Source organism: Bufo gargarizans, chromosome 1 (assembly GCF_014858855.1).
Source record: "Bufo gargarizans isolate SCDJY-AF-19 chromosome 1, ASM1485885v1, whole genome shotgun sequence".
Classification (NCBI taxonomy): domain Eukaryota; kingdom Metazoa; phylum Chordata; class Amphibia; order Anura; family Bufonidae; genus Bufo; species Bufo gargarizans.
This window is the reverse complement of record NC_058080.1, coordinates 545,139,733-545,211,618: the sequence shown is the minus strand read 5'-3', so window position 1 is coordinate 545,211,618 and position 71,886 is coordinate 545,139,733. Positions and strand designations below refer to the sequence as shown.

At 46.1% G+C, this 71,886-nt stretch overlaps 2 protein-coding genes across 2 annotated transcripts; one reads left to right on the top strand and one right to left on the bottom strand.

The window, feature by feature from the left end:
- Positions 1 to 4,318: 4,318 nt before the first annotated feature.
- MRPL40 (mitochondrial ribosomal protein L40) lies at positions 4,319 to 16,718 on the bottom strand. The gene is made up of 4 exons (XM_044289887.1): positions 16,561 to 16,718; positions 14,369 to 14,443; positions 12,697 to 12,855; positions 4,319 to 4,777 (listed from the first exon to the last, which is right to left on the bottom strand). The coding sequence occupies exons 1-4, from the start codon at positions 16,617 to 16,619 to the stop codon at positions 4,465 to 4,467; spliced, it is 606 nt and encodes a 201-aa protein (XP_044145822.1). The 5' UTR covers positions 16,620 to 16,718; the 3' UTR covers positions 4,319 to 4,464.
- A 6,316-nt stretch (positions 16,719 to 23,034) lies between these two features.
- LOC122924462 (protein HIRA) lies at positions 23,035 to 65,879 on the top strand. Its single transcript, XM_044275557.1, has 25 exons — positions 23,035 to 23,228; positions 23,691 to 23,753; positions 25,713 to 25,823; positions 26,003 to 26,093; positions 27,457 to 27,551; positions 27,647 to 27,742; positions 28,411 to 28,571; positions 28,648 to 28,815; positions 31,622 to 31,735; positions 33,065 to 33,135; positions 34,477 to 34,582; positions 34,696 to 34,911; positions 37,665 to 37,750; positions 37,871 to 38,059; positions 38,728 to 38,886; positions 39,548 to 39,743; positions 42,764 to 42,865; positions 43,106 to 43,254; positions 43,335 to 43,496; positions 43,619 to 43,677; positions 43,863 to 43,968; positions 46,102 to 46,224; positions 47,535 to 47,698; positions 48,148 to 48,236; positions 65,074 to 65,879. The coding sequence occupies exons 1-25, from the start codon at positions 23,192 to 23,194 to the stop codon at positions 65,188 to 65,190; spliced, it is 3,030 nt and encodes a 1,009-aa protein (XP_044131492.1). The 5' UTR covers positions 23,035 to 23,191; the 3' UTR covers positions 65,191 to 65,879.
- Positions 65,880 to 71,886: the final 6,007 nt, after the last annotated feature.

The window sequence follows — 71,886 nt, the reverse complement described above, 5'->3', positions numbered from 1 at the left end:
CTCCCTGTGTAGGCTTTCCACTACCTTCTCTCTCTCTCCATGCTGCCTGAGTTGCCTGGAGACATACCAAAAAGTGAGTACACCCATCGCTCAGTTTCTTCCCTCTGCTGTTCCTCATGAACTGCCAGGGTGCTTGTGGGATTCGGTCTGGCAAACTTCTCCAGCTGCGATTTCTGCAGCCTTCTCTCCCGCTCCTGTGCCATCTTGCTTAGCGCACGCCGCTGGCCAGCTCTCTTTCCCCTCCCTCTCCTCAGGGCCGGCGCTTCCATAGAGGCAAGGGGGGCAATGGCCCCCAACTACTATTCTATAATTATTTTCTGTGTGGGACTGGGACGGACAGGACAGTGTGGTGGCGCAGCGGTGCTGAGTAATGTAATTAAACTGTCTGGACTGGGCTCCCCCGCCACTCTACCTGCGCTGCGCTGCCTTTTTCTTTAAGAGATTTGAGACGACTGGAGCGGCATGCACGGCACAGGCAGGCACGTCTTGCGTCTGGCTGACGTTGCCACAGGCTCCGCCCCCCCAGAGCAGAGAACTTGAAGAAGGAGCAAGCGCCATTGGCAGCCAGCAACAGCCCACAGTCTGACTCTGCCAGGGAAGGCCCGCGGCCCACCGAAGACAGGCAGCCTGCCAAGTTCCACTTCCAACTACGTACAGTCTACAGACCAGTTACTGTTTGGTAGGTTGGTTAGTTAAACTTATTGTTAATTAAACTGGATCGGATCCATCCATTCCCAGTTTCCCAAATCCCCCCCAAATGCAAATTTCTCCAGTCCAACTGTCCAAACAGAACCAGGGTGGGCTAGTAGTACACTGAGACGGATGAGTTGGTGCCTGGGATGGATCCCAATCCAGTTTAATCAACCAGCCTACCAGTCTGGTAGGTTGGTTGATTAAACTGGATCAGGATCCATCCCAGTCTGGTATGTTGGTTGATTAAACTGGATCGAATCCATCCCAGGCACCATCTCATCCGTGCCAGTGTACTAGCCCGCCCTGCGGCCCTGGTTCTTTTTGGAATTAGTTGGACTGGAGAAATGTGCATGTGGGGGGAGGGCCCCTTATTGTTTTTCGCCCCAGGGCCCCATTTCACCTAGAACCGGCACTGCCTCTCCTCCTTACTTTGCCGCTTCAGAAGAAGGGTGGCTAGCCTGCCCGCTCTCCTGTACCGTATATTGCTGTTTTAGAGGTCTTTATGTAGCTCTATTTTATGGATGCAGGAGGATTTTCAGGATGTTTGCTCAGGAGAGCGAGCTTCAGCGTCTCCTCACATGCCACGCTCCCCATAAATAGGAACTTTTAGTACCAGGCACAACCACTACCATCAGTACAGAGCTATGCCTGGGGAACAAAGGAATGTGGAGCGATGTGGCCTCTCCAGTCAGCTAATCAGTGGGGGTGTCTAAAATTGGACCTCCACTGATTTGATACTGATGGCCTTTTCTAAGGAAAACCTCTTTAAAAATCACCTTCTGCTTTATTACAGGTCACCTGGATAAGATGACATCTGTGAAGATGTTCATGAGGAATTTGTGTTTGGTCCGTGTGTCATCCATATTCCAGGCTAAATTGGAAATTAATTTGCAGAGCATCTCCTTGGAGTGATTCACTGACATCTCATAAGGCCTAACTGAGGCACTCGCTACCATGGTGTAATATAGAAGCAAATCCGGCCCTTCTGCAGTAACCGCTGATCAATGTTGCAGAGGCGGTGTAAGGTTTAGTGCTAGGCTGGAAAGAATACCAAAACGCTCCTTCTCCTGCAGCCAAAGAAGGGCGCGTTGTACTCTCTCAGGAGAAAACATTGTGAGAACATATGAGATCATATCACATTACCCTGAGTAACCTGGGATTTCTGATGCTCTTGACTCAGGTTTACAATAAAGCTGGAAAAAATAAAAAAATATCTACGGTTACGTATCTCAGCAACATAGAAGGGAAACTGTCCAAAAGGAAACATTTTGAAGTTCTACCTTTCTCCTTCATGGTAGGATTCCTGTTCCATTTCTCAAACTTGTGTGGCAAATTTATCAAATCACATAAGACCTAAAGGCAAATCAAAAACATTACAGGACGCTTAAACCTAAAGGCCATGGTCACATCAGCACTTATGTTTGCTTCAGACAGAAGTACCAGATCACTCACACGACGGACAAGAATAATGTCTGAATATAATGGGATCCACCAGTTTCTGTCATGCGACCCGACATTTTACCAGACAAAAAAATAAAAAAAAATAAAAAGTGTAGCAGGTTGCACTATTTTATCACACATTTTTTACTCTGCAATGGCGCCTCTGACGCAAACACAGCCTTAAGGCCCCTTTACACTAAACAAATTTAGTAGACGATTGACGGGAAGGAATCATTCCTGGCAAGCGCCTGCTTGTCAGTGAAGGAGACAACTGCTATTACATGCATCGATCTCCTCCACAGTATGGGGAGGAGCGATCGCTAATGTCATCCTCCATACAGAATCATTGTATGCCAGCAGCAGAGTGCAGTTTAGACGGCCCAATCTACTGCCGGCCAATGAGACTCAAGCCCCCAGCTAGCCTAAATAAGCTTCCCAGGATCCCAAAAGAGCTCTATGGGACAAGAGTGGGGCTCAAACATCAAAAGCATATAGGGAGCATTGTAGGACCCAGGATATATCTCAGAATCAGTGATCCAGATAGCCTCTCACTGATCCCTAGAAACAGGGCTAATGGGGGCTTGAATTTGATAGGATACAGGAATTAAGATCAAATAACATGCAAGATCCTGAGCCCAAGCATAAAACCCAGGAGTTCAAATCCAAAGGTGGTATGGTAACCTGAAACCAACATGCTGTAGCTAGCACCACTTGTCCCTGGAGTCAAGAACCAGATGTGACAGCCGCCACAATAAAAGTGAAAGGATGGAACCTATGAGGGGATTCAGATTTCAGAAATGATGAGGAGACAGACATGCAGCAAAGCATTCACATGATCAAGCCAGTGCGGAACCCAAGTGTCAAGACCTAATACCACATGGGACATATAAAAACAGGCATTAACCCTAAGTATGTACCGCTCGCTCAGAAATTTGCCATTCTTTTCAGTTCAGTTATTACTTTTATGAATGTTTTCGTTGTCATACACTTCTTTGGTTAAAGGAAGTCATAAAGCTCACTTACTGACACCCAGGCTATATGTGCTAAATGTTTAGATCTCGTGTCTGCTTCCGAAAGGGCCACAAAGCACTGGCAAGAATAAACTAAAACGAGTGCAGAAGAAAGAGACATTGCACGTCACATCCAATCAGATTCAAGCTCCATTTTTCCAAGGTCCTTTGGAAACTTGAAGCATTTACCTGATCAGATGCTAGGCTCTGTGCATCATGTGTAACCCCTCAACTCCTAATAGCTCCTGCTTCCTAGGAAATGCATTAGAGAAATAATAAAATACACTGCTATAGTTCTAGGCGAAATGGGCCCTAAACAGTTAAAGGGGAAAGTATTAAGGGAGTGTCATCAGCATTTCACTTTTTTAACCCTTCCCATAGCTCCCTAGCATGCTTACAGTTAATAAAAACGTTACCTCTGGCATCAATCCTGGACTTATAAAACCATCAAAAACGATCTCTATAACATATGCAAATGAGGGCTCACAAGTGCCCAGGGGCAGCGTTACCCTCGTAGGTGCCCTGCTAGCTCAGCCTTTTCATTGCTTCCCCCCGCCCATCCTTTCCCTCTGACCGCCTATCTACCAACTTGGTATTCCGCCGAGATCCCGCGCCTGCGCACTCATTCCTTTGGCCGGCACATGCGCACTGCGATGCCCATTCCTTGTATGGCATCACAGTAACTATTGCGCATGCGCCAGCTAACGAGGCAAAAACACAACAAAGGAGGCAGTCCATCGGCGCATGCGCATTAATTACTGTGATGCCGTACAAGGAATGGGCATCGCAGTGCGCATGCGCCGGCCAAAGGAATGAGTGTGCAGGAGCGGGATCTCGGCGGAATAACAAGATGGTAGATAGGCGGTCAGAGGGAAAGGATGGGCGGGCGGAGGGTAGGAAGGGGCGGAAGCAATGAAAGGCTGAGCTAGCAGGGCACCTACGAGGGTAACGCCGCCCCTGGGCACTTGCGAGCCCTCATTTGCATATGTTATAAAACCATCAGAAACGATCTTTATAAGTCCAGGATTGATGCCAGAGGTAACGTTTTTATTAACTGTAAGCATGCTAGGGAGCTATGGGAAGGGTTAAAAAGTGAAATGCTGATGACAGACTCCCTTTAACCATTCCAACACTGTCCAGGTTTTGTTTTATGTTGATTATAGAGTTTTATTAACCCATGTTCATCAAAGATTTTATTTGCACAACTAGCATGTACACCTTTAGAATTAAAATCAGCACAAAACTCAGTATCCATTGTTCCTTTCATCCTGCTTAGAAAAGTGTCGCAATTCATAATCGCCGTCACGCACCCCATGCCCCTTCATTGCTGGGTGTACACTTTAGTTATATCATTGTACTTCCCATCAGGTGGATTGTATTTGGAGATGGGAGGAGTGTTACATGGTCCAGAATTTTCCAGAGGTAACATTCCTGCGTCACAGCGGATAGCGGCATTATAAAGCTCCTCTGACTCCAGGCGCAATTCTTCCAGAGCTTTTCTTTGAGACTCCAAAAGACATGCAATACCCCTCTGTTCAGCATCATGTTCCTGCTGCTTGCTCCAAGACCACTTTTTAATAAGTAGAGCCCGTCTTTCTTGTTCTTCTTCAGAAAGCTGTGGTGGTTTCCTAATTCTATAAAAAAATAAGATAAAAATACATACATTAAAAATCTATTGTAAATGGCTCCATAACCAAAGACTTTATTATCACTCTAAACGGCCAAGAGCAGCGAGGTGATCAGGGAGATCCAGAAGTAGGACTAGAACAATCTTTTTGGTCGCGATATAACAAGATCTTACTTTGCTTCGTAACCTCCCTAAATACTTGGCTACGTAGATTTCTTTAAAAAAAAATTTGAAATCCCTTTAAATTTCCAGAGAAGGGGCTGTATGAGAGAGAGAGAAAAAAAAAAACAAAAAAAAAAACACACACACACACACACACACAACCTCACCTTCTGATTGTTCCTCCGATCCTGCGCAGTCACTCTTGTTCTCATGGGCTTTGATCCCTGCAGTAGTCACGTGTCATTTATAGTTCACTTGACTGCTGTCGCCAGTCACTGGCCTCAGTGATCATGTGACCGCTGCAGGCCCAGTGGGGACAGGAGGGACATTAAGAAGGCGATTGTATAGTCTTTATTTTTACAGTCCTCTGGCAATTTTTAATTACTACTAAGTGTATGTCTAGTTCTGCTCATCATATGAAATTAAAGCGGATGGCCAGTTTATATTTACACTAGCTGCACATGCATGCAGCTAGCAGTAATCATTATTAAACTATCAGCACTGATGTCAGATATTTTAATAAGAATAATTCACATTTACAGGCAGGTCCCCTGCCCTGTGTCCCAGCACTGCGCTAGGAACATGGCTGCTGATGGAGGATCCTGTCCATCAGCAGACTGTAGACGGACAGAAGCTAGTCCATGCGCAGTCTGTCTCCAGTATAAGTGAATGGAGGGTGTTGATGGTTGGCATTATCCATTAGCAGCCACATGCCCAGCGCCAGTTGCCTAACCTGCGTGTAAACAGGAATTATTCCTATTAAACTACCCAACATCACTGACGATAGTTTAATAAGGATGATCACAAGCTGTATGCATGTGCCGTTACCAGCTATTAGTATAAACTGACCAACCCCTTTAATCTACACACAAGTGGAGTCATTTTAAAAACACATTTCATTACTTATCTTTTACTGATCTGTTACACACCGTGTTGTGCTCCAGAGCTACAGTCACAATTCTACAGGTTTCAGGGCTACCTGTAAGATTCCTTGCACAACAATGTATGAACAGAGCTGGACGCATCGTCATAACTAGGGATCGACCGATATTGATTTTTTTTAGAGCAGATACGGATACCAGTAATCTGAACTTTCAGGCCGATAGTTTATACCGATATTCTGTAAATTTTCATTTTTGAAAAAAATTCCTACACAAATCTGCTGAAAATGAATATCTTTATTGTTAACGTGTAGTTTTTGTAAATATTTCTTTTTCATTTATACTTAATATTTTTGTGGTTTTTTTTTTAGTAACTTTTAGCCCCCTTAGAGCTCTATCAGAGTGAATAGGACCTCACACTCTCCCTGCTGCTCTGTGCGTAGTGCATACAGCAGCAGGGAGCTTACCATGGCAGTCACAGCATCCTGGCTGCCATGGTAACCGATCGAAGACCGAGGCTTACATTGCTGGGGCTTCAATCAGAAGCTGCCATGGAGGGAGAGGGGACCCTGTGGCCACTGCCACCAATGATTAATACTGGGATTGGGAAGGCACACTGCGCCACCAATGAAGATAACCCTCTCAATAATTCATATACAGGAGGCGGGAGCTGCTGGTTGCAGAATCACATAGCCGGCTCCCGACCTCTATTAGCGATAGCGGCAGTTAACCCCTCAGGTACTGCAGATCGCAGCTACTCGTCATAGAGGTGAGGAGCCGGCTGTGTGATTCTGCAGCCAGCTCCCGCCTCCTGTATATGAATTAATGAGAGGGTTATCTTCATTGGTGGCGCAGTGGCCACAGCCCTTCCCCTCTTCTTGTCCTCCCTCATCTCATTGGTGGCAGCGGCACAGGGGGAGGGAGACACTGCTTCCTTCTCCCCTCTGCTGCTGAGGGAACACTGAGAGCGCTATCCTTGTTCCCTATTCGTCATTGGCATATCGGCAAAATAGATGCAGATACCGATAACTTTCAAAAACCCGATAAAAATCGGTCGATCCCTAGTCATAACAGCAGGCAATGTGCAGAAAGCCATTACAGAAGCTCAGCAAAAGCTAGAAGTGTGTTTGTCTGCAATCTTGCTTACGGTTTCCAATAATGAACAAGCAGTTGTTAAAATTGCACTAAATTATATATACAGTGTAAGTGTTGCTTGTAGAGGAAATACTCTGAAGTTTAACTGTCATTTCCCTTTTTTTTTTATGCTCTGTAGAGACAAGGATGTTAAGCATTTTGTAATATACTTTATTAGGGGAATGTGTGTTTTTTCCCCTATAAAACAGGGTGTAGAGTCCCCTCAGCAGTCCTCTAATGGAGCCCATCTTCAACATCCGTCTGAGCACTGAAGATGTGGAAGATACAGAGGCAGGTTTCTCAGTCTTGAGTCTGACCACTGCAGCCCCGACACTCTCCCTATCTTCCTAGAACTAAACACACTGGAAAGATAGGAAAAGAAGTGGGGCTGCAGTGTAAGTCTCTATGTCCCTGTATACTATCAGCGCTAAGCACTATGAACCTCATCTTCTGTCTATTTTTACAGTGTGTTCAACAATGGGAAGATAGGGAGAGGATCAGGGCAGCAATAATCATTGCTGGCAGAAATTCAGACGGGCAGGGATAGTTAGGGAAGATGTGAGGAGGCAGGGGCTGGGGGAGCCGAGACGCCTGCCTCTGTATGTTCTACTGTGGTCTTCAGTGTTCATTAGAACAATGAAGACTGGCCCTTCTTAGAGGCTTGATAAAACAAGATTTTTGTATAACTTACCAGTAAAATCTCTCTTTCTCGCTCTTCCTTGGGGGGGACAGAAGACCTTGGGTATAGCTCAGCTCCCTAGGAGGCGTGACACTAAGTGAAAACTGTTAAGCCCCTCCTCCAGCAGCTATACCCTTAGCCTGGAGAGGGAGACTGCCAGTTGCGTGTCCAAGTAGTGAGAAAAGGCAATGTCCAACAAGTGGAACCAACAAGCCAACTACCCAACGGGGTAAACCAAATCCGGTAACCGTGTAGAATAAAAACAATGAATGGGTGAAGGAAGAACGAGAATGAGATTTTACTGGCAAGTTATACAAAAATCGCCCATTTTCTTTGGGGGACACAGAAGACCTTGGGACGTTCAAGAGCAGTCCAGGAAGGGAGGGACCACAGCTCCAAGGCAAAGCACCCGAAGGCATCAAGGAACCGCCACCTGCAAACCCAGGTGGCCTAAGGCAGCATCTGCCGAAGCCCGAGTATGCACCCTGTAAAACTTGGTACTGGGTGCAAGGAAGACCGGTCGCCGCCTTGCACAATTGCATGGCCGAAGCCCAATGCCTCCGGCCCAGGAGGCACCAACCGCTCTGGTGAAATGAACGGTGACACCAAAGGCAGATTCCTGCCCTCAGTGCGGTACGCTCAGTAATAGCCATTCTGATGAAGCAGAGGAAAGCCACCCTGGGGGCCGTAAAACCGTTGCGCGGACCTCCTGGAAACACAAGAGACCAAATGCCAACAAGAGTCGGAGATCTCCAAGTAAAACTGCAAGGCCCAAACAACGTCCAATCGGTGAAGTGTCCGTTCCCGGAGATGGAAAGGGGAGGACTATAGCCTTGTTGAGATGAAGGCAGATACCACCTTCAGAAGGAAGGAAGGAAGGAAGGAAGGAAGGAAGGAAGGAAGGAAGGAAGGAAGGAAGGGACGGGATGGAGAAACAGCCCTGTCCTGGAAAAGGACAGAAGGCTCGGAACAAGAAGGGGCCGCCATTCAGACACCCGCCAGAGAGACAATGGCAACAGAAACACAACTGTACAGGACTGAAGGAGTAGGGAGAACTTCTGTAACGGCTCCAAGGGAAAGATTGGAGCGCCGAGAGCTCAGTATGTAGTTCCCAGGGTGGTACCGGAACGGTACAGAGGAACCAGAGAGCCACTCCGTGGAAGAAGGTCTTGACAGGCCCAGGAGGGCCAGGGAACGCTGGAAGAGGAAGGACATCTCCGACACTTGACACTTCAAGTAACAGAGTACCAGTCCCAGGTCCAGGCTGGACTGGAGAAAGACAGAACCATGGGGAGAGAAAGGCAGAGTGGGAGAATGTCCAGCTTCCCACCAAACCCCAGGTAAGAACCCTAAGTCCGACAACAGATCCTGGACGAAGCACGGCCGGGAGCGAACACTAACGTGCCCGCTGGAATCGCCTGGCAAGCGGGAGAAAACCCAATGTGATCAGGCGCAGACCAGTAACACAGGCAGAAGGGTCGGCAAAACTGGACAGGCTTAAGTCCATGTCGACGTAGCCACCACAGGAAGGTGTTCTACAGTCCCGATGTGGGAGATCTAAGGACCATCTTGACCGAAGGGTAGTCCTCTCAAGTTACCGAGAAGGTATGTCCACAGCAGGACCATGCCCAGAATGGAAAACGCAATCTGCACCCAGCGGGAGGACAGAACGCGGTAGACCCGGTAACTAGGCACACAGCTAGTACTGCCAGCGAGAACGAGGGAAATGGTACGAGACCACAAGGAACACCGGAACCATCCAAGTGAACAACCATGCTCTCCCCCAAGGGGGGGGGGGGGCAGTGAAGGAACAGCCTCTGAAGCCTGGACGGGGCAGAAGCCACATCGGAGTGATATGGAGGAAAGGCAGTCGAGACAGAGGCAGGCATAAACACCCTCAAACTGAAAGGAGGAGTGGGCAACAGGGAAGCCATATGGCAGCTCAAAAGCAGAATCCCTGCTACTCTGAGAGACGCCCTGCTCACCGCCTCGCAGAAGACCAATACTCTGAAGAACCCAAAAGTAGAGGTCCCACAGTATCTATGGAACGCAAAGTGCAACCTGAAAGGGAGTTATGCACAAGACTAGTACGGCATGCGATGGAACGCAAGCAGTCCGCCCAAAATGTACCTGGTAAACACTGCAGTCGGCAAGAGTGCAAAGGCCCGCCCCAAAAAGAGGGGATGCCATGGCCAGTACCTACTTCGGAAAAGTAGGACATACCATATTCCGCCCAGAAAGGGGCCATGCACATGGCCGCACAGTATCCAGCAGGAAGGTCCACCTAGTGAAAGATGGGCATGCACAGGGTTATCCTAGCATTAAGTGATGGTGCAATAATCCACCCAACACCGAATTCGTGAGTGTGCAACCACTCCGCCAATGAAGGGGGATGTGTACCAGTTCAGCACAGCATATACAGGACAGCCATGCATCTCTTGAGCGTGCAAAATTCTGCCTATGGAATGAGGGGTGGTCATGCACAAGGCCAGCACCGTATCCAATGGGAGTGCAAGCATTCCACCCATGTCAGAGGGCCATGTTCATAGCCAGCAATGTATCTAGTAAGAGTGCAATATGCCGCCCAGAAAGGGGGGGGGGGTCATGCACATGGCCAGCATCGCATCCAGGGAGAGTTGCAGCACCCCGCCATGGTTGGGGGGTCATGCACATGGCCAGCAACGTATTGGCGAGAGAACAAACACAGTCAGTGAGAGTGTATGTATGTCGCCTGAGGGAAGAAGGCATGCCCAAGGCCGGCAGCGAATCCAATGAGAGTGCAGCATACCGCCTATGGAAGGGGGTCAAGCACATGGCCGGCAGCGAATCCAGCGAGAGTGTAGAATGCCGCCTATGGAAGGGGGACGTGCACATGGCCAGCACCGATCCGGTGAGAGTGCAGTATTCCACCTATTGAAAGGGGTTCATGCACATGGCCGGCAGCGAATCCAGTGAGAGTGCCGCATTCTGCCTATGGAAGGGGGTCGTGCACATGGCCAGCACCGTATCCGGTTAGAGTGCAGTATTCCGCCTACAGAAGGGGGTCATGCACAAGGCCAGTCCGCAGCCAGGGAGAGTGCAGTGTTCCACCTAGAAAGTAGGGTCAAGCACATGGCAGGCACCATAACGAGTGGGTGACGAATTCTGCCTATAGAAAGGGCCGCATGCACCTGGCCAGCGCAGTATCCTGGGAGAGGGCAAGAAACCGCCTAGAAGAGGGAACATGCACCTGGCCAGCGCCGCAGCCGGGGAGTGCGACATGCCGCATATGGAAGGGGGCATTTATACATGCAGCACTACTGATTGATGAGACTGCAGCGTCCTGCGCAGCCCACAAAAAATCTGTCATTTATTTTAATTTTTTTTCACAGCCCCACTGAGGCGGGGGGGGGGCGGTCGCGCACCATACAGGGGCACAGCCTCCCTGAGACATAGCGCTGGAGAAGCCACTCTCTCACCATCAGCCGTCTTCACCCTCGGGCCGTTCCAGCAGGGTCGCCCCCTTTGGCTACTGGCACCGTAGTGGCAGGACGCTGGAAGAGGGACTTGGCGTGCAGGCGACCCTTGCGCTGGCGGGATGCAGGGGAGCTGGGGTGCCCTGGTCCACCTTGCCTTCTGTGGGGGAGGCAGTAGTGCGGGTGACCGGCACTGGCGCAGCTCAACCCCGGGAGAAACAGAGAGGTCTAGTGCGTCTCTGTTGTCCCTGATGGTCTGAAACAAAAAAGAAAAAAGTAAAAATCAAAAATTTAAACAAGGAGAAAACAGCCCTGCAGAGCAGGGAGTATCTTGCCTCCTTGGACACTAAGCAAAAACTGGCAGTCTCTCTCTCCAGGCTGAGGGTATAGCTGTGGAGGAGGGGCTTAACAGTTTTCACTTAGTGTCACGCCTCCTAAGGAGCTGAGCTATACCCAAGGTCTTCTGTGTCCACCAAGGAAAATGGGCGAGAAAGACTTTACACACAGTTTTCTAGTTAAAAAACAAAAACACACAAACACACACATTTCTCTAATAAAATATGTTACAAAAATATTTAACATCCCTGCAAATGTCACATCTGTGGATAGAAATAAAACTGTCAAAAAAGAAAGAGGTCAATTAGGCCTCATGCACACGGCCGTTGTTTTGGTCCGCATCCGAGTCGCAGTTTTGTCGCCTTGGATGCGGACCCATTCACTTCAATGGGGCCGCAAAATATGCGGACAGCATTCCGTGTGCTGTCCGCATCCGTTGCTCTGTTCGTGGTCCGCAAAAAAATTAATAAAAAATAAATAAAATAAAAAAATATAACCTGTCTTATTCTTGTCTGCGTTTTGCGGACAAGAATAGGCAGTTATATCAATGACTGTCCGTGTGCGTTCTGCAATTTGTGGAACGGCACGGACGCCATCCGTGTTTTGTGGATCTGCGATTTCCGGACCGCAAAACACACAACAGTCGTGTGCATGAAGCCTTACTGTCATCTCTTCTAGTAACCCCAGGTGAGGGATACACGATCCTTCATTCATGTTATCACTCCCCCTCCTTAATGCCCACTTCAGTTGTGGTAGCTTTGTGCATTTAAACATAGGCCTTAGGGTCCATTCAGAAGTCCGTAAGCGTTTTGCGGCCCGCAAATCGTGGATCTGCAAAACACGGATACTGTGATAGAAATACCCTATGATAGAAATGCCTATTCTTGTCTACTATTGCAGGCAAGAATAGGACCTGCTCTATATTTTCTGCGGGGGCCGCAGAACGGAACTATGGATGCGGACAGCACAGGGTGTGCCATTGGCATATTTTGCAGCCCCATGGAAATCAACGGGTCCGCACCTGTTCCGCATGTGAATGGACCCTAAATGGCACATATAAAGTCAGCACATCTTAAACGTTTACTTTTGGAAGATGTTGTGCACCCAAGGCTGGCCATACACTTTAGATGGCTGTTGGTCGATCCTGATGTCAGGGGGAGAGCCAGGAGAGCCTAGTGTTGGGGAAGAGACGAGAGACCCCTAAACACATTAGACAGTTTTCTGTCTCCCACCCAAATTGGTGGGTTTAACACTATGATAGGACTATTTATTGATGTACCTGCTTTCATCCAGGAACTTTGCTGATGAATGTGTAAAGTCCTCAATGGGTATAAGTTCAGGTGGGACACGCTCCAGTTTCTTAAGTCTCTTCCTCAGGCGCTCCTTTGCTATTAGTTCCCTCTTAGGATCCACCTTCTTCTTCTTTCTAGGTTCAGCTCTATACGTGGTGGAAACAGAATATTAATGATTTAAGGGGGGTGTGCCATCTCGCCGCTTCCACAGTTTCCTAGATGGCTGGGCTTACGGAAACAGCCGAATGGGAGCTATGCAACTAGCATGTAGTGAATGGACGCCATGCAAACAGTGTCGCTAAAAAAGACACACTGCTCCCGTAACACCCAGGAGGTACGTGAACTGCGTGGCTTGTTCTACACTGTTTATCTGCTATTCACTATTATGTCAGTTATGGAAACAGAGGAATGCTGGCCCCCTCGGCTGTTTCTGGAAGCTCAGCCACTAGGGCCAGAGCTTAGTTCCATCTCGCTGTTCCCGCGGTGAGATGGGACTATCCCTTTAATGTTGACCACAAAATGGCAAACATAACCCATAGACAGTCAATTAAACTAAAATTAAACTTTTATACACTACACTGGTATTCAAAAACTAATCAGAAATAATAAGAATATACTGATCTCTTCTTCCCTCCATATTACAGGTTATTGTACACATAGGGTTTTTATTTTTTTTGAGCAAAAGATACAAAAGTTAGCATCACAAGTGCCAGACTAGGCAACTCGAGATTTCTTCTCTGCGGATCAAACTGCAAGTCGTAGCCAGTATACAGCATCATCAAGCGGCGCATGCGCTGTTCCAGACAATTAGTACAGTGCAATCTGCGCACTGGTGCAAGCACTCAGGACATACTGAAAGCAATCACGAACTATGAGTAGTTACCACTCAATCCTCGCCGGGAAGCAACCGTATCCCTCCAAGCATTTACATGTATGTGAATTTATAAAACACACTACACTTTTTGTAGCTTTTTTTTTTTTTTTTAGGCCACTGACATTTTATTCAAATTGCAGCATGCTCTGCAAATGCTGCATTAGGGCTCATGCACACGACCGTATGCCCTTTGAGACATACGGTCTGTGAGCGGGTCACATATGTTCCGGAGCAGCATACATCGTGTGAACGGGAGCATACAGCCTCATAGGTTGCTATCATACTGTGCGCACCGGGCCGCCCGCGGGACTATTGTCCTGCACTCAAATGATCATATGAGTGGAGGACAGTAGTCCCGCAGGTGGCCCGATGCGCACAGTATCATAGTAACCTATGATGCTGTGCGCTCCCGTTCGCACGATGTATGCTGCTCCGGAGCATATGACCCCACTCACGGACCGTATGTCTCGGAGGGCATACTGTCATGTGCATGAGCACTTATTCAGGCATTATTCCCATAGACTTCTCTATGGGGGGGGGGGGGGTTAGTCTGGAAAGAAACTGCAAGTAAAACACTATACAACTAAGAAATGAAAAGTGAGCTGCCACACTTTTTGTTGTGCGATATATATATTTGCATGTTTGCAAGCAGGGCAAAAAAACAAACAAACAATGGATGTCTATGGGCCAAATTTGCATTTTTCCTGCTCGCGTAAGGCAGCAAGCTATGCTATCCTGAAGCAGCAGAAACCTTTCAAGTACACTAATATTGACCATTCTCTTACCTCATAGGAAGTACTGAGCGAAGGCCTAGCAGAGAGGTTTGCCAGTGACTTTCTCGCCTCCATATCCAAGGCGGGCTGCAGAAAAATTAGTTGGTAATACCATAAATAAAAGTATTTTACATATTTCATACATTTTTTTTTTTTTTAGCAGCAGCAGAAAATAAATGGTAGGAAAGACCCAGCCCTTTAGGTAAATGCCTAAAATGACACAAGTAGTTAAAAAAAAAAAAAAAGTTAAAAAGGGGTATTCCAGTTAGGATAGTGGATTAACTATTAGACTGGTGGGGCCCACTGGGACCCCAGCCAATCATGAGGATGGGAGATCCAGTTGAACTTTATTACAGACTGCTGTTAAAAAAAAAACTCATTCATAAACTTCTAGAAGTAATATTAGAGGAACGCAACAACATGGAATTATATGAACAGATTCTCCAGAATGATTATCACATGTGGAATGCAAGTAGTTACTAGACATATCAATCAGAAGAGGGGCCGGGTCCTCTTTAAAAGGGTTATCTGGGAATCAAATATTAATAGTCTATCCTCAGGACAGGTCATCCATATCTGATTGGTGGGGGTCCAAGTCCTGTCAGCCCTGCTGATCAGCTGTTTGAAGAAGCCGCGGTGCTCCAGTAACCGACGCCACCTATTACTAGAACATTGACATTTGTGTTCATTGGGCACATGGCCTAGGAGCAGCTCAGTCCCATTAAAGTGAATGAGGCAAAGCTGCAATACCAAACACAGCCACTATACAATGTACGGCGCTGTATTGCGTAAGCTGTAAGGAGGTCAGAGCGCTGTGCTCTCTTCAAACAGCTGATTGCGCCCCACCGATCAGATATTGACCATCACCTCCAGTAAAACCCCTTTAAACAAAGGCAAAAAAAAAAAAAAGTGGTTTCAACGGCGGACTTTCTGAAGGACCCTAAGCCGGCCATGCTCCAGCCTCAGTTACACATACAGGGCTGCTTCCTGTTCATTACACTACGTGCCGTCTCTTCTGTAGCGGCGGCGTGGTGCAAGTACTTGTAATTACACTCGCCTTCGAGATGACGGGCAGTGTAAATGAAGAGGAAGCAGTGGTCACATGGAGCGTCTCCTCTTCTATAAACAGCTGATCGGATATTGATAGGTCATCAATATATATGGCAGGACAACTCCTTTAACCCCTTAAGGACCCATGGTCCGATCCCTAAACATGACGCCTGCATGCGCCGAGCCCAGTGACACTATTGAGGCTGTTGCCCTCAGGAGCCGTAGGATCGGACAGGAGCAGGCAGTTGGCGATACTGCGGCTGCGCGAGATTTCATAGGGCAAGAAGGGAGGACGCAAGGTTCGTCTGTTGAATAAACGATATGACGTAGTGCAGGAGGCGGCGCCGAACGGCTCCGATGTGGGAGTAAACTTATTTATGAGGAGGTGTGCGGGGCTTGAAATAAAGGCGCTGCAGGGGGCGTTACTGGGCACTAGAGGAGAGGAATAACGCCCCTCTGGGCACCTTGAAGGTTCAATAGCATATCTAAATGACAACAGGAATATAAGAAAGAAGACATGCTGGAAAGAAGGTAGTTTAGTGAACATTGCTATGTTAACAGTTTAATATGCTCAAACTAGGTGACAGATTCCCTTTAAAATTGGTATCACTGAAAAGAACAGATGGTCGCGCAAAAAATAAGCCCTCACACAGCCCCGTACACATAGCTACAAAAAAGTAATAGGGGTCAGAATATAATTATGAAAAAAAAAAATAATAATAATTCTCAAAGGTTTTAATTTATTTTTCTGTATTGAAAACGTAAGAAAAATTATTCAAGTGTGGTAGCGTTTGAACCGCACTAACCTGAAGAATGAAGATAACACCTCTTATGGCCGTGTTGACAGAAACATTTTATTTAAAAAAAAATGACTGGAGCTTTGAAAAGTGGTTTTTCAGATTTTAAGGTCTCCCTTCAGAAGAGCCACAGAACATGGGAAGCAGGTAAGAACAGGACCCTATTGGGTGGTGGGGGTATGAATTTAAAAAGGAAAAACCTCAGACAATCCCTTTCAGTATCAAACTAGACTGTCTTTAAGGGGTTAATATTCTTATTAAAACCATGGCTCCCGGTCCTGACACAGCCTGCTATGTACTGTCGCCCTCCCAGAAGGGGTGCCACTGCCTGAGATCAGGACAGCAGTCGGTACTCACCAGCTGCGGCTGCCCTGTCTGCACGCCTGTAGAAGCGTGTTACACGCCGCCGCATTCATGCTGCCTGACTCCAGACTTGTCTGCGGCTCTGACTCCTCTAACCTCGGCTCGCACGGCTTCAGAGCTGTGCACCCTGCGCTGGGACCGGCCGGAAACAAAAGCGCAGCCGTCGGGTTCCTGTGTGAGAGGAGTGGTCAGGAGGGGCGTCCTCAGTGCATTATGTTATAGGGCTGTTTCTGCAGATATCAATGAGGGATGCCAAAACCTGGCACAGCGGGGTCAAATGGGGAATGGATTGTTATGCATGCCTCCCAAGCCCCTCTTTTTGGCCTGGGGAACGAATGCATAAATGTGCATTAACAAATGTACTAGAAGTGCTCCTTACTGAAGTGTCTGTATGGTGTCTACCTGTATATTACACCAGAACGTCACTATCTGGTGCGATTTCTACCTTAAAATATCTATAATCTGATGATTTATGAGCTAATATTTAAATGGATATTAAAGAGCAAGAAAAAAATTGTCTCAGGGTCTCCACATGCTGTAAACCAATGAAGGAACTTAGGGTACTTTCACACTAGCGTTATTCTTTTCCGGCATAGAGTTCCGTCCTAGGGGCTCAATACCGGAAAAGAACTGATCAGTTTTATCCTAATGCATTCTGAATGGAGAGAAATCCGTTCAGGATGCATCAGGATGTCTTCAGTTCAGTCACTGAACGGCGTTTTGGACGGAGGAAATACCGCAGTATGCTGCGGTATTATCTCCGTCCAAAATTCCGGATCAGTTGCCAGAATGCCGTATACAGCATTAATTTACATTGAAATGTATTAAAAATACTGCAATGCTGGATCGGCCCTTCCAGTATGCACATGCGCAGACCGGTAAAAATGTGGAAAAAAAAAAAATCGAAACAGATCCGTTTGTCCATATGACAGACGGATCTGTTCTTGCAATGCATTTGTGAGACGGATCCTCATCCGTCTACAAATGCTGTCCGTTTGCATGCAGATTGACGGATGCTTGCTGGATCACTCTGCCATAAGTGTGAAAGTAGCCTTACACTCACCTAACCAATCCCCGGCTGCTGCAGTTGTGACGGGGGTCAGTAATTATACTTTGGGCGGAGTTAGAAGCACGGCCTAGTATGAAAATAATTGCCGCAATGCGTGCTGGCATATATTGTCCCTCTTTGCAGAGGTGTGCGTTATGGCTGGCTTACTTTACACCAATATAATAGCGCATGCCCTGAATAGATCTGTGCATTTTATGACTCCGCTTTCCACAAACGTTTCCAAACCATCTAATGAAATATAAAAAGTGCCTAAAGCACATAATAAAGATTGGGCAGTAGCACCATTTCTGCCATAATATTGGTGCACTTTGTGACTTAAAGGGAACCTGTCACTTGGATTTGGGGTATAGAGCTGAGGACATGGGTGTGCTAGATGGCCGCTAGCACATCCGCAATACCCACTCCCCATAGCTCTGTGTGCTTTTATTGTGTATAAAAACCGATTTGATACATGTGCAAATTAACCTGAGATGAGTCAGAGCTTGAAAATATGACTCTTCTCTGGATGTGCTAACGGCCATCTAGCAAACCATGTCCTCAGCTCTATACCCAAAATCCTGGTGACAGGTTCCCTTTAAATGTGCCCAATGTCTGCTATCATACATATAAGGCTACTTTCACACTAGCGTTCGAGCGGATCCGTTCTGAACGGATCCGCTCATATTAATGCAGACGGTGGCTCCGTTCAGAACGGATCCGTCTGCATTATAACTTAGAAAAATTTTCTAAGTGTGAAAGTAGCCTGAGCGGATCCGTTCAGACTTTACATTGAAAGTCAATGGGGGACGGATCCGCTTGAAGATTGAGCCATATGGTGTCATCTTCAAGCGGATCCGTCCCCATTGACTTCCATTATAAGTCGGAACGGATCCGCTCGCCTCCGCATGGCCAGGCGGACACCCGAACGCTGCTTGCAACATTTTTTACGGACAAATTGGAAAACCATACTGAATGATAATGATTATAAGTAATACATGTCTATAGCTCAATATACTGATAAGAACTCATTACCAGCATTGTGAGCTGTAGAATCATGATAATTACCACCAAAATAATCTAGTCAGGTACCACAAGTCTAAAAAAAATCACGGACACATCTATTTTTTTTCACGGACAGATGAAAAAAGTTGCCGATTTTTACGGACTGTCGATAAATTTCTGGACGGTTGGCAACCCTGATTCCCTCTGGATCCTTGGTTTTCTGGAAAATAGCTGTTTACCTGCAAAACCATGCAGCTATTAAAGGGCTTCTGTCAGCCCACTAATCGGTGCAGGCGCACTGAGAGGCGGCCTCTCTCCCGGCCGCTCCATCCTCAATGCGCCTGCGCCGGGTGTGGATGTGACGTCATCGGCGCAGGCGCACTGAGAGGCGGCCTCTCTGTCGGCCGTTCCATCCTCAATGCGCCTGCGCTGATGACATCACATCTACACCCGGCACAGGCGCATTGAGGATGGAGCGGCGGGAGAGAGGCCGCCTCTCAGTGCGCCTGCACCGATTAAAGAAAGGTACGGCGCAGGCGCGATATTTTGAATTAGAACAGGGCCAGCAGAGAACGAACCCGTTCCCTGGCCCTGTCAATCACACAGCGGAGGGGGCGTCATGATGAGAGGAGGATGCGGCTGCTACCAGCAAGTAGCCGCCCTACTTGCTGGTAGCAAGGTAATTTACATATTATAAAACTAGATTTTTAACAATATCTACTGAACGAAAATGAATATTTAGCATATGTACAGGGAGCTTGCAGTGTAGGGATTAATATTAACGGGAAAAAAAAAAAAGGGTTTAGTGGGCTGACAGAAGCCCTTTAACAGTCATGGAATCTGCGCTGCCATGCATAAGGGCGCAGATTTTTTCCACTTGGATTTTAACCCATTTGTGAAATACGCTGTACATGTCCGGCAGAAGTTGATATGGCGCCTGCTCAGGAGCTTACTGGGACCCACAGCCAACTGGTGACTGCTGTATTATACAGCGGACACCTGCCAGCAGTGTCCGTGATCGACGATAACTCTTGTTATGGACAACCACTCCTTCTGAGGGGTAGTTTACCAGGTGCGAACAGCAATTTTACCATAGACTGCAATGGCAAACCATTGCAGTCTATGGTATAAGCCAAGGTTCAGCGACTTTCGGCACTCTAGCTGTTCTGAAACTACAAATACCAGCATTCTCTATTCACTTCTATATGAGCTCCATGAAGAACCAAGCAAATTAGAATGCTGAGAGTTTACAATAAACAACAGTTTGCCAAGAGGTTAGCAACCTTAGGTACAAGCAATCTAATCATCGCATGTTAAAGGGGTATTCCGGTAGGTACGAGTTATCCCCTATCCACAGGATAGGGGGGTAACTATCAGATTGGTGGGGGTACCACCAGTGAGATGGGGGCCCACAAGTTATGGCTCTTGGAAGGCAGGGAGGAAAAAACAAAAAACAAAAAAAAAACAACTGCGTTAGGCTGGGTTCACACTTGAGCGTTGCGCAAACGCGCGTTTTACGCGCGTTTTTGACGCGCATTTTTATGCGCGTTTTTGTAATAGTAAACGCGCGTTTGTGTGATTCACTACAGTGTCCTATGGCCACAAACGCCCCAAAAGTCGCTCATGTACTTTTTGGAGCGTCGGGCGTTTTACAGCGCGATCGTACGCGCTGTAAAACGCCCAAGTGTGAACCATTCCCATAGGGAATCATTGGTTTCTCCTTGTTGAGCGTTTTACAGCGCGTAGGAACGCGCTGTAAAACGCTCAGGTGTGAACCCAGCCTAATAGTAGCTAAGTGTAGATCCACCAGACGCTGTCAGTTGGTCTCATCCATGCACTGAAGTATTTGATCGATATTGTTTACTATGGGACTGTTATTTGTGATGTTCCCCTATATACTCTATTTGGTAGGTCTAACATTATTACATTTTTGCTTTGCAGTGATTGGTTCAAATATTTTGCCTACAGGAGTTAGCAAGAGAAGATATAGACATTGAGAACGTGGTGCATGTAGCCTAGGGTGGCTCAGTGGTCAGCACCGTTGACTTACAGCTCTGAGGTCCTACATTTGATTCTAACCAAGGACTCCATCTGCCTGTAGGTTGCATGTTCCTCCCACACTCCAAAGACATAGGGCCAGATTTATCATTAGCTCAAGTCAGAATAATGGAGTGAAAAAGTCGTAAATTTTTGCACAATCGCTTAAACTGCGCAAAAATTTGCGACTTTTTTCTGCTCTGCACTATGCTCGCCAGTTTTCTGAAAGTGGGCGTGTTTTCTTATGTAAATGAATCTCTAGACAGATTTACTATTGGGACTATTTAAAAAGTCGCAAAAAAGTCGCAATTTCACTCCAGTGAGGACCATGCTTATCTTATGAGACTTTTTAATAGAACATGCGACTTTTTCATAAAAACTTGCGACTTTTTCGTAAAGATGTGCGACTTTTGTAAAGCTGCTTACTGACGGATAAACTGCTACCGTCAAACCACATTTATTACAGTCTTAAAGGGCCGATCATAAATCTGACTTGGCTAAAACTGACTTTAGCCATATGTTAAAGTGGAGTGAGCTGTCAGAGTCATGATAAATCTGGCCCATAGTGATTAAGAATTTAGATTGTGAGCTTTGCTGGGGACTGTGAGTGATGGCAATGTCTGTGGAATACTGGCACAACTGCTGACCACACTCACCACTGCTTTCCAACTTTAGTATAACTGTGCAGGCTGAAATAGGAGACCAAATTGTTTTTATCATGATTGTTTTTAACCATATCAACATTTAGCACGGAATCTGCACATTGTTTTGAGCGTTTTTACACTTTTTTAAAACTAATTTGTGTTTATTTTAAAGGGGTTGTCTGGGTTCAGAGCTGAACCTGGACAAACCTCTATTTTCACCCAGGCAGCCCCCTGACTGAGCGTCGGAGCAGTTCATGCTCCGATGCTCTCCTTTGCCCTGCGCTACATTGCGCAGGGCAAGGGCTCTTTTGTTTATAATAACACACTGCCGGGCGGAAGCTTCCGCCCGGCAGTGTGTTCGGTGACATCACTGGCTCTGATGGGCGGGCTTTAGCGCTGCCCTAGCCGTTTTACTGGCTAGGGCAGCGCTAAAGCCCACCCATCAGTGCCGGTGACGTCACCGAGCTCCCTGAACAGCCGGAAGAAGAGGCTTTGCCCGCCTGCGTCACTGAGTCTAAGAAAACTTCCGGCAAAGTCACTTCCGGCTAAGAATTTCCTATATGAAAACAGGGCTTCATGAATATGTGGGCAAAGGTAGGACATGCATGTATGTAATATGTATGTCCCTCTAATACTATTACACCAATGTCCCCAATCCCAGACAACCCCTTTAATAGAAAACTGCTATTCCAGCGTGCTGTTTTTGGCGTGGTTTCACACCAAAAAACATGCAGACACAGTGTGTGCTTTGTTTTTAACAGCTTCCCATTCTTTTCAATGGGATAATTAGCAAATTTTCTGCACCAAGCACGAGGCTTCTTCCTTCCACTTAGGGGGAAAAAACAAACAAAAAAAAATATGCTGCCTCCTATTCAAACGAATGAGAGGCTGTTTAGGCCTCCTACACCCGACCGTGGTTTGGTTCCGCATCTGAGCCGCATCTGTTGCTCCGTTCCGTGGCCCCACAAAAATGATAGCTCATGCCCTATTCTGGTCCGTTTTTTTTTTGCAGACAAGAATAGGCATTTCTATAATAGGCCGTCTGTTCCGTTCCGCAAATTGCAGAAGGCACACAGACAGCATCTGTGTTTTGCGGATCCGCAAAACACGGCACGTTCGTGTGCAAGAGGCCTTAGAGGTGTTTTTGGCATAGAAAACCCACAAAAAACTCAATGTGAACTGACCCTTAGGGTACATCCACTCAGTCAGGTTTCTGCCTGTAGGTTTAGAAGCCAAAACCAGGAGTGGATCATAAAAGGAGAGAAAGTATAAAGGACAGATACGACTTCTCTTTTTTTGAGTTTACACCTAGTTTTTCCTTCCAAAACTGCATCCAGAAACCTGACCGTGTGACTGTGCCCCAAGTCCAACCTAAGTGACTTGCCTGAGTGGCCATTTTGGGCTGAGGAGAGGCTGACTGTTGTGGTCCTCTAGTCTAGAAGATTAGTGAAAGGAAGTCCAGAAAAAGGTCTCCTCCCCTTAAGAACTACTTTATCTCCAAAACTATTTCCATTTCTGAAGTAACTGATGTCGTTTAGTAAACTGGCCACCCCTATACCACAGAGCAGCACCCCCCCCCGCCAGAAGTGACCCCTCAGCTCTGCCCTGTACCCCAGGCTGAGGTGTGAGCAGCCCCCTGGAGCCTCTGCTGGTGTCCGCGGCAGCGGCGTCCCTCCCTCTACACAGCTCTTAACAAGGAACGCCTGCTTCCAGGTCTATGTTTCCAGTAGGACATTTTTAAACCTTACTTCCCGCGGGCTTCCGGTCTTGGTGCGGGTTGCCGGAGCGGGATGGAGCGGCGCTGAGAGGCGGCTCCGAGAAGCCTGCACAGGGGAGAGCCCCGGTGCTCAATGGGCGGCCGGAGCTGACACCCTGCTCCGGGCACAGCGGGACAATGAAGCTTCTGAAACCCACCTGGGTTAATCACAATGGTGAGGGGGGCCAGCAGGTGGGAGAGAGTGGCCCCCGGGGGCCACAGAAGTTGGAGCGCTCGCTAAATTATTCGCAACTTTTAACGGTCTTGACTTTGAATGGGAATGTGCCTGCTTGTGTCTGTGTGTCATGTTTCAGTCTAGGCATTGCAGTGCCCACGGAGGCTGCCATAGATACCTGTATGGGCGAGGTCACTGCTGCCAGGAGGAGTTCTCTATGATGTCTGTGTGATCAGAATAGTCCCCATACAAGCAGCTGTCACCTGTACAGGATGATGCAACACCTGGCATGGTGGTACCTACCTACCTCCCTCCCTCCGGGCACTGTCCATCACTCTGGGTCACCAGTGTGGACGCTCTTGTAGCTTTAAGTCGGGGTCGCCCTCCATCCTTGCGGCGGATGACAAATATCGCGTTTCTTGTGTCATGTGAATTAACCTGAAAACCTCTCTCTGATTTTAGGTAAACCAATCTTTTCCGTGGACATTCATCCCGATGGCACAAAATTTGCTACAGGAGGACAAGGTGTGTTTTCTGGTACTGTTTGCCTGGCGTATACAGGGGCAGGTTTTAGCTGCATGTTGTCGGGCTGGATTGTGGTTACGGTTGCGATGCAGAAGAGGTGATGGCGTCTAGTAACTGTTGTACAGCAGGCAAATTGTGCGTGGCTTTGGCTCACATTAGGACCTGAGTATGGGTGAAGCGTATAGTTACATTGTGTATGGGCAGGGTAAGGGTACTTTCACACTAGCGTTATTCTTTTCCGATATTGAAATCCGGGAAGGGGTCTCAATACCAGGGGAAAAAAAAACACGCATCAGTTTTGTCCCATTGAATTCTGAATGGAGAGCAATCCGTTCAGTATGCATCAGGATGTCTTCAGTTTCGTCCCTTGTACGGTATTTGACCGAAAAAATACCACAGCATGCTGTGGTATTTTTTCCGGTGAAGATCCCGGAAAACCGCACTTGCCGGATACTGCATTCATTTCCATAGAGATCTATTATTGCCGGATCCGGTACCAAGTGTTCCAGAAATTGCCGCATCGCCTGATCCGTTTTTCCGGTCTGCGCATGCGCCGAGATATAGGAGGAGATATTTTTACTATTGGACTTTGAAAAAATGTAAATACCGGATCCGTTATTCCAGACTGGATCCCCAATACACCTGACCGTCACCCCCATAGAAATGCCTATTCTTGTCCGCAATTGCAAAAAGAATAGGACATGTTCTATTTTTTATTTTTCGGAGCCGCGGACCGGAAGATCGGCGGCGCGTTCCGGAAATGCGGATGCGGTCAGTACACTGTGTGCATTCCGCATCCATTCCTGCCCCATAGAGAATGAATGGGTCCGCACCCGTTCCGCAATTTGCGGAACGGATGCGAACCCATTCTACGGACGTGTGAATGGACCCTAAGGTTCTGTTGCGGGGAAAAAAAAACCATATCTGTTGCCATATACATTTTTTGCTGGACTCTGCAGGATGAGAAAACGTAGTGTAGTACTATAATGAGTGTTTATAATGTCAGAGATCACAGATAAGGAGCCTGTCAGATTAGCTGGCTGACGGAGCAGAGAGTACATTCAGATCCCTCTATTAGAGCATCTCAGCTCTGTACAGAGAAAAGGGCTCCATATTTGTAATAAAGACCAATTAAAAAATATATATATTTAAATCAAAATGAGTACAATGCAGTAGATAAAGAAATTGCCCCCAAAGGTTTACATAGCCTTTAAAGGGATTTTCAGAGATTATCTTTTTTAATTGATTGCCTATCCTCTGGATAGGTTATCCCTATCTAATCGATGAGGGTCCGACAACTGGGACCCCCCGCCGATCTGCTGTTTGATAAGGCACCAGCGCTCACAATAGCGCTGTGGTTTTCTCAGTTCACCAAGCACAGCCATGCTCAGCCCCATTCACTTCAATGGGGTTTATCTGCGCCTAGGCCATGTGACCTCACATGGCCTAGGAAAAGCTGAGAGAAGGCCAGGTTTTGCGCACTGGTCTCATCTCAAACAGCTGATGGGCAGGGGTCCCAGGTGTCGGACCCCCACCGATCAGATACTGATGACCTATCTGGAAGATATGTCGTCAGTTAAAAGAAGAAAAATCTAAGCAAACCCCTTTAACTCATTTTGGGTTAAAAAAATTTTAAATTGGCCTTTATTAAAACATTTGAACAGTTTTTTTTCCTCTACAGTCTTCAGTTTATCGATATACTATTGCTCTTTGCCTCACACTTACCCCATCAGGGCTTGATGTGTAGCCCTTATCGCTTCACTCCTGACAGCTCATAAACAGTCATTATAGCTAACCTCTCACCAAACTGATAAGGTTATGGCTTGAGTGAGTGTTTATGAGCTGTCGGGAGACCAGAGATAAGGGATCCAGATGTGCTCATAGATTTTAATACCAATATGGTTAAACACTCATATTGAGATGCACCAGTATTCTCTCAATAATGTCGTCCATTCCCAGGGCAAGATTCTGGAAAAGTTGTCATATGGAATATGCCACCTGTTGTTAAGGAAGAAGATGAGAAAAATGAAAGTATTCCCAAGATGCTGTGCCAGATGGACAACCACTTAGGTACCATCCTACATGGCAGATAACTGCTCTGGGGGTTCACATGTCTTGTTTGAGCAAGAGGCAAGATATAAGATGGTGTCCAAGAAGCCAGGGATGGTGACTGGCACTGGAAGAGCGCACTGAGCAGTCTGTGCTGTCACTATGGAGTTGGATTAATAATTGCGTACACTCTGTTTCAGCCTGTGTGAACTGCGTGCGATGGTCCAACAATGGAGCCTATTTAGCGTCCGGAGGAGATGACAAGCTCATCATGGTGTGGAAGAAATCTGGGTGAGCTCAGGACAACTGCACCCTGGCTTGTACTGGAGTTAATTGGTTATTACAAGTTTTTTTTTTCAGATGGTGAACTGTAGTGGTAGGTTGTAATGAGAACTCATCTCCAGGAAGCCAGAGAGATCGCCGGCACGGTTCTTGATCAGATCGGATGCTGACAAATGCAGAACCACAAGTGCTGTCCGCATCTTTTGCGGCCCCATTGAAGTGAATTGGTCCGCATCCGAGCCGCCAAAACAACGGTCGTGTGCATGAGGCCTAATGTGCAGCATCTTTCAGCCACTTTCTGCCAGCAGATTCATGTTATCACAGTCTCCTTGATAAGAGTGAATCAGTTTCCAACTTTTATTTTTCAGAGCTCCTTTGGAAAATGAAAGTGGAATCCGATTGGTTGCCATGGGCAACTAAGCCAGTTTTCCTTTACACCAGTTTTGATAATTCTCCCCCATATGTTTGCTGTGTTGTTTCAGAGAAAATCTAATAAAAAAATAAATAAAAAAAAGAGTGGCCTGAGGAGAAGTGTCCACTGGAGGCTTCCCTTCAGCATCTCCCTGCCTGGCCCATCTTGATTGTACCCTTATATGCAAATAAGGAGGCACCTGCCAATCAAATTGGACCGCCACTCAGCGGACACTTCTCCCCGAGCCATTAGATTTTACCTGAAACCATACAGGGATCAAAATAAAACATAGCCTGTCAGTGCTATAGGACAGTGATGGCGAACCTATGGCATGGGTGCCAGAGGTGGCACTCAGAGCCCTCTCTGTGGGCACCCACACCCTGGAAAAAGTCAATGGTGTACCAATATGCCTTAGACTCCTCCTGTCAGTCATCAGCGCAGGCGCACTATGAACAGCACAGGCAGCACATGGAATGTAAGCAGGCTATTGTAGATAAATGATAAAGTACATGGAAGATATTCTATATTGGACTGTAGTATTCGAGGTAAATTGCAGTGTTGGCACTTTGCGATAAATAAGTGGGTTTATGTTGCAGTTTGGGCACTCGGTCCGTAAAAGGTTCGCCATCACTGCTATAGGATGATCGTTAGCATTGCTGTATATGTACACATACAGATATCGGATACAGTCCTCATAACCGCTGCGTGCCAGATAAGACCAGTGACTGTGCGTTGGCTATACGGTATTAAAGTACGGAGGGTTTTTAGCAGTGACATTGATGAGCTCTTGTGTCATAATCTCTGAACAAGTCCCAGGACCTCTGCGGAAGCAGAACATAATGGATCTCCTGAATGAAATCCTAGTTGTCCTAGTTCAGTATTGCTTGTTAGAATGCATGGTGTATCCTGCCTCCTCCTGAAACCTATAGGAAGCTGTTCTGCTTTGTGCTCGTGTCTTAGATACATCGGACCCAGTACTGTTTTTGGCTCCAGCAGCAAATTGGCAAATGTAGAGCAATGGCGTTGCCTCTCCATTCTCAGGAATCATACAGGAGGTAAGTGACTTGGTGCCCTACCTTCTGTAGTTTTGTGTGGTTTTTTATTTTTATTTGATTAACCTTGAATTTCACTGTCTTCCAACCCCTTTTAGATGTCATGGATGTCGCATGGTCTCCACATGATGCATGGCTGGCTTCTTGTAGTGTCGATAACACCGTTGTGATATGGAATGCCCTTAAATTTCCTGGTAGGTTGGCTGAATATACATAATTTCTGACCCTAATTATTTAGTCAACCACTTTGAGGCATTTTCAGGACGCATCCACCTGTGGCAAGTCCACTGTGGAAAATGTGCAGCAGATTCGGAGGAATACTAGTGCAAAAACCACCTGAAATGGGCTGATCTTCGTAGTAGCATCAATGCTGGGTTTGCAGCATTTTCTCTACTGCTTTTAACTTTTGTATTGCAAAGGTTAAAAACCGTGAGTTAGGGTCCATTCACATGTCCGCAGTTTCGTTCCGCGGAACGGAATTGCGGACCCATTCACTTCTATGGGGCAGCACGATGTTCTGCCCGGATACGGAATTGCGGACCCGCAATTCCGTTCCCAGAAAAAAATAAAAAAAAGTGTGTGTGTATATATGTATGTGTGTGTGTATATATGTATATAATTTATTATACATGTCCTATTCTTAAACTGACAGCGTAGAATTTACATGCCGCAGATTAAGGACCTTCAGCACAAGTACGCTGCGAGTTTTCTCTGCAGCCCGTGGATGAGATTTCTAAAGTTTGGTTGTAGTGTAAAATGTTATTGATTTGCTGCAAGCAAATCCACTGGGGCAAACCGGCAGCACTTATACCATATGTGTGAATCCATCTTTAGAGTGTTTGTATTTGATGTTATCTTGCAGAGATTATAGCCACGTTGAGGGGCCATTCGGGGCTGGTTAAAGGACTTACATGGGACCCTGTGGGGAAGTATATTGCTTCTCAAGCTGATGACCATAGCCTAAAAGTCTGGAGGACCATGGACTGGCAGCTAGAAACTAGTATCACTAAGCCATTTGATGAGGTACCAGGTATATCATGATCACAACGTCACAAAATTCCACATAACCACTTGCTAAAAGCAGTCTTGCACTTTGCAGTGTGGAGGAACTACCCATGTCTTGCGTCTTAGCTGGTCTCCTGATGGACATTACCTAGTATCTGCTCATGCAATGAACAACTCCGGTCCTACAGCACAGATTATTGAGCGTGATGGTTGGAAAACGAACATGGACTTTGTAGGCCATCGGAAAGCTGTCACTGTAGTCGTAAGCATCCCCCTTTTTTCATTTTTTTTTTTTTACTGATAAAATACAAGTCATATGCTAAAACCCAGTTGTGCATTTGAGTAGTGCAAATATTTGGCACGAATACTTAAAGGGATTCTGTCACCTCCCCTAACCCAAAATTGGATTTTAAAGCAGTCATGCAGCACAGCTTACCTTGAATAGGCTGTGCTCTTCTATCTTGTAATCCGTCCAGTAGTTTCTGTGAAAATCGACTTTTATGGTTATGCAAATTAGCCCTGAAGGTGCCCAGAGGGGCGTTTTGTTCCCCTTAGTGAGCCCAGTAACGCCCCTCTTACAGTGCCCAGCCCGCCTTCCTTGCGACTGTCTAAGGCTACTTTCACACTAGCGTTCGTCGGTCCGCTCGTGACCTCCGTTTGAAGGAGCTCACGAGCAGACCCGAACGCCTCCGTCCAGCCCTGATGCAGTCTGAATGGATGCGGATCCGCTCAGACTGCATCAGTCTGGCGGCGTTCAGCCTCCGCTCCGCTCGCCTCCACACGGCCAGGCGGACAGCTGAACGCTGCTTGCAGCGTTCAGCTGTCCGCCTGGCCGTGCGGAGGCGAGCGGATCCGTTCAGACTTACAATGTAAGTCAATGGGAACGGATCCGCTTGAAGATGACACCATATGGCTTAATCTCTAAGCGGATCCGTCCCCCATTGACTTTACATTGAAAGTCTGAACGGATCCGCTCAGGCATCTTGCGCACTTAGAAATTTTCCTAAGTTATTAATGCAGACTGATCCGTACTGAACGGAGCCTCCGTCTGCATTAATATGAACGCATCCGATCAAGCGCTAGTGTGAAAGTAGCCTAACCGCCCCCAGCCTCCCACAGCCTCTCCTCCCCCTCCCTCACGGCCGAACTAACTCTCGCACAGGCGCAGTACCCACTGAGGGCTGCGCCAGTGCGATCTGCAGGAGACTGAGGGCAGGAGCTTCATCCTCGTCACTGGGCATGCGCCGAGCCCAGTGACGTCCGATGCTCGCTCTTCCCTCAGTCAGCAGGGAAGAGCGAGCATCGGACGTCACTGGGCTCGGCGCATGCCCAGTAAAGAGGATAATGCTCCTGCCCTCAGTCTCCTGCAGATCGCACAGGCGCAGCCCTCAGTGGGTACTGCGCCTATGCGAGAGTTAGTTCGGCCGTGAGCATGAGGATATCCCATCAATTTAAAAATGGCTGAACAACCCCTTTAAAGGGGTTTTCCCAGTCTAGGGTATTGGAGACCGATCACTTGAATAGGAATTGCAATACCTGAGGATGGGCACTACACACTTGTGTTCTGGCTCCGTACACAGCTTACTTCCTGAACTGTGGTGGTGCCGGGTGTTGGACTCCCACCAATCTGTTATTGATTACCTATCCTGTGGATAGGTCAGCAATATATTTGTCCCTGAAAACGCCTTTTAATGAAGCTTTCCTGTCTTGTCATTTCTTTTTTAAGCACAATAGATAAGAAGTTATTGGGCCAGACAAAAACTGGTCAAATTCTGATGACATTTCCTTTTTGGTTGCAATACTGTCAGGGAGACGTTGTTGTGTTGTTGTTGTGTTTTGTTTTTTTTTGTTTTTTTTTTTATACACCAAATCTATTTCCTACTTTAGGCCTCGTTCAGTTTTTTGCCCTCTGTATGTTATCTGTTTTCCACAGACACTGCTCAGCTGAAAATTAATTTCCAAAGCATTTCCCATCAGTGGTCAGTGAAAAACGGACCAAACTCAGAAGCGACACGGATGCCAACCATGTTTTTTCACTGACTCAGATTCACTAATTCATTGAGGGCATCTTTGGTCCGCATCACAGACCAAAGTAGCGCATGTCTCCTTGATTTAATTATTTATGTATTTATTTTTCACTGACCGACAGTCAAAAAAGAAAAGCTATGTGAGCAGACACATTAGTCAATGGGTACATTTGCTGTTCTAAGAAAATGCAGATGGCACACGTCGGTGAAAAACAGAAATGTGAATGAGGCTTTAGTGTGAATAGTGGCAGTCTGTAGGTGTACATAAAGGGACATAAATATACTTGGTGTCTTTCGGTAACCTCTGCACCTAACAAAAGTTACATGTTGCCATATCTTTTGTAGTGCAGCTTTTTTCTGGTAATCTTAAAAGGGTTTTCCAGGAATTAACTACTCATCTGTATCAAATCGGTAGGGGTCGGACACTGCCAAGCCCCCCCCCCCCCCCCGCCCCCCCCCACTTATTAATAAGTTGTTTTTAGAAAGGCAGCGGTGCTCCTGTGAGCAGCTGATCAGCAGAGTTCCTGGGTGAACAACTGATCGGCGAGGGTCCCAGGTGTCAGACCACCATCGATCCGATACTGATAACCTATCATGATTATAGGTCATCAGTAACAAAAAAATATCGGAAAACCAACCTTATGCTAAGTACTTAAATGGGATGTTAAAAACAACTATCACCCCAGCACCCCTGCCTATCAGCTGTTTGAAGAGGCCGCGGCACTGCAGTGAGCACTGCGGCCTCTTCCTAGGCCAGTGACGTCATGTTCATAGGCCTAGTTACAATTCTGTCCAGTTCACATGAATGAGCCTAGAATGTAAAACCAAGCACAGCCACTATACAATGTACGGCGCTGTGCACGGTATGCTTTAAGAAGTAGTTGATCGGTGGAGGTGCTGGGAGTTGGACGCCCACCAATCAGATATTGATTCACACCCTTGGAATAAAATAAGTAAGTAACAGGTTTACTAGCACCATTTAAATACTGGAAACTTAATTCTTTCATAGCATTAAAATATTGTTGTGTTTTCTTCCAACAGAAATTTAATCCAAAAATCTTTAAAAAGAAACAAAAAAATGGAAGCTCAAGCAAGGCCGGCTGTCCATACTGCTGCTGTGCAGTGGGGAGCAAGGACCGCTCACTGTCTGTCTGGGTAAGGAAATCTATCCCTGGTTCACAGATACATTAAAAGGGTTTTTCAAGATTTTTTGATTGGTGGGGGGCCGACATCCGGGGCCCTGTCTATCAACTGTTTTGAGAATGCAGAGGTGCTCCTGTGAGCACCGCTGCATTCTCTCAGCTTACCAAGCACAGTGCCGTATGTTGTGTAGCGGCTGTGCGTGGTATCGCACTCAGCTCCATTCACTTCAATCAGGCTGAGCTGCGCCTAGGCCTTGTGACCGAAGAACGTGTCGTCACTGGACCTAGGGAAAGCTATGAGAAGGCCACAGCAGGAGTGCCCGTGCCTTCTCAAACCGCTGATTTAACGGGGGTTCCCAATCAGATACTAATGACCTATCCAGAGGATAGATCATCAGTAAAAAAAAAAATCAAAAATCAGAAAACCCCCTTATGTACAAAAGAAACGGTTGATACAGAAGAAACGGATGCACTCAATTCAGCCAGAAGAAGGTATACACATGCTGTTTCAGCCGTCCTAAGAATTTCTGCAAGACTGCCTTTACCCTCTTCCTGATTTTTTTAAATATAAATATGTCTAATATTTAGAAACCATTTTGGGAGGAGGCATATACAAAATCACCAAAATCAGAATTCTTACTGCCCAAAACATTGCACCAGCCAATGAAGAACACATGGCAACATTGAAGAATATTGCAGATAATTTGCATATTGTCTTCCCCCTGCTCTGCTGTGGAGCATTATGGGTATGCATGTGCAGTAGCCTGAACCCTCTTCAATGACAGACTGTGTGGATGGACTGCGTAACGAATCTTGGTTTTGGTGTTTTAGGCTCTTCCCACCAGCATTTCTGCAGTTTGCAAGATTTTTTGTTTATCGATGTTAGTCACATATTAATAATTTATTTATTGAACTGCATATTAACATAAAGGTGAATTTACACTGCCCGGTTGTCAAACGAACACTTGTTCCTGATAATCTGCCCGTTAAAAGGTGCCGTTTATCACCAGATGATCGTGTGAAATGCTTGTTCACCGGGTTAGACAGTCTTTCATGTGGACACCTAAATTATTTCTGGGCAGCAGATTGTGCTATGTGAACAGTGATCTGCTGCCCTGAAACGATGAATCTGTATGGGGAAGAGCGACTGCAGTAGCCATTGCTCATTCCACATATAGTGGAGGTGATTGCTGCCTGTAAATGCATTGTTTGATCTACCATTATCGAGCAGGCAATTGTCGGGAGGGATCTCTTCCTTCCCGACAATAGCCTGCTCCATAGGGCCATGTAAACCTGCCTTAAGGGTATTTTCTTTGGATTTATATACTTCTCTCTATTGCAGCTTACCTGCCTTAAAAGACCATTGGTGGTGATCCACGACCTTTTTGACAAGTCTATAATGGACATCTCATGGTAACTAATGTATACTCAACCACTTTACTGTATCTTTTCTGTATAATTCAATAGTATAAGTGATTACAAGGGCTCATGCTGTTCACTGTCTCCGAATTGACACCTATGGAGAGGGGAGGAGAACGAACTGCTGAAGCAGACAGAAGGCAGAGATGAGATGCGGTTGCAGCTACAACTGTGTGATTTATATCACGCCGGAGCTGTATTATCAGGTGAAATACTATGCAGCTCTGGGTGGGATAAATCACTAGATGAGCAGCATCTGGTCTCTATCTGCTGTAAGCTGATCTCTACACTGTATGGACTTCCATATACGGATTGAATCAGTCAATTCAGAGACCGTGGTGAACGCAGTCACTGTACTTTCACACAATGTCATTTAATAGAGAATGGTGTAATTAGCAAATTTCTAAATCGCTTCATTTAAAAAATATGCCTGCCTCCACCTGAAAAAAAGCTGTAAATTCACAGCCACTAGGGGTCCCACTTTGACCTAATTTGCAGTCCACTGCCTGTTATCGGGCAAGATCCTTGGTATCCTCTCTATTACCATCCTTGGTAATGGAGACAGAAGACAACTCACAAGAAATGGGGGCATGTCAGAGCTAGCTGAGATCCTGAGCCTGATAAAAAAAACTGCTTCTACACTGCTTTTGAAGATTACAATAGCCTCCTGCCTTTCTGTAAGTGTGATGTCCCCCTCCTTATCTGTGAGCTCCAAAGCTGAAAACAAACATAGTGGGAAGTAAGGGAAAGGATGTCACAGCAGTGTAGTGCTGACAGATTTCAGATAAGGGCGACGGCCCCTGCTTCTGAGTGAAATGCATCTAGTTGTGCAGATGAAGAGGGGAATGATATGGCTAAAAAGGGACATTCGAGAAGGCCAAAAAAGACTTATTCCTTCACAGTTGTACAAAGAAAAGCACAGCCATTACACTAACCTCAGGTACGCTTTAAATAAAATATATTAGTGTTCACTATTTTCACCTATATGGGTACTGAGCAGTGATGGCGTCTGAATTATTTTGATAAACTGGCTGCTGTTATTTTTCTCAGAGGTTTTTAGAACAGCTTCATATTGGAATTAACAAATATATATTTTCTATATAAAACATATACAGTTGTGTAAATTTATGAATTTCAAGATTATGAGTATATAGAATAATAAAGAACCAAAGAGGAAAAGGTTTGCCCTTCCAGTCATTCTAGCCCCAAGGGCATATCTGAACCTCTGGAGCAGTAACAGAAGCTTTTATCCTATCACTCAATCACTGCTGCCAATCTGTACATTTCATCATAATATCACAAGTGGCAAAATCCTGTTGTCTGGTTGGATTACAGGACCCTAAATGGACTTGGCATATTGGTGTGTTCTATGGATGGATCAGTTGCATACTTGGATTTCTCACAGGATGAGCTGGGTGACCCACTGAGCGAGGAGGAGAAGGTATTGAAATATGCCTTGCTATTTATTTGCTTTTTATCTGCTGTTTTGTAGCTTTAATATAAACTAGAAAGGTGCTCATTTTGTGTATTTTTATTGTGCATCAATAATTGCAGAATCACATCCACCAAAGCACTTATGGAAAAAGTCTTGCCATCACAACTGAGTCCCAGCTGCCTAACACAATTATTGAAAACCCTGAAATGCTAAAGTTTCAACAGAAGCAGCATTCACTTCTGGATGGGGAACATGCAACATCTGTGCAGAAAGATATCCCAGTGCAGAAAGTGGCCAGCATGGTAAATGGTGAAAGCTTGGAGGACATCAGAAAGGTATGAAATTGCAAGACCACTGTTTTTTGTTTGTTTTTTGTATACGGCTGTATAAATCCATAAATCTTTAAAGGGGTTATCCAGGAATTTGATATTGATAGCCTATCCAAAGGATAGGACATAATATCAGAACGGCGGGGCTCCTGGAAGTCCCTTCACAGCATTCCAAGCACAGCGCTGTACATTGTCTTGAATGGGACTGAGCTGCGCCTAGGCCACATGACTGATGTGCAATGACGTCACTGGCCTAGGGAAGGTCCTAAGTGCTCACGGAGCGCTGCGGCCTCTTCGAACAGACGATTGGCTGGGGTCCTGGGAGTCGGATCCCCGCTGATCTCATATTGATGACCTACCCTGAGGATTGGTCATTAATATCAAATTCCCACATAACCCTTTAAAAAGGGTTTTCCCATGATTTTTTAACTGATGACCTATCCTCTGGATAGGTCATCAGTATCTGATCAGTTAGGTTCCGACACGTGGGACCCCTGACGTTCAAATGTCTGAGAAGGCGCTGCTGCCTTCTCGCAACTTACCGAGCACAGCACCATACATTGAATAGAGGCTGTGCTTGATATCGCGCTCAGCCACATTCACTGAATGAATGCTTCTGTAGTCAAATATGCAAAACGTGCTGCTGTTTAATTAGTGGCACTAAATTGTTAAAGGTGTTTTTTTTTTTTTTGTTAGTTTTTTTTCTACTAAAATATTGATGAACTATCCTACAGCTGGGTTATCAGTATTTCAGTGTGGGTCTGACTCCCGGCAACCCTGTCGATCAATTGTTTGAAGGGACTACAGCGCTCGGATGTTGTGTAGTGCCTGTGCTTGGTATTGCAGTGCAGTCTCATTCACTTAAAGGGGTTTGATTGATATTAAAAATGTAAAAATCGGACATCATATAGTACATGACAATACCTTTCTAACACAGCTAGAATCAGCCCCGTACTGCACAAGGGTCCAGAGATAGATTATCTTCAGCTTGGCAGCTCAGGGGGTGTATCCTTTCTGCTGCATTTCTCTATCTTTAACTACCACAGCTTCTAACAGAACATATGGCTGGTGGCAGTTGAAGATTTAAACTAAAAACGTTTAACCAGCTCAGTGAGATGGAAAAAAGGAAAAGAACAAACCGCAAGTGATGCTATACAGAGATTTTATTGAATAGCTCAGTGACTATTTTAAATTAATATGTAATTACTTAGAGTTACAAAAGTATTTAGATCCAGGTGCTGTATAGAATATGGTTGTGACACAACCACTTTAATTGAGACTAAGCTGCGTAAAGGCATTGTGATCAATAGACTTCACATCCCAGGCTGAGGAAGAGGCTGCTTCACACCCCTGAGCTCCACAGCCCTATCCAAAATTTGATCATTGGTGTTGCTGTGAGTTGGAGCCCCAATGATCCGCTATTGATGAGACCTATCCTGAAAATAGGTAATCAATATTTAAAAGGCAACCTTTCACCATGAAAATGCAAAATAATCTGGAGATAGCATGCTATAGATCAGGATTTGATGTATAGTTTTATGGGAAAAGGGTCAGTATAACATGTATTTCATGAATTTAATTTTGTGTTAATTCTGGGCTTTGAAGTCCAGGATGCGGTCCTATCAGTGATTGACAGCTATCTCCATATACATGGTCACAGAGGGAAGGCTGTCAATCACTGATAGGACCACCTCCTTGACTTCAAAGCCCAGAATGAGCAGAGATATAAAGCAGTAAACTACAAGTTAGGGCTTGTTCACACGACCGTGGTTTGGTTCCACTTCAGAGCTGCATTTTTTTTGTGGCTCGGGTACAGACCCATACACTTCAATGGGGCTGTAAAAGATGCGGACAGCAGTCCGTGTTTCGTCCCATCCGTTGCTCAGTTCTGTGGCCCCGCAAAAATTATGTCATGTCCTATTCTTGTCTGTTGTGCGGACAAGAATAGGCATTTCAATAAAGGGCTGTCCGTCCGCAAATTGCGGAAAGCACACGGGTGGCATCTGTGTTTTGCGACCGCAAAACGCAGCACGGTTGTGTGAACAAGCCATTATACTGAATATTTTCCCATAAAACAATAGATCAATCTGCTCAGCTCCTCCTGCTCTATAATATGCTGCCTGCAGCTCAGACACCATGTTCAACATGACAGGTTCGATTTAACTTCCAGAAACCCCTTATTAACACACTCAACTTGTTCTAAGCATGTAAGTAAGTTTTACTGTAGTGAACATTTTGAGATGCCAGGCAGACATATTCCTTGTTGCCAAGTATAAAATAATAAAAATTAAAATGCATGTGGTGTGAGTTCTAATGATGGACCCCATCATTAGAACTCACACCGCATGCATTTTAATTTTTATTATTTTATACTTGGTCATAAAAAAAAACAAATGACAAAACCCAGTCGGCTACACTTTGTATTGGCTCATCATTTTAGGTGTCATTAGTATCCTCCTTGCCCATGCCCACCCCTTCAGTGTCACTTCTCTGTCTACTTAGTGGACCCTTTCGGCTGGTATTAAAATGGGTCTGACCTTCAGTACTAGCAGACCTATAGTCATCTGTGCGCAGACATTTTCCATGCTGAATGTGATATCCATGGAGACGGCTGGTCTAATTTTGCCTATTCTTCTTTCTCTGTTTTCAAGTCCAAATTGTCTAAAAAAGGACATTTTCTCTAGAGCGGCTTTCTTTGCTTCACTGAAATAAACCTTGTATTTTATTAGTATATTATATAGAATTATTATTTTCAATAGAACCTTTTAAAGAAACAAGTGGAAACTAGGACAGCGGATGGACGGCGTAGGATCACCCCTTTGTGCATTGCCCAGCTGGACACTGGGTTTGTATGAAATATTAAACTTAGCATTATCTTTTAAATCTCAATCATTTAATTGACTATGTGTAGTAAATCCTGCACGATGTTGTATATATTTCTTACTCTGGCTATTTGTATTTTCAGGGATTTTTCTACAGCTTTTTTCAATAGTATTCCTATATCTGGGTCAGTCGCAGGATCCATGCTGTCATCTCAGAGCAACCAGCAGCTCTTATCCCTGGATTCAAACACCAACAGCTCTTTAGGGGCGAAATCCACCCTAGAACCCACAGGGAATGCAAAACCATCAGAAGAACCTGGCAACAAAGAGAGGTATCATGAAATAAGAGCATGTATAATGGTGCAAACCATGGACTGGGAACGGCTAGTTCTCCTGTCTCTCCTAGTCATGCGGAATTCTTCAATGTGGTAAAATTGATCCAATTATCTTGTGAATCCATATCTTGAGGGAAAATGTTCCTTGTGTAAAATATTAAATAGTTTTGGACGATAATATACACTATACCAACCAAATACCTAAGATTGCAGCAGCATTTCTCCCTCTCCTCTCTCAGCAAGGGGGGGAGGGGTAATGGTAGGGGGTAAATAGGTGACATTTATAGCACAGCGTTTATGGTTATTGTTGTGATTATAATGCATGGATAGAACATCTTGAGTTTCTACAGAATAGGCAGATTTATGTATGGATCTCTAGAAAACTGTAGAATCCCTTAAAGGAGATTTCCAGAATTATTGACCTTTTTAATTACCGTATCACCTGCAGACTGTGGTAATTAGTGATGAAGAAAAAAAATAAAATAATAATCATACTCTGCAGTGATGTCTCCTCAAGGTGCACATGACCCAGCAGTGACGTGCACACATGAGCCTGTCCATACATTTTATAACTTGGCATTGCCACGAGGGATAATAAAAAGGGCCATAATCCAGAAAACCCCACTGTGAAACTGGTATAAAATGTCTTCAATTTTTCATTTTAGTGCAAGCATTGCTCCCATTGCTTCTTCAACGCCCACAAGCGTCTCTGCCCAGCCGAAGATTGAGCCCATGAAAGCACTTGATTCTCGATTCACTGAACGATCAAAAGCCACCTCAGGGACAACAGGAATTTCACATGTGAACCAGGTCGCTAATGACCGGTAAAAAAAACTAAAAATTTACGGTATCGATACAAAATTCTATCATATTTTTATTTATCGTTAGTCTCTGTGAAATGCCTGATGGGTATGTGTTGCTAAGGCTACTTTCACACTAGCAATTTTGCTGGATCCGGAAGGTTTCATCAAAAACACTTCCGTTACTGATAACACAACCATCTGCATCTGTTATGAACGAATCCGTTTGTATTATCTTTAACATAGCCAAGACGGATCGGTCATGAACTCCATTGAAAGTCAATGGGGGACGGATCCGTTTTCTATTGTCAGAGAAAACTGATCCGTCCCAATTGACTTGCATTGTGGGACATGACAGATCCGTCTTGCTCCGCATCCCAGGACAGAAAGCAAACTGCAGCATGCTGAGCTTTGCTCTCCGGTATGAGAGTTGAACGGAATGTATTTTGGAGCACTCAGTTCTGTTCTGTTACGTTTTGTCCCCATTGACAATTAATGGGGACTAAACTAAAGCGTTTTTTTTTTTTTTCCAGTATTGAGACCCTATGACGGATCTTAATACCAGAAAATATTAACTCTAGTGTGAAAGTAGCCTGTTCACCCGCCGGAACAGCCTGCCAGAGTTCCTTGCCGCTAGTGTGAAACTAGCTTATGACAGTTTTTTTCATTTTCTTACCTTGAATAGACCAAAAGATCATAGTGCATCAAAAGAAGCAAAGCCTCGTGACTTAGAGAGCAGTAGTGACAGTGAAGAAAAAAATCTTGCAACTAAGTCTCTCACCAAACGAAAAGCTGAAGTGGATACAGACCTTGGAGAGAAAAGAAAAAAGGGGCGACCTCGAAAAGACTCTCGGCTTATGTCCGTTTCCCTCGCTGTGCAGGTTACTGGAACTTTGTTTTTATTAACACCACCAATTGTGCAATGGGCAACGAAATGTAAAGTGCTGTACAGTCTTTAAAGGGAACCTGTCACCTGGATTTTGTGTATAGAGCTGAGGACATGGGCTGCTAGATGGCCGCTAGCACATCCGCAATACCCAGTCCCCATAGCTCTGTGTGCTTTTATGGTGTAAAAACAAACGATTTTATAGATATGTAAATTAACCTTGGATGAGTCCTGTCAGAGATGAGTCCAGCGTTCTCTGACTCTGAGCCCAGCACCGCCCCGCATCCTCCGAATCTCCTCCTTGCTCCCCGACGTCACAAAGCTAAGAACTAGCGCATGCGCAGTGTCTGCATAATGTTCCTTCCCTGTGCTGGCATCAGCCTCAGGAAACTAACTACGCTAGCTTGTGCATTGCGAGATTACAGCTCTCTAGCTTTGTGACGTCGGGGAGAGGGCTGCACAATGGTAAAGTGGCACACATTTGTGGGAGTTTATCATGTAAAACAGAAAATGATTACATTTTAAAACACAAATGCACATATACTGTAAGGTACACTGTACAATTACAGTATAAAAAATGAAACTGCAGTTACACTTTAAAAATAAATAAATAGACACTCTTATACTCGCCTTGCCAATCCACTGGCATTTTCATGGCGCCCGATTTCCCCCTGGCACTCCACTTCCTGCTCCTATCTTGACACTGCAGCCAATCACTGGCTGCAGTGATGATGAACCACTTTAGCCTGTGATTTGGCTGAGCAGCATTGTCCAGTTGTTTCCTGCTGTCTACATAGGAGTAGGAAGTGCAATGCAGCAGGGACCCAGGCATCATCAAAACAGCAGCGGTGGGGAATTGGCGAAGTAAGTATAAAGTGTTTACTTTTTGTAACCATTTGATGGCCATCAGAGAGCTTTTTGTACTAGAAAGCTCTTTCTTAGGTCCATTCACACGTCCGTATGTGTTTTGAGGATCTGCAAAACATGGACACCGGCAATGTGTATTCCGCATTTTTCAGACCGCACATCGCCGGCACTCTCGTAGAAAATGCCTTTTCTTGTCTGCAATTGCGGAAAGAATAGGACATGTTGTATTTTTTTTGTGGAACGGAAGTGCGGATCTGCAAATGCGGATGCGGACAGCACATTCCGGCCTTGTTGAAAATGAATGGGTCCGCACCTGTTCCGCAAAATTGCAGAACGGATGCGGACCCGTTTTGCGGACGTGTGAATGGACCCTTAGGTGTGTAAAAAAATAAAAAAAAAACACTACAAACTCATGCCGTGGGTTTTTCATCTCAATAATAGATATACATTAACAGTTAATAACGTACATATTAGTTATGACAGTAGTTGACATATTACTGTATTTTTGACACCTATTGGCAGATATATTTAAGGGCTTCTTCATGATTTTCATAAGATAGGTCATCAATATCGGATCAGAGGGAGCTCCCGACTCTCCCCCTTATTTGCCTGATACTTTTGTTCTGGCAGCTGCTTTCTCCTCTCTTCCCTTTAACAACCCTAAGGCTAATTTCCAATGAGCGAGCGTACACGCATCATCTTTGCGTTCATGAAATATCTATATTGTGCATTTTTCAATCACCCCTGTCGTCATAGAAATTAATGGGGCTTGCTTGAAAAATGGAAGGCATCTGGATGCAATGTGTTTTTCACTGATGGTTGCTAGGAGATTTATATTGTTTTTCCACAATTGTGAAGAAAATCATCAAAACTAATTGCATTTGTGTGGAAAAACAAAATGAAACTCTGAATGCAATTGTAGAAATAAATGATTAAACTTGTATGCAAAACCATACATTTTTTTCCTGTATGGATCCATATACCTATATGATCTATACCAGTGTATTACTGTACTGCGGCGGCAGCAGGAAGCGCACGGCGTCATGGCAACCAATGACGCTGTGCGCTCCTGCTCCCAGCAGGAATCCAGCCCGTGTTATCACGGACCGCTCACGAGAAACACGGCCGTGTGCATTCGGCCTTACACAGCCCAGTCTCATTCAAGTGAGATGCTGTCCAGTCAATTTGGAGCGCTTCACAGTGATGCAGAAGATATGGCGTTGATTAGGTAAATTTCGCAAGGTCATCCAGTGTCAACAAGTTATTCCAGAGCGTCTTCACCTCCAGTCACAATGGCGACTGCTCCGGATAGGCTCGCTTACAGAGGCTGATCCCGCAAGAGTCTTGCAAGAACATCATGTCTTCTGAATTACTGTGAAGTGGTCCGCATTAATTGGACAGTGTCACATCAAGGGAGAAGGCATAGTCCATTTTATACGTTTTGATGGCAGGATACACCAAAACTTGTGGAAGACTGACAAAATAAGACACAAAGTAGGACGGGAGAAAAGATTGGTAGAAAAGTTGTCTTTCTGAAAGTCATGTCTAGCATGTTGAAAATGATATAAAATTGTGGCCCATGCACTTCATATATTTGGAGCAGCAGGCGTGTGCCACAAATACTGCCGCAAATCAAGACACTTTCCGGACACAGTGATATTGATATATTGGATTGTTAAGTGAAGATCGTATTCGTGGGGATTATTTATTTTCACTTTATTTCACTAAAGGTCTTTAACATCTGCTACTATTTTTTGTGATAATGAATTAATGATTGATGTAGATAGTTAATTACTTGTTTTATATTTCATTAAGAAATTTAGTGAAATAAATGAAAATAAATAATCCAGGGGGACATAATCTTCACTTGATCCATTAGATCTCCCCCTTGTGTTTATGTTCGGCATATACAGTGCAAATGCTCCTGAACATAACATAGTTTGCCAATGTAAAACACACAGTATCTTTCTGAAGAAATGAAGGAGGTAAAACAAAAGGCCAATAATCCACAAAACAGCGGCTATAAATGAATATACAGCAAGAGCTGGAGTTTGTGGAGGAGGTCATGGCTTATTCCCCAGCATTGCTTTTTATTTAATCTCTCATTTTAAAGGTTGTCTGCGAATTCTTTTTTATTTTTATTACCAGTCTCAGGTGGCTTCAACATCCGAGAAGGACTTAACATGTGTTACACCAGCATTATCAGTAAGACTGCCGATACCAGCCATTCAGAAGTCCTTTACCTTACAGGTCAGTCATCTATACATTTTTACATATTGGGGGCATTCACACAACTGTGTCAGCAAATTGCAAAACAAGGATGACAGTTGTGTGTGTTTTGTCCGTATTTTGTGGATTAGCAAGTCCCGCCCTTTGTTAGAACTGCCTATTCTTGTCTGAAAATGGACAAGAATAGAACTAGCTTTGCAAACAAATACAGTTAAAACAAGCATAAGTACTTGGGTGCCAATGATTTGCTTAACTTTTCAGATTAGTCAAGATCCCTCAATATACATTGAAGTAGAGAATGATCTGCGGACAGTAGGAGGATCAAAACTAAGTCAGCTCAAGTGTAACCGAGAAGGGAAGGAGTGGAAAACGGTGCTCACAAGCCGCATTCTTGCAGCAGCAGGAAGCAGGTTAGTGGCGTCCCATGGCTTTCTCCTCCTAACAATATTATGCATGCAATATATTTTGAACAATTTTTTTTCTTTTTCAGTGAGTTGGTATGTGTAGCCTGTGAGAAGCGAATGTTATCCATGTTTTCCGGTAGTGGCAGACGAGTATTTCCTCCTATCATTCTACCTTCCCAAATCTCTACTGTACAATGTACAGGTCGTTTTGTCATGGCTCTTACATCCTCAGCTGCTCTTTCTGTATGGTAAGAACAGTTTTGCCTAAGGTGCTTGCTTACCATAGTGTATATACATTGCAGTGTAATAGGAGATTCCAGGTATATAATTGTGTAGCAGTTATAAATATTTTTTATCTTTTTTTTTGTAGGGATGTCCTGAATCAGAAATCTGTTGTAAAGAATGAGTCTTTATTGCCTATTTTAGCAGGTAACCACTTTTATACTGTTCAGATTTTTTACCATTTTATTTTTTATTTAATTATTATTATTATTATTATTATTATTATTATTATTATTATTATTATTATTATTATAGAGGTCTTCACCTTAATTGATAAAATGCCACGATTTCCTTTCTTAATATATTGTTTTTTACCACTATTTTTGACTCAGGGAGTGATTTGACGGTTTCTCAAACATTACTTACCCAGAGAGGTATACCTGTACTAAGCCTGTCTAATGGGAAAGCATATTGCTTTAATCCTGCACTCTCCACGTGGTAAGATTTCTAAGTGTTTTTACAGATATGTCCCTATTAAGATCAGGCTGTATGCTATTAGTCAGTCCTCTTGATCTATCTGGATAGTCGGTCCTCTGGATAGATCATCAGCATCTGATCGGTGGGAGTCCGACACCCGGGACCCCTGCCGATCAGCTGTTTGAGAAGGCAGCGGCGCTGGCAGTAGCGCCGCGGCCTTCTCACAGTTTACCGCAGGCCCAGTGACGTCACGACTAGTATCAATGGCCTGGGTGGGACTAAGCTCTGTTCACTTGAATGGAGCTTAGCCCTGCCCAGGCCAGTTGATACTAGTCGTGATGTCACTGGGCCAGCGGTAAACTGTGAGAAGGCTGCGGCGCTGCTGGAGTGCCGCTGCCTTCTCAAGCAGCTGATCGGTGGGGGTCCCGGGTGTCGGACCCCCACCGGTCATATGCTGATCATCAGTTTAAACAAACTGTAGAACCCCTTTTAAGTATTGTCCAGAATGCAGCCAGTGAAACTTAGGCCAGATGCTTTGTACGAAGGATACAACAGTCAACATGTCAGACTAAACTGACCAATGAGTGGGCTTGTGTAACGTGGTAAATTATCTCCCAGTCATGCAATACAGTCATAGTTTCAACCAGTGATGAGAAAATCTAAACTGTCAGATATATTTTTTCAAATGAAGCTGTACCGAAATGGTCAAAATTGGTCACCTTTTGGCTGACTTATCTTTTATGATACAGTAAAAATGGAACAGTTGTGAAACCCTGTGAAGTGGATTGTTTTGTACTACAAGGCACTTACTAATGTATTGCGATTGTCCATATTCCCTCCTTTGCTGGCTTGTGTCATTTTTTTCCATCAAATTATGCACTGCTTGTTTCCAGAGGTTACGCGCACCCTGCAATCCAGCAGTGGTCGTGCTTGCATAAGCCAGAACTTTTTGCTATAGTGTGCAAGCATGGCCACCTCTGATGGATTGCAGGGTGGTCGTAACCCCTGGATATGAGCAGAGTATAATGTGATGGACAAATGAATGAAGCCGGCAAAATATGGACAATCGCAATACATTAGTAAGTGCCTTGTATTAACTTTGTCTATACAATAAATGTCATTTTCTGAAGTGCGACAACACCTTTAATGACCTATTCTTAAATGGGTTGTCTTGCATTTTGATACTGACGGCCTATCTTCAGGTTAGGCCATCAATATCATAACATCTCTATCCATTACACAATGGACTGAGCTGCGCTCCAGAGCTACAACGAAACAACTGATCAGCCAGGTGTCGAACCCCAACCATCTGATGTTGATGACCTATCCTGAAAATATGAAAATTCTGGACAACCCCTTTCTGCTCTGACATTGAAGACTCTCCTAATAACAGTCAATCAATATTAAAAAGTCCCAGAAAACACCTTTCTACTGTTTATTACCTAAACCTTCCATAAACACTTCAGTTTAGTTCATGGGATTTGGTAGCAATTCGATGATGCCTATTCCTCAGCCAAAACACTGCAGTTGTGGCTGCAGGCAAAAGACCTTAGAGGAACACTAAACCAAATAATGAATAGATGTCCTCACTGTTTGCTGAGTCTGGAGCACATTCTGCATGATCAAAACAGGTTTTGTACAAATCCTGCAAAAAAAAAAACAAAGGGTCTGTTTTAGTAACTACTTACATTCCCCATGTGATAAGCATTCTGGAGCATCTATTCATATGACAGCAGTTCTGTCACTCATCTATCACTTGCCAGGTGGATTGGGTCAGTGAATGGGAGCTGTAGCTGCGCAAGCGCGGTGTGCTCCCATTCGCTTGTATGGGGAGAGTGCTTGGCGGTGGCCAGACGCTGGAAAACCCGGGGTCCTCCAGCCACCACTCTCCCTGTTCCGTTCTCGGCATAGGTGTGGGGCCCAGAGGTGGGACCCGCACCTATCAGACAATGGGGGCATATCCTAGCGATATGCCCTGGTTGTCTGTGATGGGAAGGCCCCTTTAAAAAAACCTGTTATGTTCTTTAGTAAATTGTTTTTATGTATATACTGTTGCTGGTTATTGTTTTAGTTTTGTGTAGTCATTGCCAAAGTACACATTATTTCCATTTCTTAAGAGGTTTCTCTTAATTGCTGACTTCTGCACTTCAACAGGAACCTGGTATCTGATAAACAAGACTTCTTGGTGCAGTGCGCAGATTACAGGAACTGTTTGCCCTCACAGGAAGCCATGATATGCTCTGGACCACTAGCCATAATCCAAGGACGAGCGTCCAAGTAAGAAAATCTTATTATATTCCAGCAGGTGTTGCTAGGTGATGAATTGAAAAAAAAAATTAAAGGATTATTCCCATCTCATACATTGATGGTAATTATATTGCTAGGATATGCTATCAATGTCAGATAGGTGTGGGACCCACCTCTGGGACCCATTCCTATCTTCAGAACGGGCACCCCAAAGTGTAGGAAGAGCAGCCGCACAAGCACGGCCACCTTCCGTTCTCAGCTATGGGACTTTCAAAAATAGGTGAGCGTGCTCCCTCAGCTATTTTCGGAATTTCATTAGCAGTGAATGTAGAGCACACTGCATGCGCGGTGTCCTCTCCTTCACTTTGGGGGTCCTGTTCTAGAGATATTGATGGAATATCCTAGTGATATGCCATTAACGTCAGAGATGGGCCAACCTCTTTTAACGTATACCTTTTTAATACTACAAAAAATGAAAACCTACACATTACATAGTGCCTTGTAACGCAAGTTATGAGGTGCTGAAACTGTTAAGCTTCCAAGGAGCTTCTTTGCCCTGCTAACAAACAGGTGGCAATTTTTTTTTTATTTTTTTGCACCTGGTGGGTCCTTACACAAACGAATTTGCACTGGCATTTTTTTGGGCTGTGAAAACATCAGAATATCCACGCTCCTCTTTTTAGCCACCTACATTTTTTTGCCGTTTCGTTGCCCACTAGCGTTTTTTCCATGGAGTAAGCATGCTGTGTTTTTGCACAGAAACAAAAAAAAAAGGAAAATGGCACCTAATTTGCCAACACAGCAGGAGCTGTCCTGTGTTTTACCCTAAGTTCACACCTGAGCGTTTTACAGCGCGTTCCTACGCGCTGTAAAACGCTCAACAAGGAGAAACCAGTGCTTCCCTATGGGAATGGTTCTCACCTGGGCGTTTTTACAGCGCGTACGATCGCGCTGTAAAACGCCCGACGCTCAAACAAGTTCTTGAGCTTTTTTTGGGGCGTTTGTCGCGCGTTCCTGTACATAGACTTCAGCGGGAACGCGCGACAATGTGTGTTCGCTTGTCTCTGTATGCGCGATTGTAAACGCCGGTACAATCGCGCATACAGAGCACTCGTTTCAGAACGCTCAGGTCTGAACCCAGGGTTATAGCTCCCACAGACGTTCAGCTAACATCTGGAGCTGATATTTTTACCACAAAAAATGTACACATGCAGAACAATGTAGTGAACCTAAATGTTTCCAGACTTTGTCTTGCATCAAAAACTATTAATTAAAAATGTAGAATGCTCATATTTTTTATTACCTTTTTAATCATTGATTTAATCTCATGTCATGTGCAGTGCAGGCAGACAGGCCGCTCACCTTTTTACAATGCCTCACCAAGTGCAGCAGGAAACAACCATGGCTTACCTTGAGAATCAGATTGCAGGGGCCCTGATACTACAGTCAAGCCAGGAATACAAATACTGGTTGCTCATCTATGCACGTTACTTGGTTAATGAAGGTGAGTTTTGATCTGCTTTGATCTTACTGTTTTCCCAAGCAGTCTTTCATTTAGGGTCCATTCACACGTCCGTATGAATGGTCCAGATCTGTTCCGCAATTTTGTGAAACGGGTGCGAACCCTTTCATTTTCAATGGGGCAGGAACGAATGCGGACACTGTGCTGTCCGGATCTGCAATTCCATTCCCAAATCCCCCCCAAAAAAAAAAAATAGAACATGTCCTATTCTTGTCTGCAACTGCAGACAAAAAAAGTATTTTCTATTGTAGTGCTGGCGATGTGCGGTCCGCAGAATGCACAGTGCCGGTGTCTGCACATACGGACATGTGAATGGACCCTACGAGTGCAAAAAGGGAGACCGCATTGTTTTAATATATATATATATATACACACAACAGTTATTGTACATTAAAGCAGATATGAAACATAATTGTCTTTACACTACATAGGTTTTGAGCAAAAGCTTCGTGAAGTGTGCCAGGAACTCCTTGGCCCTGTACATCACTCATCTGACAGCCAATGGGAATCTAAAATTTTGGTAAGCTACTTGGTATTCTTGTAAATACAGAATTATTTTAAATTTTAATACTCTAAAGGTCCCTTTACACAGATTATCTGGCACAAATAATCATATAAATCATTGTTTCTGCACTGCAGATCATGCTGTGTAAACAGCAATCCGCTGCCCAGAAACAATGGTTCTGTATGAGGATGAACAATTGCAGTAGTAATTGTTCTTCCCCATACTGTGGAGGTGATTCCTGCATGTAAATGCAGCTCTCGCCTTTTAATGAACAGGCAATTATCTGGAAGGAGTGGTTCCTTCCCGATAATTGACTGCTCAATCGGCACATGTAAGGCCTCATTCACACATACGTGGATTTTCATGGACCACGGGCAGTGAAAAAAAACGTCCTGCTAAGTGCTCAAGCGCACGGTGTCATTGGTTGCTATAACAACGTGTGCTTCGTGCCGCGGCCGCTGTACATATGGGAGGTAAAACCTGCCAAAATTAAAATGAAATTGAAAAACCTAAAATTATCATTAAAATAACATTTTAATTTCATCTAGTGTCTGCAAAATGCATGCCAAAATTAAAAAGAAAATTCAATTCCTCCATTTGAGTTTTCTTTTCCAAGTGCAGTGTGGGTTATAAGTGTTAAAAATAAATGTAAGCACTATTATTCATAGTGATCAGGCGGCGGATTTCATGCCGGACAAATCTATAGACTCGTTTTTCTTAATACTCAGAGAAGAGGCGAGTCTGTCGGAAGGCGAGCCATCCTCCCACTGGATGCTGCTAAAGCCTTTGATAGTGTTGAATGGTGTTATCTGTAGGAGGTGTTGCGAGTCATGGGGTTTGGGAAGACCTTTATCTCCTGGGTTCGATTGTTATACAATGGCCCCACGGCTAGGATACGGGCGAATGGGGGAACGTCGGATTCGTTCAGTTTGGGTAGAGGGACCCGTCAGGGGTGCCCATTGCCCCCTCTTCTGTTCGCTATCGCGATTGAGCCGCTTGCCTGCGTATTGCGCTCATCTGACAAGATTGTGGAATTTCCCTGTGGGACTTGGGAGGAGAGAGTGTCCCTTTACGCTGATGACATGTTAATATATTTGGGCAATGTGGAACAGTCATTAGGTCCTGTCATGGCACTTATAGTTTGGTGATAGGTCTGGTCTCCGTATCAATTGGGACAAATCCACTCTCCTACCGCTGGATGAATCTGCTGTAACTTTTGTCCCGAAATCTTGTCCATTGCAGATTGCGCATCAGGTCAAATATCTGGGGATAATGGTTACAGCACATCCTAACGGTTATATTTAACTGAATGTTGAGCCGTTATTGATCTCAATGCCGGATAAAATTAAGGCGTGGTGCAAGCTATCTGAAATTGGGAGGAGTAACTTTCTTAAAAGGATTCTCATGCCCAAACTCATGTATATACTGCATAATTCCCCGGTATGGATTCCTCGCAGAATATTCATAAAGATTGATAGGTTGTTTAGGGATTTGATGTGGCGCCATAAAAAAGCGCGGATTGGACTGGACATTCTGCAGAGGGGAAAAGAGGAGGGAGGGCTAGCAGTACCGAATGCATGGCTGTATTACATCTCGGCCCAGTTGCAACAGTTGAGGGGTTGGGGAAGAACTCCTGGAGATGTTGCCTCAGCCAGATTGGTGGCACATATTATTGGGCACAGTTCTCCGGTGGCTCTATTGGAAAATAGCGGAATTGTAGGTAAGCTGTCGGGGCACCACACACTTTTTATGATGCACAAGGTTTGGCAAAAAAGCTGGGCGCTATTATCAGTAAAGGGGTTTACGCAGTTTTCCCCTATTTGGAGAAATCCGCACCTTCCTGAACTGTTCCAGTTAGATGGCTTTCTCGCTAGTATCATTGGGGGACACAGACCGTGGGTATAGCTGCTTGCTGCCACTAGGAGGCGACACTAGGCTAAGAAGTGATAACTCCTCCCCCGCAGGCTATACCCCCTCCAGCCTGGAGAGAGCATATCAGTTTTTAGCTTAGTGTCGTAGGAGGCAGACCTCCCTGCTTTTGCAGGGCGGCTTACTTTTATTATTTTATCTTTTTCCTCTTTTAGGTTGGGGAAACAGAGTCGCCTAGCCACTCTGTCTACCCCGGGAGCAAGGCCGGTGTCGGAATCCCTCACCGCTCGCCCTCCCCAAGAAACGAAAGTGGACCAGGGCAGCCCAGCTCCCCTGCTTCCCGCCAGCCAAGGGGGTCACCTGAATCCGGCGAGACCCTCCGCCATTCCAGTCTCCTGCCACTTCGTGTGCCAGCGGCTGAAGAGGTGACCCTGCTGGTACTCTGAGAAAGGGTGAAGAGAAGAGGATGAAGATGGGGTGAGTAGTCCGTATTGGGTAAGTACCTCGGCCCTTCCCCTCCCCCTTCTCCCTTCCCCCCCGGTCACCTCATCATAAGATGGAGGACCTTTTTCCTCAGGTGGGCCATTCATGGTGAGGGCCCCACATTACCTCAGGCCCAATGTAGGTTTGGGCTTCTGTCCATACGGGGGGCCTGGGTTCTCCTCAGATTCTGGTCCAGTTGTACGGCCTGCGGGGTGAGCTCCCGCGGCCGATGTTCAGCCAGGGCACTTGCAGAGCGCCGCTCCGGTCACTCCACTCCCGGCCGGCTATTCGTTTGGCCGGCGCCAAAAATTTAGCCCCCGGCTCCTCTTCGGGCCTACCGGGATTCAGCCCGTGCAGTTGTTTTAGCGGCACGGGATGGGTTCCCGCAGCGAGAGTGGACACTCCCCCTCCAAATCAGTGGGCAGACATCGGCGGTTGCTCTTCAGGCCCCGCTGTGGTAACCGGCCGGCAGTACCGCCCGGTCGGCTGTGCGCCGAACTTTATGTCCCGGCTTTTGCGGCCTACTAGGCCGCAACTTTCATTCCAGTTATGGAGGGGGCGGGTTCGTCCTTTTGGCGCGGATTCTCCCCGACTAGCTGTCGCTCCTCCCCCAGGTGCCCCGCTGAGCTCCGCATCTGGTCCTCTGAGCTGGGTTAACCCTTTGTGGCAAGTCGTTTGTTTGCAGCCGGCACTGCATTATCTGAGTGTCCCCTTTCTGCATGCCAATTACCTTTGATTAGGAAGTTAACCCTAACCCCTTCCTGCCGGCATGTCCACCCTGGTGGTGGGGTATGGGGCTGGGCCCATGTCCTATCTGGACAGGGCAGGATTGCTCACAGTTTCCCAATCCGCCCTCCGGGGCTGTTTAGTTGAGAATGCACACATGAAGAATTCCCAGACCACCTTCTGGGTCGTCTGGTGTATAGGCCACCACAGGTGAAATCCAGGGGAGCACATCTGAGGGATTCCCAATCCGCCATACGGGCCGTTTGGTTGATAATGCTCCACCTGCACAAATACAGGGGAGCACATCTGAAGGATTCCCAATCCGCCCGCTGAGGCCGTTTGGTTGATAATGCTCCACCTGCACAAATGCAGGGGAGCACATCTGCAGGATTCCCAATCCGCCCGTTGGGCTGTTTGGTTGATATTACTCCACCTACAAAAATACAGGGGAGCGCATCTGAAGGATTCCCAATCCGCCCTACGGGGTCGTTTGGTTGATTAATGCTCCACCTGCACAAATCCAGGGGAGCACATCTGAGGATTCCCAATCCGCCCGCTGAGGCCGTTGGTTGATAATACTCCACCTGCACGGATCCGGGGGAGCACATCTGAAGGATTCCCAATCCGCCCTACGGGGCCGTTTGGTTGATAATGCTCCACCTGCACGGATCCGGGGGGAACACAGATGCAGGATTCCCAATCCGCCCTACGGGGCCGTTTGGTTGATAATGCTCCACCTGCACAAGCCAGGGGAACACAGCTGCTGGATTCCCAATCCACCCTCTTGGGTCATTTGGTTGTTAATCCACATGCGCAATCCAATGGAGGACCTCTGGCAGTTCCCAATCCACCCTCCTGGATTGTGGGTCGATTGAGTACCGCCCACACAATCCTGTGAGCGGTCAGGTAGGGATGCCGATTCCACCTCCTGGGTGTTTTGATGGTTATATCACCGCTGTCACAGCCTGCAACTGCCATGGCTGGATGCTAAGAGGTAGAGCTGCGCACGAGCAGGACATTCCTCCTCGGTCTCCTCCGCACCTCCATCCTTCCTCATTAGGGTGATATTCAGAACCCTCCCTTCTGACAGGGGTTGGTTCTGAGGGAACAGTTCTGCGGACTCTGATATGAACCTTCTAGACTGCATCCATGCTACCGGCAGTACTGATTGTCTGCATTGCCCCTTCCTTAGGCGGCATTTGCTTTGCTACTGGATACAGTACTTACCCTTTGTATTCCCTCCTTCCACAGGTGGATTGACGGCACTTGCACTGGTCAGTGCCAGCCATTTGCATCTCCCCTTTCGGTTGTTGATGGATTGCTGTTCCACTGGGTACAGTACTGGCGTTATGCATTAGCCTCTCTTATAGGAGGCGTTATGGCTTTATCGCGGGTGGCAATGTTTGCTGTAAGTATTACCACCTTGCTTAGGTGGAGGAATTCTCTACCCACCGGGAACGGGACTATTCGTATGCATTATCCTCTTCGATAGGGGTGTAATTCACTGCCATAGGGGTCAATTCCTACTGGGTGCATTACCCCCTGCCATAGGTTAGGTACTGGCGCTAACCTCAGGATACAGTACTCCCTATATATTTTTCTCCCCTTCATGGGTGGAGTGGTTGCACTTCCATTGAGGGTAGTGCTTACAGTACGCGTTACCCCCTCCAGGGAGGGGGTTATTACACTACCGTTGGATGCGGTTCTGTTTATCTCCCTACCTTCCTTCCTTGACGGAGGGTTGCGCTACCACTGAATACTATTCAACAGTCGTGGCATTACCCCCTTCTACATCTAACGGGAAATCACTGAGCATCTATGCATGCTTTAATTCAACTAAGCCTCCGCACTAGATGCCGTGGCTTCCTTCACGGGTGGGCCGCGGCAACAGTCGTTGCCATTGGTGCCTGGTACTCTTCATCTAGAGGTATATGGATACTGGGACTGCTCCCATACTGTATCCTCCCGTCTCTTCTGGTACTGGTGGTTGGCGCAGATAGGTCGTTCCTTGTTCTCTTAAGGGAGTCGCTCAGCAGCTCTTCAGGTGCCCTAGATTCCCATCCCTATGGGCCTCCACCGTTCAGGTCGGTCAGAACTTGGTCCTCTACAGCGTGTGGGTGCACGCCATTATACAAATGTTGGGATTACGACCCAGCGAGCCCAAGGTTGCACTGACTCTGTATTCTGGGCCACCACTCTTCCTCATTAGGTGAGGGTGTTTTGCTGGCATTCTGCATTGACTACTACAGCGTGTTCTCTAAGTCAGGATGGCCGAGTGGTCTAATGTGCCAGACTCAAGAGTTAATCTCTTCCGTGTATGGGTGTTCGGGTCTCCAAATGGAGGCGTGGGTTCAGATCCCACTTCTGACACAAAAAAAAAAAAAAAAAAGCAAGGGTAGTTCTCACAAGGGCCGGAGATCGAACTCATGGCAGTGGGTCAGCCCCCTCAGATAGGGGTTCTACCCTGACACTGCTTCGGCGGTTGCTCTGGTTTTGCCTCCTTTTTAGATGGAATGCCTCAGAATGGCTCTGGTTGACTGAGTTAGCTTGGTTCCATGCTACTTCTGGGTGTCCTTAGGCCTCTCCCTCAGTTTTACGCTGGGAGGAGCAGGCGGTAGCTATTACTGTACAAAGGGTATTTGCATCTCCACTACATGCTAGGGTTCCTACTGAACATTCCTATTGCACAGTTCCTTCGTCAGACGGCGGTTTCTTCCGACTCTGGGATTGGTATCCTGTACGGTGTGGCATCCTCCTCAGCTGGAGTGTGGCCTTTGCGTTACTCTGGCAGCTTCCTTTGTATGGGCTCCTCCTCAAGGGTGTATTTCATTACCAAGAGATCTTTACAGTGCCAGTCCCTGATGGCAATGGGCTTGCCCTGACCTCTCAATGGTCTTCATTACTGTTAACTGTCCGTTGCTCTGACTACTATTGTTCTTGTGTCGTCAACTCGGGTTTTGCATTGGCGTCAGTGCCATAGCTATCAGCACCTTACTTGGGCGCGCTCGACTGGGTAGCTTAGTCCCTGTGGCACTCGTCTACCTCTACGGTGATACTGTCCGTCAGATATGTTTACTTAGTCCCTGTGGCACTCGTCTACCACTACAGTGATTCCTTCCTTCAGTTATGGTTACTTCTGTGTCACGTCAAGCGATGGTGGTCATTCCTTTCACTGCTCCTTCCGGGGGTGGACTACGGTCCCCCCAAGCCAGGCTGAGCGGGTGACTGTCACACCTTGTCACCACTGGTAGGGATTTCGTTCCTTGAACGGAACACCCCTATTTTTCTTTCCTGTCCTTCCTCTAGCTGGACTGCTGACCACCTTTTCCCTTCGGTCTCCTCGACCGGTGGCAATGGGTTGTATAGCTATGGAATCCGGGATCTATTTTTTTCCACGGAGAGTATTCTCTTATCTTGGTCTCTGCCCGGAAGTCAATATATGTCAATTATGGGTTTTTTTCCATTACCGGTTTCTTTTAACCAGAGGAGGATCCTGCGAACCTGGATTTTGGTTCCGCTCCCACAGTTGTGGTCTACAACCGGCTTCGCCCCGACGATCGGTAGATCGCTGGGGGCGTTTCAGGAACAAACAAGCCCCCCCCTCTGGGACTTCTTCTTCTTCTTTTTGTACGTCCATTTGTCCTTTGTCATTTGCATCAGGCAGTGCTCCGCCAGAATTTTCTTTCTGGCGGAAGGTCACCGCTTTTCTGGTCTTCTCGGACATGGTTTTTCTCTTCTTTCTCCCTCGTATTTTAAGGGCGGGCACTCCATCAGCCATCTATTTTGGCCTCGGAGGTTTGCTGGTCCATATCTGGCGCGTTGGCGCGTTCCGCTGTATGGGTTTTCTGCCTGATTTTCTTGGAGGTCCTTGTCATAGCTGGCGTCTTCCAACGGGATGCTTTTTTTCCTGGGATGTCTGCCTGTCGGTTGCTTCCTAGCGGAGTGATGGCCTGGCTGTCCAGCGGTCGTCATTTCTCGGGTTCATCTACTCCAGACATCGCTTCTAGAGGGCAGCGTCTTGGTCTTCCGGCAAGTTCACCGAGTTTTTCGGGGGTCTTTTCTAGCCATCATCTGTTGCTGCTCCAGGCAGCAAGATCTTGCAGGCGGCAGCGGATGCCGCATCCTCGAGGGCGTTTTTTCTCCAGGGGCGTGTGATTTTTTTTTTCCCTCCCCGTGGACTGCTTTAGGACGTCCCACGGTCTGTGTCCCCCAATGATACTAGCGAGAAAACAAGATTTTTGTGAACTCACCTGTAAAATCTCTTTCTCGCGTAGTTCATTGGGGGACACAGCTCCCACCCAGTGTTCTGTTTGCCGCACATATTGGCGGTTGGTGGGCCAGTATGGTCCTCAGTTCTGGTGCATTCCGACTGATGTTTGTCAGTTGTGGGTTGTGTACTGTATTTTCATTATTGATTTTTTTCTCCTACTCCTATTGCTTGGGCACAAACTGATATGCTCTCTCCAGGCTGGAGGGGGTATAGCCTGCGGGGGAGGAGTTATCACTTCTTAGCCTAGTGTCGCCTCCTAGTGGCAGCAAGCAGCTATACCCACGGTCTGTGTCCCCCAATGAACTACGCGAGAAAGAGATTTTACAGGTGAGTTCACAAAAATCTCGTTTTTCACTCTGGGAGCGCAAAGGAGTGCGATATTTATGTCAACTTCAGAGTGCTCCTGTTTTCAAGTCCTTTGAACAGTTGAGAAATGAATTTGGTCTCCCGCACACGGCTTTCTATCAATGTTTACAACTTCGTCATGCCTTTCAGACACAGGCTAAATCTGTGTCGTTGAAATGCACTATGGTCCCGTTGTTACTGCAACTTCTCACAAACAGCTCCTCGAGCGGTCTGATATCCTCTATCTACAGGAACTTGTATGTGAAGTCACTGAAGCAAGAGGTCTTAGCAGTCAAATCTAAATGGGAAAGAGAGGTTGGGCCGATCTCAGAAGAGCAGTGGAAATCGCTTTTGGCGCTCACTCCACAACTGTCAGTTTGCGAGGGGCAGCGTATGTCCCAGCTGTTTTTTATTACACCGGGTGTATAGGACGCCAGAGTTTTTATGCCGGATAGGTGTTCGGGAAGATGCGGATTCTGCTAGATGTGGCAGGGGCCCTGCATCCTTGTTACACATGTTCTGGGATTGTGCGGAGCTCCGGAACATTTGGTCCGCGGTTTTGGCCCTAATAAAAGACGCATATAATATTGCAGTTCCGCCTGGTCCGAGAGCATGTGTGGTCGGGATATTAGACATCAAAAATCGTCATCGTTTGGGAGTACAGCGTCTACTATTTCAAGCTAGAAAACTCATAGCTAGATTTTGGCTTGGACCTCAGTCTCCGACTAGGGGAGAATTCCTCAATAGAATGTCAGATATATTACGCTTAGAGAAAAGTGTGTATGTTAAAAGAAACTGTGCTGGGAAGTTTGACAAAATATGGGATAACTGGGAGAAATGCAGGGTACAGTGTCCGGTTTAGCCTCTCCTCGTAGTTGGACTACGGGGTAGGTAGAGGCGCAGTATTTGTTTATGTGGGCGCTCTATCTACTCTATCCTATTTTACTCTGGATGTATGCTGTATGAAGGTGTGTAGTACTACACAGGTCGGGTGTGAAGAGGTCTGATACACAGACAGGAGGAGTACACCGATGGATGTGCCTTTGACATGTTAATAAGATGTCCAATCTTGGAGTTTGGATCCGCTCCATCGCTCGGGTAGGGAGGGGGGGTTACTGGTCTTTAGTTGGGTAGGGAGGGTTGATTTCCTGTTTATAAATTATTGGATGGGAAATGTGGTTCTGTACCAGGTATACTTTGTAACTAGACTACGTGATTTTATGTGCTTCTTGTACCATGGTTTGCTTGCTTGAGATACTCCTGTAAGTAACTATTTGTCCGATCGTGTAATGCTATGGTATTTTTGTCATCAACTGTTGCATGTATGCTGTACAGACTGTCTTCCTTTGCTTTTTTGTGATTTTTGGAAAAATCAAATAAAAATTATCTGATTTAAAAAAAAAAAAAATACTGTAAGCGGGAATAGCCTTTTTCATTTTAAATTTCCACTTTGTCAATTAATTCTCCTTTTATATAGTGGGTTTTTCATGTCAAAATAATAAATCTAATGAAAACACTAAGTAGAAGCTGAAAATGGTAGATTGAGATTTCAGTTTAATCTCTTGCAGGCATTTTCCCTGCCAAAGTCAAATGAAAAAGCCCATTGGAATTTTCATTTTAACATTTGTACTAAACTTAGATTCATTTAAATGAGCAGCAGTGGGCGTGGTGCAGCAGGCAAAAACTAGACTTTTGTACTTGCCATAAGATCTGTTTCTCTTCCGTTCATTGGGAGACACAAGGCGGCAACCTGGTTGTCTTTGCACAACTTTTTCAAGGTTTACAGGGTGCACACCATCGCGGCTGCGGACGTGTCTCTGGGGCGTAGAGTTTTTCAGACGGCAGTTCTTTGATTGGCAGAAGGGTTCTTTGTTATGCCCACCCTTGGGGACTTGCCCTGTAACGACCCATGGTCAAGCCTGTGCTCTCCAATAATACGGATGAGAAAACTAGATTTCCTGTTAATGGCATTGGGGGACACAGTACCATGGGTATATGCCCAGCTACCACTACGAGGCACTTGATATAAAAAAAGGTTGGCTCCGCCCAGGTGAGCTATACCCTCTCCACAGCACTAGGCTATTCAGTTTTAGTCTAGTGTCTGTAGGAGGCAGACTTGACCTGCTTTTTTCCTGCAGGTCTTGCTGCTATTTTATTATTTTATTTTTTCATCTTATCTTTCGCTTGAATGCATTGGGGGACACAGCACCATGGGTATATGCCCAGCTGCCACTAGAAGTAAAAAGTGTTGGCTCCTCCTATCTGGGCTATACCCACTGCAGATGCAGGAGCAAACCAGTAGATATAAAAGCAGTAGGAGCACAAGACAAAACTATAAGTCCTAAACCAGAGAGGACCAACAGAAAAAACTTAGCCACAAAGGGTGGGATCTGTGTCCCCCAATGCATCCTTCGAGAAAAGGGTTTTACGGTGAGTACAAAAATCAATTTTTTTCCACTCTCCTGCAGGTTTTCTCCTGCTGCAGGCGGGTGCTCCATCGTGGGCTGCCACTTTAGTTGCACCCCCTGCGGGCGCGTACTCGGGTGCCTCGCCGGTCACCCAGTCCACATTGACTGCATCCGCAGTGGCATGCCAGCTTTCCCACGGTCCCCGTGTTGAGTCTGCCCATAGGGTGACCCTGCGGTGCCCAAAGACATCGGACGGTGAGTATTTCCCGGGTGAGATCCCCAGTTGTGGCCAGGGTTGTGGGATCCACTTTTTTGGGGGGTCAGGGGGGCCATTCCTCCTTCTTTAACCCCTTCTCTCCCAGGCGGAGAGGAATTTATTTTTCCCTTCTTTCTCCACCGGGCTCTTTTTCCCTTCTCCTTGGTCATTCCACTTCCTTTGCGGCTCCCTCGGTCCACTCCAAGGCCTCCCATCTACTTTAGTCCCCGGCCCGCCCCTGGTGCTTCTTTTGCCCTGTTTTTGCCCTCTTGATTCTTGTGCAGGACATCTGGTCCTGTCCCTTATCCTATAGTGCTTTATATATTTTTTTTCCCACGTTGGGTGGAGCTGGGTGTTTCCCCTTGTTCCTTCTTGTAGGTCTTGTTTTCCAGGCACCTGTCCTTGGGATTTTTGTACTTACCGTAAAATCTGTTTCTCTTCCGTTTATTGGGGGGCACAGCACCCACCCATTCTTTGTTGATGGTCCTTTTCGGGCCTGTGTGGTTCTGGGTTTTCCTGTTTTTGTCTTGCGTCTCCTACTGCTTTTGCACTAACTGATTTAGCTTAGTCCATGTAGGAAGGGTATAGCTGAAGGGGGAGGGAGGGGCCCTCTCACCTTTTGTGCTTAGTGTCCGCCTCCTATCTGCAACATCCTCTTTTTGAGGAGTGAATTATACTAGGATTAATTATCTGCAGTGGCATGCCGACAATCCCACTTAAGGGTCCATTCACACGTCCGTTTTTTCTTTCCTGATCTGTTCTGTTTTTTTCAGGACCAGATCTGGACCCATTCATTTTCAATGGGTCCTGGAAAAAATCGGACAGCAAAATGTGTGCTGTCCGTTTCCGTTGTTCCGTTCCGCATGTCCGTTTAAATATAAAACATGTCTAAGTGCGAGTTTGCTGAAGGGGTGACCCTGTGGCTCCTGAAGACGCCGGACGGTAAGTATCTCCCCTGCGTCCATGCCCCATGGGGTCCCCCATGTTAGCCCCCCCTTTTCTGGCCAGGGGATGGGATTCACTATTATTCCGGTGGTCTTTTGTTTCCCCTGCCCCCCTTCCCCATTTTTACTTCTCCCTGTTCCATCCTCGTGGGGCACCCACCCCCACCCCCTCCTTCTCCTTCCTGCCCACCCACTCCTCTCTTTGACCTCTCCTTCTAATTTAGTCCCCGGCGTCGGCCGGGACTGGGCCACATTTTTCTCCGACCTGTCCCCAGGTCCCAGGTGCTCCTTTTGCTCAGTTTTTCCCCTCCCCGTGCGTCGCTTTACCACAGGGGGGCCCCTCCTGTTTTTCTTTCTCCGGAGAGCCCCCATTTTCCAGCGGTTCCTACCCGCCGACTTTTTCGGCCACTTCATAAATCAAGGCCCCACCTTTTTTCCTCCGTCTAGGCCGCATCCTTTTTTTTTTTTTTTTTTGCTACTTTTCTCCTAGGCCCTCCATTTTGCGTGGGACTCCTCAAGTACTCTGGGGATCTCCTTGTATCTCTCCTGCAAGCTTCCTGTATGTTTGGTGGCTGCTGCAGCACCTCTTAAGGGAGACAGCACCTGGGGTCAGGTTGGTTAGGGTCCGGCTGGCATTCTTCTTTTTTTTTTTTTTTTTTTTTTGCTTTTCAGGCTTCCCCTCAGTCTCCATGTCCCCTTCCTGAGAAGGCTGCGTGCCCCAGTCTTCTCTTCTCCCTGGGTCGCCACGTACTTGCGTGCGCCCGTTGCATTAGGAAGTTGGCCTGACCCTCTTTGCACGCAATGCCTTGTCCCCAGACTCCCTCAGGGCTCCCCCCTTCTGCGTAGGTCCATCCCAAAATTTCCCCTTTCCCTGTCCCAGGCCATAGGGAATCTAGCCCTACCCTCCCAATCCATGGTGGAGTTATTGGACCGCTTGCCTGCCCAAATGCGTAAGCCTCTGCCCCCCCCAAGGGTCTCCTCTGCTGACTGGGTATGCTCACGCTCAGACTAGGTCCAGTAATCAACCTAAGGTTGTCTCAACTAGGCCCTGCTCCTCTTCTGTGTCCTCGGGTCACTTCCAGGACAGGTCTGAGGCTGGCGATGATCCTCTCCTAGGCACTTTCTGCTGCTTGGGGGACACCTCTGACTCAGATTCTGGATCTGGGCAGAGCACTATCCTGTCTGCAACCATACAGGCTAGGGTCTCCCCTCATAGGTCCCGCTCATACTCTACATCCTGGTTTCCTGCAGAACAGGACTAACTCTGAGGGGATCACCTCGGGTACCTTTTGCTTCATCGGGGGACTCGTCTGCACCAATTCAGTCTTGGAGCAGAGCACCAGACTGTCTTCCACCATACAGAAGTATCTGTGGTTGGAGACAACTCTCCACTGAGGGACGTCTCCCCTCTGTGGTTGGTTTCCCCTTTAGGAATTCTTTGTTAGAACTCCTCTGGTTGTAAAGGTACTTCCCATCCACTAAGATACGCCAGTTTGACGCCTCTCCAGTGTGTGGTGGTGCCCTCGCCAGACCATTGGACGCCTATGCGGTGCCCCAGATACGTATGCCTCCCCCTTCACCACTTTCATATGATGTATCCGGCAGACCTTCCTGGTTGCAATGTCTCTATTTTCAGCCAGGGTAACAGCAGGGGCTCTATTCGACTGTACCTTCCCCAGTTACTGTTGCCATGACACCATCCTGGTTCTAGTGTGCACCATGTAGCCGTTTTACTCCCTCATCAGGTGAGGTTTTCTGACCATCTCCAGCCCTGTGCCCTGTTCTGTTGGTGCAAACTGTGGTCTATTGGCTCTTGCATGGCTCTTTCTGGTTTTACTGTGGTCTGAGCAGGGGATCTTCCAGTTCCTTCCTCTGGCTCTCCAGTGTGCATTTGTTAACCTCTATTTCTACGCAGGACATCTGCCCTGCTTCCTCTCCTCCAGAATTTTCTTTTTTCCAAACCTTGGGTCGAGCTGGGTGTTTCCTTTTGCTTTTTTCTTGCATTTGGGATTTTCTCCCAGGCACTTATCCTGCGATTCTGGCAGTTTGCCACTATTTATCCTTTGGGATTCTCCCTGGTCCTGGAGCCTCTCGACCCATTCCTTAGTTTTCCTATACCCTATTTCATGCTATGGCCTCTATTGGTCCTGTTGGGTCGCATGATATCCCTGTACCTGTACACCCAACCGTTTTCATGGCTGTTCTTTCCCACCCTCAGGAACTGCTTTGGGACATTCCATGGTGCTGTGCCCTCCAATGCCACTAATGAGAAAACTGGATTTTTGTAGTTACCGTAAAATTCCTTTCTCGTTTAATGCATTGGGAAACACAGATCCCACCCTCTGTTTTTATAGCCCACCTGGGCGGAGCCAACACTTTTCTTTTGCTAGTGGCTGCTGGGCATATGCCCATGGTGCTGTGTCCCCCAATGTATTGAACGAGAAAGGGATTTTACGGTAAGTACAAAAATCAAATTTTTTTTTTCCAATTCCAACCTATTTGGATTTTTTTTTTTTACCGCTTCCCACTACATTTTATACCATAATTAATGGTGGCATTAGAAAGTATAACCTGTCCCGCAAAATATAAGCCCTCATACAGCTATGTGACCGGAAATATAAAAAAGTTATGGCTCACGGAAAATAGGGAAGAAAAATTAAAACGGAAAAACCTCCGGTATCCTAAGGGTTAAATTAATCTGAATTAGTACAACGTTAAAACGAAAATTCCAATGGGCTTTCTTTTTCATTTGACTTTTGGCAGGGAAAATGCCTGCAAGAGATGAAATTGAAATCTCAATCTACCATTTTCAGCTTCTACTTGGTGTTTTCATTTTGATTTATGATTTTTGACATAAAAAAAACCCACTATAGGAAGAGGAGAATTATTTGTGGAAATTTAAAATAAAAAAGGCTATTTACGTTTACATTTATTTTTGACACTTATTACCCACACTGGACTTCGAAAAGAAAATTTGAATGGAGAAATTGTATTTTCTTTTTAATTTTGGCATGCATTTTGCAGACACTAGATTAAATTAAAATGTTATTTTAATTATAATTTTAGGTTTTTCAATTACATTTTAATTTTGGCAGATTTTACCTCCCATCTGTACAGTAATACACTCGTATGATCTATACAAGTGTATTACTGCACAGTATTATATATATATTTATATATATATATATATATATATATATATATATATATATATATATATATATATATATATATATATATATATATATATCTATCTCTATATCTATCTCTATATCTATCTCTCTCTCCACGGCACACTCATATACTTTGCTCAATAGAATATAATTTATCTCATTGTTTGCCAACACCAACTTTATATTTCATATTTCAGACATCTCATGAGAGCAGGGCCCTGCTTTCATGAGATGTCTGAAATATGAAATATTAAGTTGGTGTTGGCAAACAATGAGATAATAAATTATATTCTATTGAGCAAAGTATATGAGTGTGCCGTGGATATATATATCATTCTGGCTATTTAGTGGCTTGACAGCCCCTTCACTGAGCACCTCTGTTTTGGATTCAAAATCCCCTTTTTTGGCTGTGGTGCCATTCAAATTTAAATTAAAGGGGTTGTCCGGGTTCAGAGCTGAACCCGGACATACCCTTATTTTCACCCCGGCAGCCCTCCTGAGCCTGGCATCGGAGCATCTCATGCTCCGATGCGCTCCCGTGCCCTGCGCTAGATCGCGCAGGGCACAGGCTCTTGTGTTTTCAATAACACACTACCGGGCGGTAACTTCCGCCCAGCAGTGTGTTCGGTGACGTCACCGGCTCTGAGGGGCGGGCTTTAGCTCTGCCCTAGCCGTTTTACTGGCTAGGGCAGAGCCAAATCCCGCCCATCAGTGCCGGTGACGTCACCGGGCTGCCTGTCAGCCCCATAGAGAGCCCGGTATGTCACCGGAACTCAGAAAAATGCCTTTGCCCTGCGCGATTTAGCGCAGGGCAAAGAAGAGCATCGGAGCATGAACTGCTCAGATGCTCATGTCAGGGGGGCTGCCGGGGTGAAAATGGAGGGATGTCCAGGTTCAGCTCTGAACCTGGACAACCCCTTTAATATTACTGCACATTGGCGGCACGAAGCGCAGAGCGCCATAGCAACCAGTGACGCTGTTCACTCGTGCACACGTCCAAGGGGTTATTTGTATGAACAATCCCACCAGCAATTTGCCAGACTATACTAGCAGATCACAGATTAAAAAAAAAAACAGGGCAACTTTTATGTGCAAAGATTATACCATTCATATCTAATGTCAGGTTATTACACATGAAAGTTTCCAATCTGATCATATTTTTGAGACCTAAATCTGCTCTTTATGTAAAATTCTGGAACAAAGGTCTGCCAAAATTGCCTTCCGCTGTTTCGCCGGACCGCTGCTCCGTCCCCATTGACTATAATGGGGACGGGGGCCGAGCTCCGGCGCACAACGGCGAAAGCCGCCGGACTAAAAAGTCGGACATGCAGGACTTTTTAGTCCGGCGGCTTTCGCCGTGCTGCGCCGGAGCTCGGCCCCCGTCCCCATTATAGTCAATGGGGACGGAGCGGCGGTCCGGCGAAACAGCGGAAGGACGGATCCGACAGGGAGACCAGCCTGCCGGATCCGTCCTGCCGCAAGTGTGAAGGAGCCCTTAGCCGACTTAGGTTTATGTGTATGGGCAGTTTTATATTCCTATTTATCCTCTTAAAGAGGACCTTTCACCGTTTTTTTTTTTTGTTAAACTAAGTACCTTTACAAGCGAGGTACACTCAGCTAATGTTGAAACGCCCTTGGCTGCCCACTGTGCCACCCTTCTGTTTTCGCGCCCTGTATGCTAATAGTATCAGTACAGTCAAGAGGAGATGCCAGCGCTTCTCAGTGGGTGTCTCCTACTCCCTGGATGTGGCGCGGTCCAATCACAGCCAGGGAGAAGATGAGTTGTTTTTTTAGCTGGGATGTGGTCCGCTGTGATTGGACTACACCACAGTTGGAGAAGGAGACGCCCTCTGAGAAGCGCTGGGGACTCCTCCGCCCTGTACCGATGCTATCTATTAGTATACAGGACGTGAATATACACACGTATGCACAAATATACTCCCAAAAAATGTATAGACTATGACACACAGTGCATATGAGTTTAAATGCTGTAGTGCAGGGATGCCCAACCTGCGGCCCTCCAGCTGTTGTAAAACTAGAACTCCTACCATGCCCTGCTGTAGGCTGTCCGGGCATGATGGGAGTTGTAGATTTGAAATTGTTGGAGGGCCACAGGTTGGGCATTCTTGCTGTAGTGGATTTATTAATTTACACAGTACAGTTTTTATTCTGTGAAATTTTGGGATTTTAGGCCAGTCTTAAATCTCCCCGTGTACGAACAATGTCTATTTTTATTTCTTTGAATCCAGAGATATATTATAATGTAAAAACACTTTAATCTGTAGAAAATGTAAATGGTAAAATAAAATGCACTTTCTTGACTGTATTGGATCACTGTATTCTGATGACAAGTTGTGCATTTATTTCTGATATTCCAGGGATTCAGGAAAAGAGGTCTTCTACAGGAATTGCTCCCACTTATTGGACAAAATCTTCACTTCCAACGTCTTTTCACTGAATATCAGGAGCAGCTGGACAGTCTAATGGACAAATAATTAATTCACAACTTTAACCTCCATTTGGTTGTTTCCTTTGTGTGCTTGCCTGCTAGTTTGGGAAGATGACCAGCATGGCAGTGTCCACTGTGAGAAACAAAGGTGCTGTGAGGAACATGCATGGACATGAAGGATGGGTTTAAATAAGCCTTTCTTGGCCTGTCGAGCAGCAGCTAGAAGCCCTGTAATTATTCCGTCTTTCATGTTTGCTGGAAAACTGAAGATTTCTGTTAATAGTAAAGGCTGAATGACAGGATGTTGGCCATTGTTTGAAAGAAAAGCACAGTACGTTACTAAAACACTTGAATTTCGTTGCCCCCATCCGTATTTAGGGTTGTGTCCCATTGCTTAATCAAGACCTTGCACTATAGAAATGTAAAGATGGCGGTCGCATTGGAGTGGTTTTTTTATGTTGTTTTTTTTCCCCAGCCAAATTTCATCTGTGAATACAAGAAGAATGCTGCCCCACTTCAGACTATTTTTATACTAGACTGTACTAACTTGTAATGCACTGTCCACAGGCCAACAATCACCCTACTTGCCCGCTGAATGTAGGACGTTCCGAATATGACTGCTGTGTTTGAATAATCTGATTCTGTACTCATTCAGTTTTTGACTTTTAAATGTTTGTAAAAGACAGGGTTTTTTCCATTCCTTTTTTAACTACCAATTAAAAAAACAAAAAAACATTTTGCATCACATTTCTATTTGTAATCCGATTTAAGTTCATATGTAGGGAAGATTTATGGTAATAAACAGTTCAAAGGCTGAGCGTGTGCAGTACACGCTGACTTCTACACACTGACCATACAGTATAAAATACAGTGAGGGTCCATTCACATGTCAGTATTTTTATTTTCCAAATTTTCGTTCCATTTTTTGCGGATCCTTGTTTCCGCAAAAACCTTCTGTTTTTCTGCAAAAAAAAGGATACTAAAGATTATTTTTTTTTCTATTTACCGGAAACTGATCTGCAATTGCGGATGACATATTGATGCATTCCGCATGTCATCCGCATTTTTGCGGACCCATTGACTACATTGCAGACAATAGTAGGACAAGCTCTATTTATTTTTTCGGATCTGCATGATGGAACGACAGATGCAGACAGCGGAATGCTGTCCGCATTTTTTGCAGGGCCATTGAAATGAATGGGTCCCCATTTTGTTCCGGGAAATTTTCGGAACGGATGCGGATAACACTGATGTGTGAATGGACTCTAATGCTTAGTTTGCATAGAAATTTGTAAACTATAATTTTTGATCTGCACATTTACAGGATAAAGATGAGTGCACTTATAGGACGGTTTCTCCATCTCCTTCACACATCCGTAGCGTGTTTTGCAGATCCGCAAAACACAGACACCGGTAATGTGTGGTGTCTGTCGACACGCAATTGCGGACAAGAATAGGACATGTTCTTTTTTTTTTTTTTTTTTTTTTTAGGGAAAGGAATTGCGGACCCGGAAGTGCGGGTCTGCAATTCCGTATCCGGGCAGCACATCGTGTGGCCCCATAGAAATGAAGACGGGAGAAAAACACGGAAGCAGTAAATAGTCCTGATGGTGACATAGACTTAGTAATTTATAGATTTAGTAAACACGTTGATTCTCTATCACAGCGGTCGGCATTTGTTGGATGCCCTGCCGTGCTGTACCACTGAACATAAAGATCTTTGCTTCTGCTATGGTCGCCCCTCACGCTTCCCACCTCGGACTCCACAGAGGCACGATAGCAGAGAGTGACACTGCCTCGCCACTACTGTACCCAGTGGCATTGCAAGGGGGTTGCGGGCCGCACCAGGTGACACCAGCAGGGCCGGCAACTTGCACACTTCTCATTTACGAATCCCAGGCATAGTCATCTTGTGTCTGGGATTCGAACCCATGACCTTCTGTATCTTTGAATCCCAGTTTCTGCTGGGATTCGAACCTACGACCTTCTGTATCAGAGGCAAAGCATTTACCCACACAGCCATAAGAGCTGCAATGCTTCTGAAAAATATGAGACTTCTACTGTTATAGCTGGCTAAGTGTACATCATATATAGAGATATAGCAGAGCTGAGTGTGCTGGGACAGCTGTCATGTGTATAGATGTACACTTAGCCAGCTATAACAGTAGAAGTCTCATGTTTTTCAGTCAGAAGCATTGCACTTCTTATGGCCATGTGGTTAGGTGCTTTGCCTCAGAAGGTCGTGGGTTCGAATCCCAGCAGAAACTTTTCTGAAATACACAAGCACTAACTCCATATATGGACATACAGGGCGGGACACAGGAAGAGGCTGCATCGCATCGCTGACATGGAGGTATATAAGTGTTGTTTTTTTTTTTTGTTTTGTTTTTTTAATACCCGACTGTTGCTGCTATGGGGGGAGTGGGAGGCACTTGATACTGGCACATGGGGGGAGGGGGGTTGGCACTATGATACTGGAACATGGGGGGGGTTGGCACTATAATACTGGCACATGGGGGAAGGAGAGAGGCACCTGATACTTGCACATGGGGGGAGGGGGGTGGGCATCTGATACTGGCTACTGGCACATATGGGGGGGGGGGGGGTTGCTACTGGCACATGGGGGAAGGAGAGAGGCACCTGATATTGGCACATGGGGGGGTTGGCACTATGATACTGGCACATGGGGGGAGGAGAGGCACTTGATACTGGCACTGGGGAATGAGCATATGGCCAGATTTGCTGTGGGGGGAGGAAGGTGAGCTTGGGGAGATAGGGGAACAAGCATGTGACCAGATTGAGACTGTGGACAGTAAGGTGAGCTTGGGGTGATGAGCATGTGACCAGATTTGTGGTGGGGGGAGGAAGGTGAGCTTGGGGGAGATGGGGGAACAAGCATTCGACCAGATGGGGATGGGGGGGGCAGGATTGTGAGTTTAGGGAGATGAGAATATGACCAGATTGGGGAGGGGGTGAGCTTGGGAGATGGGAGGAATGAGCATATGGCCAGATTTGTGGTAGGGGGAGGAGGGGTGAGCTCGGGGGGATGGGGGAACAAGCATGTGAACAGATTGGGATGGGGGGGACAAGCATGTGACCAGATTGAGATGTGGGGGGCAGGATAGGGAGATGGGGGCATGAGCACTGTGACCAGATTTGGGGGGGAGGTTGGTGAGCCTAAACGCGATTGCTGAGGGATAGAGGATGAAGGGAAACCAACTTTTTGACTACCGTATTTTCCGGCGTATCGGACGACTGGGCGTATAAGACTACCCCCAACTTTTCCATTTAAAATAAAGGTTTTGGGCAACACTCGCCCTATAAGACTACCCCTGAATGCCCAGCCCTCCCTGTCTTCAAGACTATCTTCTCCAGTCCAGGGAACTGACTGGGATCTGTGAATGGCACTGTTATGGGGAGGGGGGGATCTGTGGATGGCATTATGGGGAGGGGGATCTGTGGATGACACTGCTATGGGGGGAATCTATGGATGACACTATATAGCATCTTATGCTATATGTGTCATCCACAGATCCCCCTCCCCATAACAGTGCCATCCACAGATCCCCCTCCCCATAACAGTGCCATCCACAGATCCCCCCACCCTAAACAGTGCCATCCACAGATTTCCCTCCCCAAACAGTGCCATCCACTGATCCCCTCCCGACTCTCACAGGAAACTGTAATCTGTAACTTTAATCATCGCTCATCTCTTTACTAGGATACCTTACTCTCAGCTCCGGTAACAGCAGGCAGTGCGGGCGGCGCTCACTCACTGACATCACGTGCCTGTGCTGCCTAGTGGGAGGAGCAGGCACGTGACATCAGTGAGTGAGCGCGGCCCCCCCCCCGCACTGCCTGCTGTTACCAGAGCTGGGGGTTAGAATATACCATCAGATCTGAGTATACCCGGTGTATAAGATGACCCCTGACTTTTGAAAAGAATTTCTAGTGTTTGAAAGTAGTCTTATCTGCCGGAAAATATGGTACTTTGGGGGAAGAAGTGATGAGCCTGAAAATGATTTCTGGGAGGGGGAGAGAACAAGCTAACTGACTACTTTGGTGCAGTGGGGATGGTGAGTCGGAATGTGATTAGTCTGTGAGGGGAGTGAGATCTAAGTGTGATTGGTGCAGCTCTGTGGGGGTCACCAGTATATGGGGCACTAATGTATGTTGGACATTGGTGGGGAAGGGCAGCCCTCAGTCACTTAAAATGAGTGAGGGCTGCTCTTCCCCACTGTCAGTAAGTGTACGGTTGGTGGGGGGTCCCCCATATATTGGTCCCTTGGGAGGATTCCGAGGAGCAGTGACAATCTTTAGGCCCCTTTCACACGAACGATACGGATAAAGTCCAAATGCGTTTAGGAAAACTCGCACAATTTCGTAAGCGAGTTCAGTCAGTTTTGGATGCGACTGCGTTCAGTGGTTCAGTTTTTCACGCGGGTGATAAAAAAAACCTGAAGGTTTACAAACAACATCTCTTAGCAACCATCAGTGAAAAACGCAGAATATAGAACACGCTGCGATTTTCCTGCAACGCACAAGTGATGTGTGAAAAACAAAGCTCATGTGCACAGCCCCATTGAAATGAATGGGTCCGGATTCACTGTGGGCACAGTGCGTTTGCACCCGCGCGGAAAACTCGCTTGTCTGAAAGGGGCCTTACTTGCTATTTTTCTGAAAAGTTGTAAACCTCTTTAAGCCTTGCAGGTCAGGCAGTGTTGTGGAGAATTTTGCGACATAACTAGTAAATACCTGGTTTGTCACATATTTGTGTTCCATTACTTTCCCACACACCGAGCGCTTCAGCTTTGTTTTTTTGTTTTTTTAAATTGGCACTCCGTACAAAAAAGGTTGCCGACCCCCTACTCTATCAAATACACATTCTGGAGCATGTTTTCTTATAACTGAGTCTGCACTGTGCTGTTCTTCAGTTGTCCCTCCTAGAAATGTTTGGATAAACTGAGAACTGGGTGTTACCAGTGAATGGTGTGTCTCTACACAGTCTAAGGCCTCTTTTCCGTTTACGGGCCATCTTTTGCGTTCCGTATACGGTACCATTCATTTCAATGGTTCAGCAAAAAAAATGGAATGTACTCCGTATGCATTCAGTTTCCGTATTTGCGTTTTTCCGTTCCGTTGAAAGATAGAACATTATTGCCCGCAAATCACATTCCGTGGCTCCATTTAAGTCAATGGGTCAGCAAAAAAAAATGGAACACATACTGAGATGCATCTGTATGTCTTCCGAATCCGTTCCGTTTTTGCGAAACCATCTATTAAAAATGTTATGCCCAGCCCAATTTTTTCTATGTAATTACTGTATATGCCATACGGAAAAACTGAACAGAAACGCAACGGAAAAAAAATAAAAAAACGGAACAACGGATCCGTGAAAGACGGACCGCAAAACACTTAAAAAGCTATGCGGTCGTGTGACAGAGGCCTAAAGCCTCATTCAAACGTCCATGTCTGTGCTCAAATCCGTGAGCAGGTGGTCAGTGAAGCTGTCCGTGAAGGATCCGTGTGTTGTTGTTTTTTTTGCTGTCCGTGTTGCATCCATGTTTCACTGACACTGAACAGCTGAAAAATAATTTTCAAAGCATCTCTTCTTAATGATCCATGAAATACAGATGCAACACGGATGGCATCCGTATTGCATCTGTGGTTTTCACGGACCCATAGACTATAATGGACGTGATGGATCCGTGAACACGAAGAAAATAGAGCGTGCATCCGTTCTAAAAACACGGACCGTGCTGAAACACTGATGTCTGAATACACACATAAAATTGAATGGGGAGGTGTGCTGTCCGCGGAGAACACGTACAGCACATGTCCGTGAAACACTGACGTGTGAATGAAGCTTTAAAGAGGACCTTTCATAAGTCCAAACATTGTGAACTAAGTATCATGACATATACAGCGGTGCCCAGGGATCTCACTGCACTTACTATTATCCCTGGGCGCTGCGCCGTTCTCCCGCTATGCCCTCCGCTATGTTTGGTCACTTGGTTATAGTAGGAGGAGACTGCGCTTGTTCTCCTGGGTGTCTCCTTCTCACCGGCTGTAGAGCTGGCCAATCGCAGCGCAGAGCTCACAGCCTGGGAGAAAAAACCTCCCAGGCTGTGAGCTCTGCGCTGCGATTGGCCAGCGCTACAGCCTGTGAGAAGGAGACGCCTAAGAGAACAAGGGCAGTCTCCTCCTACTATAACCAAGTGACCAAACATAGCGGAGGGCATAGCGGGAGAACGGAGCGGCGCCCAGGGATAATAGTAAGTGCAGTGAGATCCCCGGGCGCCGTTCACAATGTTTGGACTTATGAAAGGTCCTCTTTAAAGCTTCATTCACACGTCAGTGTTTCACGGACATGTGCTGTACGTGTTCTCCGCGGACAGCACACTCCGCGGACAGCACAATGTTTGGACCGATGAAAGGTCCTCTATAACTTTGTAAGCACTGACTGCTTAGTGTCAGGCTGTATGGACCCACCCTCCACTGGTAATAACCAGTTGTCATTTTATTAATACATTTCTTGAAGTAAATACAGAGGGAACAGCCCAATGTAAAGTTCTAAGAAAAGATGATTCAACAGTTTTTTTTACATAATTAGACACTAAAACACAAGTTGGGAACAGTGAGGCGTCCTTTGTAATGGAAAATAAATTTACTGTTAAGCGTAATTACTATCTTTTTCAACACCTTTACAAGTCTTGACAGATAAAACAACTTGGGTAGGATG

Coding starts and splice junctions, on each gene's coding strand:
- MRPL40 (XM_044289887.1), bottom strand. CDS start 16,619: ATGAATGCGGCGGCGTGTAACACGCTTCTACAGGCGTGCAGACAGGGC. Junction 14,444..16,560: donor AGACAGGGCAGCCGCAGCTG/GTGAGTACCGAC, acceptor ATTTTTCTGCAG/CCCGCCTTGGATATGGAGGC. Junction 12,856..14,368: donor CGCTCAGTACTTCCTATGAG/GTAAGAGAATGG, acceptor CACCACGTATAG/AGCTGAACCTAGAAAGAAGA.
- LOC122924462 (XM_044275557.1), top strand. CDS start 23,192: ATGAAGCTTCTGAAACCCACCTGGGTTAATCACAATG. Junction 23,754..25,712: donor ATTTGCTACAGGAGGACAAG/GTGTGTTTTCTG, acceptor GTCCATTCCCAG/GGCAAGATTCTGGAAAAGTT. Junction 47,699..48,147: donor ACGTTACTTGGTTAATGAAG/GTGAGTTTTGAT, acceptor TACACTACATAG/GTTTTGAGCAAAAGCTTCGT.